A 72,089-nucleotide genomic window follows, 5' to 3' on the forward strand; every position below is an offset into this window, starting at 1 on the left:
AAAATTGGCATCTACAAAAAGATTTGCAAAAAAATTTCCTTACCGCAAAATTATTAAATTTTAAGAAATATCTAAATCTTTTATTCATATTTGTAAACAATTACATCAAAATACGATTTTGAAATTAAAGTATTTTTAAAAATATATATTTAACAATTGGATAATTTTATTATATTTTAAAATATTTTAAAGATATTTTTTTCGTTAATAAATTTAAAAAGTACTTTTGTAAATAATTTAATCATTTAAAGTTATTTTCTGTCAATTTATTCGCTGAGAAAAAAACAAATAACAATTAAATTTTCCAAAATTTTGTACGTGATATCCGGCGTTAGTCCAACACGTATGTGGTTGAAGGGACAGCATTGGCCGCTAGTATAAAAATACAACGTTTTCTAAGGATTTGATCATGGATATAAATGGTTTGAGTTCTGATCATTTTTTTACCTTTCTTTTTCTTTTTTCTATTTCTGTTATTGATGGTACTAATAAAGAGGGTTTGAGAAAGGAAAATTTTTTTTTAAAAAAAAGGAAGATTTTTGAGTTTAATTGGGATTTCCATGTCTTTTGGGGTACTTCCGAAATACCAGTGGAGTTCAATGAATTTAATTGTTGAATTACACGCTTGAAAGAAATGTTTAACAATTGAGAGCTATTGATCATTAAAGCATGTGGTTGCGTTTTATCCTTAATTATATCTGATTTGTTTCTTATTATGTATTACAAACAACTGTAGTGTTATAAATGAAAAAAAAATTGATGCCGATAAAGATAAGAATAATTGATATTTTCAAGGAATAAAATTCTAGAGTTGCTTATAACTCATTGGTACTTATGATGATGAATGGATATTTATTTTAACTAACAGATGTTTTTATGTTATTAACTTGTTTTTGGAAATAATAAAAATATTTCTCATATTATAAAAAAATGTTTAAAAATAAAAGATATTTTATAATTACATTAATCATAAATTTAAACTATAATAATCAATTTTATTTAGTAGTTAATTCACTCAAATAAATGTTAGAATTTAAATTTCGTATTGTACATACAATAATCTATATATTTGTCACATTAAAAAATACGATAAAATTTTTTTAATTACATCAAAATGTAAAATAACTTTTATTTATTGAATAGATATTTAAAATAAAATATTCAAAAAAAAAACATTTAGAGAATTCGAATTGAGCCCTCAATATATTTTTATTTATCAGGACCAGTATAATTCTTCAACAAATTAAATAAAGTATAATTTAAATAAAACATATTATTGTATGGCAACATATTCTAGATTTGTTTATTTTATACTTTAAAAAAAAAGTGATTTTACAGATTTTGTTTTTTCTAATACTTGTTTTGATTAGTTTATTTTAGTGGAAAAATATTTTTTTAAAATATTACACATTAACATATTTGAATACATACATCTCTTAAAAAGTATTTTATTAAAAATTATTTATTTTTTTAGAAGCCAACACATATTATTTTTAGAAAAATAGAAGCAAAAAAAATTATTTTCTTGATCAAAATATTATTATTATTATTATTATTATTATTATTATTATACTTTTATATATTCTTTTCAAAAGTTAATATTCAATCATCATTATTATTCAATTCTTTGATACGAATTTGTATTAAGTATAGAGAGAATTAAAGATAATCATAGAGAATATAAGATAAATTTCTAGAATTAGGACTTATTCTATATTATTATATCATACTCCTATTTATAGTATAATTTTTTAATTAGACTAGTCCAATACTAATAGTATCATCCTAATTAATTCTATATATATACACTTATACTTTGAGCCTCTCTAATACTTAATTTTAGTTTAGTTTTATTTTAAATCCCATAAAATATCATATAAATATTTATGAGATTATTTATCATAAAAATGAATTTATTACTTAATGTAAGATGTGTTATTTCAATATTTGATTTTATTTTAATTTTAATTTTAAATTATTTTAAATAATTTTAATTATTTTGTAAAAATTTAACTAAAATAAAAAAATTATAAAATTAAGAATTATATAATATATTTAAAAAATATTACATACTTAATGTGAGACTTTTTTTTTTATTTGAATGGAGAAAAAATTAAAATTTTGTAAATAATTAAAAAAAAACTTACGTCAAATTGATTTGAATCTATTTTCTACCAAATTAATAAAAAGATAATAAAAATAAAATAAAAAATACATAATACAACTGAGTACATCTTATTTATTTAAGTATATTTTAATTGAATCTTTCTCACAACATTATAATATCAACGTTATAATAAAATATTGTGATATTCATGACTTCGTTTAACGAATTTAATGAATTATACAAATGATAGTATTTTATTAGTCTTTATTTAAAAAGATACTTTCTTTGTTTATTAATATCAATATTATTTTAAAAATTACACCCAATAAAAATTTTAATTTTAAATCGATTAAATTATTATAAAAATCAAAATTATTTCTCAAAAAATATTCTATTAGAATTCCTCTGATGTATTTTCTTCAAATATAATTTTCTATCGCTATCATTTAATATTTAATATTAATGTACACTTTCAGCCCCCATGTAAAACATTTTCTTTTTTCTTTTCAAATTTGATTCTCATACTTTACTTTAAAATTGTTTATGATGAGTTTTGGTTTCAAAAGCCAATTCCTTTATTTTTGTCAACGTAACTTTTGTTTGTCAAAGTTTGTCAACGTAACTTGTTCACCTATCATATTTGTATATGACAATCTATATATAATATGTAGTATTTGATTTGTCAATATATATCATATGCTACTTTTTTTTTCTTTTATTAGTTATGGATTATGTGTTGTATGTACGTAACGTTTCTATGTATATTGATCTATTTTTCATATATTCATTTATTAAAGATAGGGAGACTCAAACCCACGACCTCTTAGGTGAGTATGGAGAAACTATGCCATTTGAGCTATAATTTATTGGCTAATAATATTATTAATTAAATCATATCTTCTTATTCCCTTATATTAAATAAACATAAGGATTAACCACCAAAAACTCCTTCAAAATGTTTTGATGCTGACATAAATAATTTTTATTTTTGTTAACACGAAAAATACGCTTAATAATATTAAAAACGTCCCAAAAATACCTATCTATAAAGAGAGACATGTTCTGTTAACAGAATTAGTTAACGTGGCAAACAAAACTCAATTATAAATCGTAATCCTAATTGAATCCTAGTAAAAAATCCTAATTCCTAAAAATTACTTTTTTCTCAACCTCTAATCCTCCACCACTGTAGTCACCATTGCTGCAAGAACTTCGTCTTCTTCTCTTTCCAACACCATTATCATCTTCTTCTCCTCCTCTCTAATCCGTGTTATCGTTCTCTCCTTCTCTTGGTGTCACTATCTTTCTCTTCTCCTCCCTGCATCAAAGTCACCGTCGCTGCCACGGCTACCAAAAATTAGAAACTACTACATAACAACCACAACATAGAAACCCTCACAATAACCATCAATAAAAAGATAAAAACACAATAAAAATAAAAAGAAAAAGACTACCGAAACTAGAATGCGAGCACGATAGATTTGGAATGTGACAGTCGGAAGAATAAAAAAACCACCATGGCTGGAATTGAAAGGCGAACACGATGACAACGACAAAGCTTTGGAAAACTGGGTGAAATCATGGCTTCAAGTTCATGGAGAAGAAGAATGACGGCACAGACAGTTGGAAAATGGGTTGAACCGGAGAAGACAAGGATGATGGCTTCGTTCATTATTATAATTTAGGATTTCAAATTAGAAAAATTAGAGAAATTGAGAATTAGTAGGGTTTCTTAACAGGAGTTTCATAAAATGGATGCCACATTGGCATTTTCGTTTGCCACCTTAGCCAATTCTGTTAATAGAATACGTCTCTCTTTACGGATGGATACTTTTGGCACGTTTAATACTATTAAGGGTATTTTTGTTGTTAACAAAAGTGGAGGTTATTTATGTCAGCGTCAAAATATTTTCGGGAGCTTTTTGGTGGTTAGTCCAATATAAACATAAATCATATCTGTAACACCCTAACTATCAGAAAGTCATGCTTCCGGCTGCGCCACTCTTATAATTCGAGTATTACGACGACTCTTATAATATTTAATACTAAAATATGAGCCTGTTTAAAACTTAAATCGTATTACTGCTCGAAAGACTTTTTAATAGATAACATACATTCATACAAAACTCAATACTTACAGAGGATACATATCTATATACATCTTATTAATTTTACAAGCATTACATAATCAGAATCCTATCCCTCTTATAAAAACTTGTAAAGATAAAGGCAAGGAAAAAAGTAACTAATACAACACAATATCATTAAAACAGAAAAGGAGAAAAAAGTAAATAAGCTCTTCCAAACTTCGTCACCCATAACCTGAAAGAGAAAGGACCTGTAGGGGAGTGAGAACATCGTCCTCGCAGGTTCTCACTATGAGGTTAGAGAATTACTATAATAGGATACGTGAAGATAAAACTCTTTTTAAAGCATAGTGATTAATAACCGTCTCATGCAACCTTTTAAAACCCAAAAATTTACCATTAAAGCTCTGAAATCTTTTCTGAAAGAGGTAACTATTTATTTCTTCAAAATTCAAAAGCCTTTCAAAAGGTTTTTCCTAATAGCATGAATGACCAACCTGTTCCAAGTATAGGTTCATTAAGTCTATGCTGAACCAGTTTAGTTTTTCATACTTTTCTAAACCAGAAACACAAACCAAACATAGCCTTCTACCCATCTCATAACCAACCACAGCCCTAGGCCCAAATAATTCAAACAACAGTCAATCCAACTAATTTTCAATCACAAACACAAGTAAGAATGTCCAAGCACACTTAAGTAGTTACATCAAGTAGAGCAATTAGCAATTAAACATAATTATTCACATAGGCAAACCAAGTACAATAGATGTAAATGATGAATCATGCCCTATAGCTGATGAGTCTCATCTGTCGGTTATTGGTGCGTGGCAGAAGTTAGACCAATTAAGAGATTGTAATGTAATAACAACATTGCGAGTATAGCTCTTAACCAGCTAAAGTCCGCCTCACCAATTTAGAAAGGTGTCAAAAAAATTTAGAATAAAAATACTGGGAGTATAAGTCCCAGGTCGTCTCCCAACGAGTTGCAAGAAAGGGTGCTATTTTATTAATCAGGAATTTTCAAGAGAGTTTGAGTTTGGATAACGAGTAATTAAATAATTGTAAATTAAAGCAATAAAAACTAAGAATGATTATTAATATTCTAGATAAAAAGTCTTGACCGGGGGAATAATTAATTGGAAGTTCTATCCTTGTTGGGGTCTCTTAAGTGTAGTATCAAAAAGGTTGTTGTTTTCACTTAGTTAACCCTTACTAAATAAAGGAAAGTCAAGTGATTGAGCTAACTCTTATTCGCAAATCCTAGTCCTCTCCCTTGAAAAGGTCTAGCGTTAGTAAATACAGAACTAGCCAACAACTTCCAGTTTAATCAGCACTTAAGCCTTCCAACTCAAGTGTCTCCTTTTAATCAACCCCCATGTCAAGTATGGAGTCTACTCCATTGACATGAATATAATGCTCATAAAAATATAAGAAGAAGACATGATAATTTAAATAAAATAGGGATTCAAAATTAATTAAAAATAAAAGTAATCCTTTGCATTAACAATTCATGAAAATAATCCACTTACTACTTTAAACAAGAATTAAGAATATGGAATAAATAAAAGAGTAAGTAAGGAAACAAACTAGAGTAGTATCTTCAATGGAGGTAATGACTCTTCAATATCCAAAAGCAAAAGCAATAAACTGGAAATGTAAAGAGAACCTAGAGGAAGAGTAATCCTCTCTAAATTCAGATCTAAAAACCTAAAAACTATCCTAATGAGAATGTATCAATGTGTCTAAAGTTGTGTAAAAAGGTGTGTTGAGTCTCTGCATGTTCCCTGGCCTTATTCTATATTTCTGGGCCGAAAATTGGGTCAAAACGCGGCCCGAAATCGCCCCTAGCGTTTTTTGTTAATTCTGCAGATCGCGCAGGTCACGCGTACGCGTCGTCCACGCGTTTGCGTCATTTGTGCAGACTCCAATCCACGCGTAGCCGTCAGGCATGCGCACGCATCAGGCACGCGCACGCGTCGCTGCAATTTTTTCTATTCCGCGCGCTTGCGTGAGCCATGCGCGCTCGTCGGTGTTCGCTGGTCATCTCCTTAGTTTCTTGTGTTCCTTCCATTTTTGCAAGCTTCCTCTCCATTCTCTAAGCCATTCCTGCCCTATAAATCCTGAAACACTTAACACACGGATCACGGCATCGAATGGTATAAAGGAGAATTAAAATATACTAACTAAAGATCTCTAGGAAGCAAGTTTTCAACCATAGAATAAAACTAGGAAGGAAAATATAAAATCATGCAATTAGTATGAATAAGTGGGTGATGACTTGATGAAACCACTCAATAAAACACAAGATAAACCATAAAATAGTGGTTTATCAACCTCCCTACACTTAAACATTAGCATGTCTTCATGCTCAGCTTAAGGAGATAAAACAAATAAGTAGGGAAAAGTAAGACTCATGCAATGCAACCTATGTATATGAATGCAACTATATGATAAAATGATTTTGTCTACTTAGTTAAAAATAAATAAGTTCTTTTAAGACAAAAATAAATCGAATTCCACTAATTTAAATTGTATAGTAAAAATGAGTAAACTTGTAGGAAGACAGCTCATGAAAGCAGGGGACATAGAATTAAGCATTTGAACCCTAACTGATGGTGTATGTGCACTCTAGTCTCTCTAGTGTATAGGGTAATCACTCTACTCTTCTCTAATCATGCTTTCTAAACTTTGTTCTTCATCTAACCAATCAACAAGTATTTACTGTACCAATGCAAATAACATGAGGTCTTTTCAAGGTTGTAATGGGGCCAAGGTAAAGGTGACGGTATATATATGGCTAAGTAAGCTATAAATTGAATCCTTGATTATCCTAAGCTATCACCTAACATACATACTCTATTTTCTTCTTAAATCATCCTTAGCTACCCAAAATTTTCCCACTTTTGTTTTACATACTCATGCATCAACTTTTCTCTTAACTTGTATCACATATGCATTGATTTTTATTGAACTTAACTTAGCATTGGAGAAATTTTGTCCCCTTATTCATTTATCTAATTACTTATTTATTTGAATTTTTTTTAATTAACGTAAAAGTAACAGTAAACATAGCTTATCAATGCACATGAATTTATAATTTTTCTAATTTCACATGAGTAGGTGCCCAAATTCCCAACATTTTATCATAACACATTCCCTTATTAACCAATGTTCCCACAGTTTCCCATACTTAATTGATACAGTATTACTTGTTTTTCTTCTTAAGGCTAGTAATGTGGTAAAATATAGAACAATTGGGATTAAAAGGCTCAAAGTGGCTAACAAAGGTAAATGGAAGGGTAGGCTATTTGGGGTAAGTGAGTTAATAAAATAATGGCCTCAATCATATGCATGCATATAATACATTAAATACTGGACATATAGGATGTAACAAAATATAGATTACAATCATAGAGAAGCAAACACACAAGAATAAAATTTTACGGTTAAATATTGTAACCATGTCATTAAGCTCAAGTCTCACAAGTTGTGTGTTCTAGCTTTTAACTATGTTCCAATTACAACTTCCAAACAAGTTTAGCATAAGAGTTTTGATTTAAATTAGTGAAATTTTAAAAAAAATAGGATCTTAAAAAGAAACTTATTATTTTTCAACCAATTAGAACATGCATGCAAATAACCTATTATTATGCAATTTATCCTATCCTAAACATAAGAAAAATTAACTAAATATCCTATTCTATTGGTGTTTAAGAAAGAGAAATTACTTCCGGAAGTCAGGTACTGACCGACCTCCCTACACTTAAAGCTTGGCACCGTCCTCAGTGCCATCAGTCAGGAACAAAGGGGGGGCTAGTAGCAGCATCTCCACAATCGGGACCGTCATGGCTCTCTGTGCTGGTAAATAAAGTGGAGTCCGGAGTGTCTGGGTCTTCTTTAGGTGGGTGGTGACCAACAAGCAGCTCCTTGAGGTATGTAAATCGGCGCTTGTTATGACGCTCCCTTTGCTTTCCTTTCCGGTCAAGCCGGTCCAATTTCTCAAGTATCTGATAGAGCAGTTGGTTTGTTGAAGGTGCTTGTGATGTGGTAAAAGAAGGGATATCTTTCGTTGGTTCTGTGCTCTGGTTGATAGTGGTTGCTGGAGGTCTGATATACTTCCCGTTAGGGACGTACTGATCATCTCGTGGAATTATGACTTTGGTGTTCCCAGCTCTGTAGGAGACTCCGGCTGCTGAGACTAGATCTGAAACCAAGGCGGGAAAAGGTAGGTTGCCCACAATCTGTACGTGTCCCATAGCATGCCGAATGTGTCTTGGTAAATTGGGGTGCTGGTCTGTAAGGATACACCAGAGTAGAACAGCCATGTCTGCAGTAAAGGAGGACTCGTGAGTGCTCGGAAAGACGTAATGAGACATGATCTGTGCCCATACTCGAGCCTCCAATGTGAGTGCTGAAGCCAATATGCTCTTAGGTCGAGATCGATGGTATCCATAGATCCATCTGCTGTCAGGTTGTGCTATAACTCTGAGAACTGCATCCCAGTTAAATTGGTATGTATGGCATTTGAATGAGACTTCTTGGAATGCGTCCAATCCTTCTGGAGCAAGGGGAAGATCTAAAGCTCGTTGAATGGCCTCTTCTGTTATGGGGACTTGCTTCTGACGGACATAGACAGTGTGCATGGCCTAGGAACGAACGGACTTTCCTCACGGAGGAGGGGTAAGGTAAACTAGAAATGACATCTACCTTTGCTGGATCTACTGAAATACCAGTTTTGGAGACAACATGTCCTAGAACAATCCCTTGTTTTACCATAAAATGACATTTTTCAAAATTTGATACAAGGTTTAAACTAACACACCTGTCTAGTACTCTAGCTAAACTATCCAAGTAAAGGTCAAATGAATCGCCATATATGCTAAAATCATCCATAAATACTTCCATACAGTTCTCAATAAGATCTGAAAAGATACTTATCATGCATCTTTGGAAAGTAGCCGGTGCATTACATAAGCCAAAAGGCATCCTTTTGTATGCATACGTTCCAAAGGGACATGTAAAAGTGGTATTCTCCTGATCTTCAGGAGCTATATGAATTTAAAAGTAACCTGTATAACCATCTAAAAAGCAATAATGGGATTTACCTGACAGGCGATCGAGCATCTGATCAATAAATGGCAAGGGGTAATGATCCTTGCGAGTAGCTTGGTTGAGACGCCTATAGTCAATGCAAACCCTCCATGAATTCTGCACTCTAGTTGTCAGGAGCTCTCCATGCTCATTCTTTATTGTTGTGACTCCAGACTTCTTGGGCACCACTTGTACTGGACTGACCCATTCACTATTTGAGATGGGGTAAATGATATCTTCTTCAAGTAGCCTAGTTACTTCTTTCTTGACAACTTCTAAGATGGTGGGATTCAATCTACTTTGGGGTTGATGGACAGGTTTTGATTCCTCTTCTAAATATATTCTGTGCTCACAAATTTGAGGACTGATGCCTGCTATATTCGCCAAGCTCCACCCAATTGCTTTCTTGTGCTTTTTCAGCACACTAAGCAGTTGCTCCTCCTGTTGAGAAGTGAGTTCCCTTGCAATGATGATTGGAAACTTCTGATAATCCTTAAGGTAAGCATACTTGAGGTGTGGAGGAAGGGGCTTCAATTCCAATTTCTGCTCATGGCTAGGTTTTGGATCATCCGGGGGCTAGTGGTAATGGTAAGGTGTCTTCATCATGTTTAGAGGGTATCCCCACACTTGGACCTTCCTCCATGTGTTTCTCTTCTATTTTTTCTTGGTGAACTTCAGCCACAGTTTCATCAATGATGTCGCACTGGAAGATAGAATGATCTTTCGGAGGGTGCTTCATAGCTTTATTTAAACTGAAACTCACTGTTCTGCCATCTATCTCAAAGTAGTAAGTTCCTGAGAATGCATCCAGCTTGAACTTTGAAGTCTTCAGGAATGGTCTTCCAAGCAGGATTGATGATGGTCTTCCTGAGTCATTAGGAGGCATTTCCAGGATATAGAAGTCAATGAGAAATGTGAGCCCCTTAATACTCACTAATACATCTTCAGCAATTCTAACTACTGTAATAATGCTTTTATCTGCTAACACAAAATGAGCTGCCGACCTTTTTAAGGGATGGAGCCTTAGAGTATCATATATAGACAATGGCATTATACTAACACATGCTCCTAAGTCACACATGCAATCAGAAAATATTACACCTATAATGGTACAGTTTACAATGCATGGACCTGGATCACTACATTTTTCAGGTATACCTCCCATTAAAGCAGATATAGAACTACCTAAAGGGATAGTTTTTAATTCATTAATTTTATCTTTGTGTATGCATAAATCCTTTAGAAACTTTGCATATTTAGGTACTTGCTGAATAACATCAAAAAGGGGAACAGTTACCTCAACCTTTTTGAAAATTTCTACCATTTTGGGATCAAGTTTCATCTGCTTTCTGGACTTCCTTGCAAGATGTGGAAATGGGATAGGAATGGCGCTACTTGCAGCTTCTGCATCTTTTGGTGCTTCATTCCTTTGCTGTGCTACTTCTTCCTCAACAATGTCTTGCACTTCCTCTTCCTCTTCAGCATCTTCCACTTCTATTACATCTTCAGCTGGGGCGTGTACCTGTGGGCTTGGCTCTTCTTGGTTCCTCTCCTGCAATGTGGTTCCAGACCTCAAAGTGATAGCATTGATGTCACCGGGAGCTTGGGTAAGGGTTGAGAAGGAATTCCACTGGAGTTTAAAGGTTGGTTAGTGGAAGTAGGTAATGAATCTATCCGGGCGGCGAGAGCTTGTAAAGTGGCATTCAGACCATTTATAGTAGAGTTCAGTGTAGTCTGCATGTCTTGTTGTCCTTGTGCAAGAGAACGAAGCATCTCGTCATTTGATGAGGAAGTGGGATAAGTGATCTGAGGGACCTGTTGTTGGTTGTGCTGGGGTCCTTGTGATTGCCTTAGGTGAGGAGCTCTGTAAGGTTGGTTTTGATTCTGCTGTCTGTTGTTGTTATTCTACCTCTGATTTCCATTGTTGTCTCTGTCTCCTCTGTTATAGTTGTCCCTCCAGCCATGGTTGGAATTATCCCTCCAACCTTGGTTGGAGTTGTCCTGCCATCCTTGGTTATAGTTCCCACCTTGGTTGTAGTTGCCGCCATGTTGATTGTATCCTTGATTCGGGCGGTCATAAAAGTTATGAGTAGCTGCCACAATATTGTCTTCTTGTTGGAGCTGCGGGCATTCATCAGTATAATGACTATAATCAGCACATATTCCGCATACTCGTTAGGGAACAACTGTTGGCTTTGTTGTGGTGGGGAAGGCTGAGCTTGTTGTTGTTGGTTCAACTTTAATTGCTTCAGTAGGTTGGTCATTTCACATATACTCTGTGTAAGAGCAGTTGTCTTAGTACTAGAGGAAATTTCTGCAACAACTTTCGAGTGGTTATTCCTGTGCCTGTGATTCCTGGTGGACTCAGCTAAGTCGCTGATTTGTTGCCATGCTTCATCTGTGGTCTTGTACTTTTTCAGAGAACCATTACTAGCACCATCTAGTGTAGTTTTATCCTGAGGCTTCATGCATTGAGTGAAATAGCTGATCAACACTAGCCTGTCAATCATGTGATGGGGGCATGCGTCTAGAAGGTTCTTAAAATGCTTCCAGTACTCATAGAGAGTTTCTGATTCACCTTGAACAATGCATGAGATCTCTTTCCTTAGTCTGTCGTAACTTCAGCTGGAAAGTATTTTTCCAAAAATTCTCTTCTAAGCGTATCCCAGTTAGTAACAGTCGCTTCAGGTTGGGGGTAGTACCACTCCCTCGCCTTTTCCTCAAGAGAAAACGGGAAGGCAGTTAACAGAATAGAAGTTTCATTCGCACCCTGACGCCTAACAGTAGAACAGGCTATCTGAAAATTCCTGAGGTGCTTGATGGGCTCCTGAGCAGGTAAGCCATGAAACTTGGGCATTAAGTTGATTAGTGCAGTCTTTAGTTCAAAATTTGCAGCCAGAGTTGGATGATGCACTTGATACGGCTGCATTGTAAAATCTGGGGCTCCATCTTCCTGGAGAGTAATCCTCCTAGGTTCTGCCATTCTATCTGCACGTAAATTAACTGAATCAGTAGTAAAGGAGCTTGTTTTGCTCTCAGATGGTGGTTCAGATTTGCCCTCAGATGAGACTGGTGAATCGATAACAATCACTTCACCGCCCTCAGAGGCTAACCGACATCGAGCTCACCTAATACGTGAAATAGTTATTTCAATTTCAGGCTCAAATGTGGCTAAGCTCGGATCAGAAAGTGAACGCGTCATTCAATGAAAGAAACATATAGTTCATGGTAAAAATAAAAATAAAATATACAAATAAAAAAATAAAAAAATAAAAATATGTACACTAATTAATAACTTAGCACACAATTGCAACTCCCCGGTAACGGCGCCAAAAGCTGGTGCGTGGCAGAAGTTAGACTAATTACGAGATTGTAATGTAATAACAACGTTGCGAGTATAGCTCTTAACCAGCTAAAGTCTGCCTCACCAATTTAGAAAGGTGTCACAAAAATTTAGAATAAAAATACTGGGAGTATGAGTCCCAGGTCGTCTCCCAACGAGTTGCAAGAAAGGGTGCTATTTTATTAATAAGGAATTTCCAAGAGAGTTTGAGTTTGGATAACGAGTAATTAAATAATTGTAAATTAAAGCAATAAAAACTAAAAATTATTATTAATATTCTAGATAAAAAGCCTTGACTGGGGGAATAATTAATTGGAAGTTCTATCCTTGTTGGGGTCTCTTAAGTGTAGTATCAAAAAGGTTGTTGTTTTCACTTAGTTAACCCTTACTAAATAAAAGAAAGTCAAGTGATTGAGCTAACTCTTATTCGCAAATCCTAGTCCTCTCCCTTGGGAAGGTCTAGTGTTAGTAAATACAGAACTAGCCAACAACTTCCAGTTTAATCAGCACTTAAGCCTTCCAACTCAAGTGTCTCCTTTTAATCAACCCCCATGTCAAGTATGGAGTCTACTCCATTGACATGAATATAACGCTCATAAAAATATAAGAAGAAGACATGATAATTTAAATAAAATAGGGATTCAAAATTAATTAAAAATAAAAGTAATCCTTTGCATTAACAATTCATGAAAATAATCCACTTACTACTTTAAACAAGAATTAAGAATTTGGAATAAATAAAAGAGTAAGTAAGGAAACAAACTAGAGTAGTATCTTCAATGGAGGTAATGACTCTTCAATATCCAAAAGCAAAAGCAATAAACTGGGAATGTAAAGAGAACAGAGAGGAAGAGTAATCCTCTCTAAATTCAGATCTAAAAACCTAAAAACAATCCTAATGAGAATGTATCAATGTGTGTAAAGTTGTGTAAAAAGGTGTGTTGAGTCTCTGCATGTTCCCTGGCTTTATTCTGTGTTTCTGGGCCAAAAAACTGGGTCAAAATGCGGCCCGAAATCGCCCCCAGCATTTTCTGTTAATTCTGCAGATCGCGCAGGTCACGCGTACGCGTCATCTACTCGTGCGCGTCATTCAGCAATTTTCTTTGTCACGCGTACGCGTCAGGCACGCGCACGCGTCGCTGCAATTTTCTCCATTCTGCGCGCTCGCGTGAGCCATGCGCGTGTCAGTGTTCGCTGGTCATCTCCTTAGTTCCTTGTGTTCCTTTGGTATGCGAAATTGTTACTTAGGTTGTAAAATTTGTTGTTCATTTTCTCCCTGGCAATGGCGCCAACAAACTGGTGCACAATACCATGGTCCAAACATAACTTCACAACTTCGCACAACTAACCAGCAAGTGCACTGAGTCGTCCAAGTAATAAAACCTTATGTGAGTAAGGGTCGATCCCACGGAGATTGTTGGTATGAAGCAAGCTATGGTCACCTTGTAAATCTCAGTCAGGCGGATATCAAATGGTTATAGTATTTTCGAATAATAATAATAAATAAACAGAAAATAAAGATAGAAATACTTATTTAAATCATTGGTGAGAATTTCAGATAAGCATATAGAGATGCTTTCGTTCCTCTGAACCTCTGCTTTCCTGCTGTCTTCATCCAATCAGTCCTACTCCTTTCCATGGCTGGCTTTATGTAAGGGCATCACCGTTGTCAATGGCTACATCCCATCCTCTCTGTGAAAATGGTCCGATGCACTGTCACTGCATGGCTAATCGTCTGGAGGTTCTCGATCATACTGGAATATGATTTACTATCCTTTTGCGTTTGTCACTACGCCCAGCACTCGTGAGTTTGAAGTTCGTCATAGTCATTCAATCCCTGAATCCTACTCGGAATACCACATACAAGGTTTAGACTTTCCGGATTCTCATGAATGCTGCCATCAATCTAGCTTATACCACGAAGATTCTGATTAAGAGATCCAAGAGATATTCATTCAATCTAAGGTGGAACGGAAGTGATTGTCAGGCACGCATTCGTAGGGGAATGATGATGATTGTCACGTTCATCACATTCATATTGAAGTGCGAATGAATATCTTAGAAGAGAAATAAGTTGAATTGAATAGAAAAACAGTAGTACTTTGCATTAATTCGTGAGGAACATCAGAGCTCCACACCTTAATCTATGGAGTGCAGAAACTCTACTGTTGAAAATACATAAGTGATGATGGTCCAGGCATGGCCGAATGGCCAGCCCCCAAACGTGATCAATATGATCCAAAGATGAACTAAAAATCATAAGATGATCCAAAGATGTCTAATACAATAGTAAAAAGTCCTATTTATACTAAACTAGTTACTAGGGTTTACAGAAGTAAGTAATTGATGCATAAATCCACTTCCGGGACCCACTTGGTGTGTGCTTGGGCTGAGCTTGAAGTTTACACGTGGAGAGGTCATTCTTGGAGTTGAACGCCAATTTGTAACGTGTTTCTGGCGTTCAACTCTGGTTTGTGACGTGTTTCTGGCGTTTAACTACAGACTGCAGCATAGAACTGGCGTTCAACGCCCTTTTGCGTCATCTAAACTCTGCCAAAGTATGGACTATTATATATTGCTGAAAAGCCCTGGATGTCTACTTTCCAACGCAATTAGAAGCACGCCAATTTGAGTTCTGTAGCTCCAGAAAATTCACTTTGAGTGCAGGGAGGTCAGAATCCAACAGCATCAGCAGTCCTTCTTCTACATCTGAATATGATTTTTGCTCAAGTCCCTCAATTTCAGCTAGAAAATCTTGAAATCACAGAAAAACACACAAACTCATAGTAAAGTCCAGAAATGTGAATTTAACATAAAAACTAATGAAAACATCCCTAAAAGTAACTAGATTCTACTAAAAACATACTAAAAATAATGCCAAAAAGCGTATAAATTATCCGCTCATCACAACACCAAACTTAAATTGTTGCTTGTCCCCAAGCAATTGAAAATTAAATAGGATAAAAAGAAGAGAATATACTATAAATTCCAAACTATCAATGAAACATAGCTCCAATCAGATGAGCGGTACTTGTAGCTTTTTGCCTCTTGAATAGTTTTGGCATCTCACTTTATCTATTGAGGTTCAGAATGATTGGCATCTATAGGAACTCAGAGTTCAGATGGTGTTATTGATTCTCCTAATTCAGTATGTTGATTCTTGAACACAGTTACTTTTTGAGTCTTGGCCGTGGCCCTAAGCACTTTGTTTTCCAGTATTACCACCGGATACATAAATGCCACAGACACATAATTGGGTGAACCTTTTCAGATTGTGACTCAGCTTTGCTAAAGTCCCTAATTAGAGGTGTCCAGGGTTCTTAAGCACACTCTTCTTTTACTTTGGACCTTGACTTTAACCGCTCAGTCTCAAGTTTTCACTTGACACCTTCACGCCACAAGCACATGGTTAGGGACAGCTTGGTTTAGCCGCTTAGGCCAGGATTTTATTCCTTTAGGCCCTCCTATCCACTGATGCTCAAAGCCTTGGGGTCCTTTTTATTTACCCTTGCCTTTTGGTTTTAAGGGTTATTGGCTTTTTGCTCTTGCCTTTTGGTTTTAAGAGCTTTTGGCTTTTTCTGCTTGCTTTTTCTTTTTCTTTTTTTTTTTCACCATTTTTTTTCTGCAAGCTTTGTATTCACTGCTTTTTCTTGCTTCAAGAATCATTTTTATGATTTTTTAGATTATCAAATAACATATCTCCTTGTCATCATTCTTTCAAGAGCCAACATATTTAACATTCATAAACAACAACTTCAAAAGACATATGCACTGTTCAAGCATTCATTCAGAAAATAAAAAGTATTGTCTCTACATCAAAATAATTAAACTAAGTTCAAGGATAAATTCGAAACTCATGTACTTCTTGTTCTTTTGAATTAAAAACATTTTTCATTTAAGAGAGGTGATGGATTCATATTCACTACTTTAAGGCATAGACACTTAGACACTAATGATCATGTAATAAAGACACAAACATAGATAAATATTTAACATAAGAAAATGAAAAACAGAAAATTTAAGAACAAGGAATGAGTCCACCTTAGTGATGGGGGCGTTTCCTTCTTGAGGAACCAATGATGTCCTTGAGCTCTTCTATGTCTCTTCCTTGTCTTTGTTGCTCCTCCCTCATTGCTCTTTGATCTTTTCTAATTTCATGGAGGGTGATGGAGTGCTCTTGATGTTCCACCCTTTGTTGCTCCCAATAATTGTGTGGAGGAAAATGTATCCCCTGAGGTATCTCAGGGATTTCTTGATTTGCAGTCAAATGTTCTACCACTGAGCTATAGATCCTTGAGATAAATCTTTCCATCTCCCATGACTCGGAGGTGAAAGCTTTTGTCTTCCCTTTCCCTTTTCTAGAGTTTTCTCTGGTCTTAGGTGCCATCAATGGTAATGGAAAAACAAAAAACTTATGCTTTTACCACACACCAAACTTAGAATGTTGCTCGCCCTCGAGCAAAAGAAGAAAGAATAGAAGAAGAAGAAGAAGAGATGGAGGTGAGTTGATAGTTTGAATTTGAGTGGGTGGGTGTAGGTGGGTTGTATGATAGTTTTAGGGGAGTAATAGATGTGAATGGTGAATGGAAAACAGAAGGGATGACTGTGAATGGAGAGAGAGAGGGTGATATAGGATTATGAGGAGGTAAGGTAAGTAGAGGTATGTGGGGATCCTGTGGGATCCACAGATCCTGAGGTGTCAAGGATTTACATCCCTACACCAATTAGACATGTAAAATGCCTTTGCATGAAATTATGGCGTTTAAACGCCAAATTGATGCTTGTTCTGGGCGTTCAGCGCCCAGATGCAGCATGTTTCTGGCGTTGAACGCCAGTTCTATGCTTGTTTCTGGCGTTCAGCGCCAGCTTTCCTCAGTGTGCATTCCTGGCGTCTGAACGCCAGGATGCTGCTTGTTTTGGGCGTTCAACGCCAGATCCATGCTCTGTTCTGGCGTTGAACGCCAGCCAGATGCTCCTTACTGGCGTTTAAACGCAAGTAAGCCCTTCCTCCAGGGTGTGATTTTTCTTCTGCTATTTTTGATTCTGTTTTTGATTTTTCTATTTATTTTGTGACTCCACATGATCATGAACCTAATAAAACATGAACGAACAATAAAAATTAGATAAATAAGAATTGGGTTGCCTCCCAACAAGCACTTCTTTAATGTCAATAGCTTGACAGTGGGCTCTCATGGAGCCACACAGGTGATCAGGTCAATTCTATAGACTCCCAACACCAAACTTAGAGTTTGAATATGGGAGTTCAACACCAAACTTAGAGTTTGGCTGAGGCCTCCCAACACCAAACTTAGAGTTTGACTGTGGGGGCTTTAGTTGACTCTGTACTGAGAGAAGCTTACTGTGCCTCTTTTCCATGTTTACAGAAGGATGTCCTTGAGTTTTAAACACAAGGGAGTCCTCATTCAATGGAAGGACTAGTTCACCTCTGTCAACATCAATAACAGCTCTTGCTGTGGCTAGGAAGGGTCTTCCAAGGATGATGGATTCATCCTCATCCTTCCCAGTATCTAGGATTATGAAATCAGCAGGGATGTAAAGGTCTTCAACCTTTACTAATATATCCTCTACTTGTCCATAAGCCTGTTTTCTTGAGTTGTCTGCCATCTCTAATGAGATTTTAGCAGCTTGTACCTCAAAGATTCCCAATTTCTCCATTACAGAGAGTGGCATGAGGTTTATTCCTGACCCAAGGTCACATAGAGCCTTCGCAAAGGTCATGGTGCCTATGGTGCAAGGTATTAGGAACTTTCCAGGATCCTGCTTCTTCTGAGGCAATCTCAGTTGATCCAATGCATTTAGTTCATTGGTGAACAGGGGAGGTTCATCTCCCCAAGTCTCATTACCAAATAAATTGGCATTCAGCTTCATGATTGCACCAAGGAACTTGGCAACTTGCTCTTCAGTAACATCCTCATTCTCTTCAGAAGAAGAATACTCATCAGAGCTCATGAAGGGCGTAAGGAGGTTTAATGGAATCTCAATAGTCTCTAAATGAGCCTCAGATTCCTTTGGTTCCTCAGAGGGAAACTCCTTATTGATCACTGGACGTCCCAGGAGGTCTTCCTCCTTGGGATTCACGTCCTTCCCTTCCTCCTTGGATTCGGCCATGATGGTGATATCAATGGCCTTGCACTCTCCTTTTGGATTTTTTTCTGTATTGCTTGGGAGAGTACTAGGAGGGATTTCAGTGATTCTTTTACTCAGCTGGCCCACTTGTGCTTCCAAATTTCTAATGGAGGACCTTGTTTCATTCATGAAACTCACAGTGGCCTTAGATAGATCAGAGACTAAGTTTGCTAAATTAGAGGTATTTTGTTCAGAGTTCTCTGTCTGTTGCTAAGTGGATGATGGAAAAGGCTTGCTATTGCTAAACCTGTTTCTTCCACCATTATTAAAGCCTTGTTGAGGCTTTTGTTGATCCTTCCATGAGAGATTTGGGTGATTTCTCCATGAGGGATTATAGGTGTTTCCATATGGTTCACCCATGTAATTCACCTCTGCTATTGTAGGATTCTCAGGATCATAAGCTTCTTCTTCAGAAGATGCCTCTTGAGTACTGTTGGATGCAGCTTGCATTCCATTCAGACTCTGAGAAATCATATTGACTTGCTAAGTTAATATTTTGTTTTGAAACAAAAAGGCATTCAGAGTATCAATTTCAAGAATTCCCTTCTTCTGAGGCGTCCCATTACTCACAGGATTCCTCTCAGAAGTGTACATGAACTGATTATTAGCAACCATGTCAATGAGTTCTTGAGCTTCTGCAGGCGTTTTCTTTAGGTGAATGGATCCACCTGCAGAAGTATCCAATGACATTTTAGCTAATTCAGACAGACCATCATAGAATATATCCAGGATGGTCCATTCTGAAAGCATGTCAGAAGGACACTTTTTGGTCAGTTCCTTGTATCTCTCCCAAGCTTCATAGAGGGATTCACCTTCTTTCTTTCTGAAGGTTTGAACATCCACTCTAAGCTTACTCAGCTTTTGAGGAGGAAAGAACTTGGCTAAGAAAGCCTTGACCAGCTTATCCCAAGAGTTCAGGCTATCTTTGGGTTGAGAGTCCAACCACACTCTAGCTCTGTCTCTTACAGCAAAAGGGAAAAGCATGAGCCTGTAGACTTCAGGATCTACTCCATTAGTCTTAACAGTATCACATATCTGCAAGAATTCAGTTAAGAACTGAAAAGGATCTTCAGATGGAAGTCCATGAAACTTGCAGTTTTGTTGCATTAGAGAAACTAATTGAGGTTTAAGCTCAAAATTGTTTGCTCCAATTGTAGGAATTCAGATGCTTCTTCCATGTAAATTGGAATTAGGTGTAGTGAAGTCACCAAGCATCCTCCTTGCATTATTATTATTTTCGACTGCCATCTCTTCTTCTTGTTCGAAAATTTCTGTAAGGTTATCTCTAGATTGTTGTATTTTAGCTTCTCTTACTTTCCTCTTCAGAGTCCTTTCAGGTTCAGGGTCTGCTTCAACAAGAATGTTATTGTCCTTGCTCCTGCTCATATGAAAAAGAAGGGAACAGAAAAATAATAATAGGGATCCTTTTTACCACAGTATAGAGGTTCCCTTGTTATTAGTAGAAGAAGAAAGGGAATAAGAGTGAAGAAGAATGGATAATCCAAACACAAGGGTGAGGATAGGAGCGGTAATTTGAGATGAGGAGATGTGTTAGTAAGTAATTAAATAAATAGAAGAAGATGAGGGAGAGAAAATTCGAAAATTAATTTTGAAAAAGAGTTAATGATTTTCGAAAATTAAGATAAAATTAAAATTAAAATTAAAAAGAATTTTTTTTGAAAAAGAGGGAGGTATTTTCGAAAATTAGAGAGAGATAGTTAGTTAGGAAGTTTTGAAAAAGATAAGAAACAAACAAAAAGTCAATTAGTTAGTTGAAAAAGATTTGAAATTCAATTTTGAAAAGATAAGAAGATAAGAAGTTAGAAAAGATATTTGAAAAAGATAGGATAAAAAGATATTTTTGAAAAGATATGATTGAAATTAGTTTTGAAAAAGATTTGATTTTTAAAATCACAATTAATGACTTGATTTACAAAAAATCACAAGATATGATTCTAGAACTTAAAGTTTGAATCTTTCTTAACAAGTAAGTAACAAACTTGAAATTTTTGAATCAAAACATTAATTGTTGATGATATTTTTGAAAATATGATATAAAATTAAGAAAAAGATTTTTGGAAAATATTTTTAAAATTTTCGAAAATAAAATTAGAAAAATGAAAAAGATTTGATTTTTGAAAAAGATTTTGAAAAGGATAAGATTTTCAAATTAAAAATTTGATTTGACTCATAAGAAACAACTAGATTTTAAAAATTTTTGAAAAAGTCAATCCAAATTTTCGAAAGTTTATGAGAGAAAAAAAAGGAAAGATATTTTTTTTTATTTTTGAATTTTTAATGATGAGAGAGAAAAACATGAAAAAGACTCATAACATAAAAATTATGAATCAAAACACACAATGCATGCAAGAACACTATGAATATCAAGATGAACACCAAGAACACTTTGAATGTCAAGATGAACATCAAGAACTTATTTTTGAAAAGTTTTCAAGAAAAAAAAAACATGCAAGACACCAAACTTAGAAATTTTTCATGTATAGACACTATGAATGCAAGAATGCATATGAAAAATAAGAAAAGACACAAAACAAGAAAATATGAAGATCAAACAAGAAGACTGGCCAAGAACAACTTGAAGATCATGCAAGAACACTATGAATGCATGAATTTTCGAAAAATGCATAAAAATTTTTAGAAAAAATGCAATTGACACCAAACTTAAAAATTGACTCAAGACTCAAACAAACAACACAAAATATTTTTTATTTTTATGATTTTATGATTTTTTTTTTTGGATTTTTCGAAAATTAATGTGAAAAAGAAAAATAAGGATTCCAAAATTTTTAATATGAATTCCAGGAATCTTGTACTCTTAGTCTAAAGCTCTAATCTGAGGGTTAGACAGGGCTTAATAGCCAGCCAAGCTTTAGAAGATACAAATCAGTCATGCAATAGCTGATATTCCAATTAACTTGCCTTTATGCTGATGGTTGGAAGCCTCTATCCAAAAGAATTAGACCTGGTTTTATAGCCAGCCAGGCTTCAACATGCTTCATGAAACACTAGAATTCATTCTTAAAAATTTAGAATAATTTTCGAAAACAGAGGAAAAAATTTTGAAAGATTTTTGAAAATTTTTTTTTGAAAACTTTTTGAAAATAAAATAAGAAGAAAATTACCCAATCTGAGCAACACGATGAACCGTCAGTTGTCCAAACTCGAACAATCCCCGGCAACGGCGCCAAAAACTTGGTATGCGAAATTGTTACTCAGGTTGTAAAATTTGTTGTTCGTTTTCTCCCTGGCAATGGCGCCAACAAACTGGTGCACAATACCATGGTCCAAACATAACTTCACAACTTCGCACAACTAACCAGCAAGTGCACTAGGTCGTCCAAGTAATAAAACCTTACGTGAGTAAGGGTCGATCCCACGGAGATTGTTGGTATGAAGCAAGCTATGGTCACCTTGTAAATATCAGTCAGGCGGATATCAAATGGTTATAGTATTTTCGAATAATAGTAATAAATAAACAGAAAATAAAGATAGAAATACTTATGTAAATCATTGGTGAGAATTTCAGATAAGCGTATAGAGATGCTTTCGTTCCTCTAAACCTCTGCTTTCCTGCTGTCTTCATCCAATCAGTCCTACTCCTTTCCATGCCTGGCTTTATGTAAGGGCATCACCATTGTCAATGGCTACATCCCATCCTCTTTGTGAAAATGGTCCGATGCGCTGTCACTGCATGGCTAATCGTCTGGAGATTCTTGATCATATTGGAATAGGATTTACTATCCTTTTGCGTTTGTCACTACGCCTAGCACTCGCGAGTTTGAAGTTCGTCACAGTTATTCAATCCTTGAATCCTACTCGAAATACCACAGACAAGGTTTAGACTTTCCGGATTCTCATGAATGTTGCCATCAATCTAGCTTATACCACGAAGATTCTGATTAAGAGATCCAAGAGATATTCATTCAATCTAAGGTGGAACGGAAGTGGTTGTCAGGCACGCGTTCGTAGGGGAATGATGATGATTGTCACGTTCATCACATTCATATTGAAGTGCGAATGAATATCTTAGAAGAGAAATAAGTTGAATTGAATAGAAAAACAGTAGTACTTTGCATTAATTCGTGAGGAACAGCAGAGCTCCACACCTTAATCTATGGAGTGCAGAAACTCTGCTGTTGAAAATACATAAGTGATGATGGTCCAGGCATGGCCGAATGGCCAGCCCCCAAACGTGATCAATATGATCCAAATATGAACTAAAAATCATAAGATGATCCGAAGATGTCTAATACAATAGTAAAAAGTACTATTTATACTAAACTAGTTACTAGGGTTTACAGAAGTAAGTAATTGATGCATAAATCCACTTCCGGGGCCCACTTGGTGTGTGCTTGGGCTGAGCTTGAAGTTTACACGTGGAGAGGTCATTCTTGGAGTTGAACGCCAGTTTGTAACATGTTTCTGGCGTTCAACTCTGGTTTGTGACGTGTTTCTGGCGTTTAACTTCAGACTGCAGCGTAGAACTGGCGTTCAATGCCATTTTGCGTCATCTAAACTCGGCCAAAGTATGGACTATTATATATTGCTGGAAAGCCCTGGATGTCTACGTTCCAACGCAGTTGGAAGTGCGCCATTTTGAGTTCTGTAGCTCCAGAAAATCTACTTTAAGTGCAGGGAGGTCAGAATCCAACAGCATCAGCAGTCCTTCTTCTACCTCTGAATCTAATTTTTGCTCAAGTCCCTCAATTTCAGCCAGAAAATCCTGAAACCAAAGAAAAACACACAAACTCATAGTAAAGTCCAGAAATGTGAATTTAACATAAAAACTAATGAAAACATCCCTAAAAGTAACTAGATTCTACTAAAAACATACTAAAAACAATGCCAAAAAGCGTATAAATTATCCGCTCATCATCCTTCCATTTTTGCAAGCTTGCTCTCCATTCTCTAAGCCATTCCTGCCCTATAAAGCCTAAAACACTTAACACACGGATCACGGCATCGAATGGTATAAAGAAGAATTAAAATATACTAACTAAAGATCTCTAGGAAGCAAGTTTTCAACCATAGAATAAATCTAGGAAGGAAAATATAAAATCATGCAATTAGTATGAATAAGTGGGTGATGACTTGATGAAACCACTCAATAAAACCCAAGATAAACCATAAAATAGTGGTTTATCAGTTATCAAGCCAACCCAACAAGTCTGGCTGCTAAACCCAGGACTGTCCCCCGACGCGCATCCCCAAGAGTCTATGCTTAGCTTATATATATATAATTGCTCAATGGGGGTCAACATTCCCGAAAATTTATTAGTGCCCGGTCACATTTACGTTGTAGGGTCAACAGAGTATCAAGTCTCAACCTGGAACACGTGGTGGCAAGCCACGGTACTTTACTTTGGAAAACTCGTATCTCAGATAAAAGAAGTGCAAAGGTCACATATTCATTTATTCATCATCATTTCCGCACTTCATTAACAATTCATATCAAATCAATCATTCAAGCCATAAGTCACTTTTTCTCAAATCTCTTTACTTTAAAACCAAAATAATTCATCTCAGTTTTAACTCTAAAATCCTCATGTCTCAAATTATTCTAAGTTCATAGTCCACTTTTTCTTAAAAATCATATCAAATGGAAATTCTCTTTGAAAAGACTCATATCCTCTACTTTTAAAATCATCTGTTTAACTATTTTAAATTAGAGTTATTAATTAACAATCTTGACAAAGACTCAAGACTCTAGAAAAGAATAACCTACCTCATTTTTTAAATTCTTTAGAAATCCTCGAAATCATAGTTACTTAATTTGAAGTCAATTGAAATAGAGACTTAAAACAAAAACGAAAGCATGTAAAATAATAGTGAAAATGAAACCAATTTTAAAACCAAAATTATTGAAAACAATTAAAATAGAGATTTAAAACCAAAACTAAAGCATGTTTAAAACACTAAGTTCCGAACCAATTCCATTTCATTCTTAAATCGGTAACCTTCCCAAAGGCCTAAAATTGTTTAATCTTGCTAAATCAAAATTTAAAGAATACTTTAAAAGCAAAACGAACTTAATTAATCAAAGTTTAATTTCTTTTAAAATCCACATAACTCCTTCAAGAGTACTCCTTTAATCAAAGTTCAAAAATGTAGGTCCTTTCATATTTAAATCAATCCTAAAACATAAACTTTCCTTAAACAAAATAATCTCGAAACACCTATTTCTTAATAAATCAAGGACCAAAAATAGAACCTCTCAAATTGATTCCTTTTCTAAATCACATTTTAAAACAGAATCTTAAATTTCATAAAAATTCGGCAGCATCTCCCCTAAAACTTGGACTTTGCCACCCCTTTCGGGGGTCCCAATCAGATCATTCTTCAATCCTTTCCACAGGTTCAAAACCAAAACAGTTTAAAATCAAACAAATTCCGAAAATTCATATCATTCTCATATTTCAAGAAAATAGATTCAAACTCGTTTTCAAAACTTTAAAGAAACAACTTCAAAACCGTCCGTTTAGCAAAACCAACAATAATCCAGTCAAACAAACATTCATATCCAACCAAGACAACCAACAATACATAAGACTTGTACAATCACTAAAGATACATTTCTAACAACAGTATCCATATATAACAATTCTAATTTATAAAGTATAGTTTTCTGAAAAAGGCCCCTACCTCGATAAGTCGAAACCATAACCCAAACGCGTCAATTGAACTCTTTTCTCCCAACCCGAAAATCAGCAGCAACCGAAACCTCAGCCCCTGATCACTTTCGCAGCAATCTCAACAACTTAAAAGTGACATGCAACACTTAGGACAGACCCTACGGTACCAAAATTTCAAAACCTTTAACAACCCATAATAGAATACTTATACGCTAGCGAAGAGAGTTTTGGATCAGAGATACCTACTGCAACAGGGAAGAATAGCTGAACCGAATGGTAGAATGACTTAGAGTAGAGGAGGCAGCAGCGGGATAGTGGCTCTGCTGGCGGCGCAAGACAGAAAAACTTGCGGTGACCGTATATCCTGGCACAGAAACCTCAGCAACAACTCTGACGGTAATAACCAACTCAACGGACAAAGAAGCTAAAGGAAGATTAGAGCTTACCAAAAAGACACATGCTTTAGTGGCGGTTTCCGGAGGCAGCAGTAGTGGTGTGGAGCTCCGGCGACGCAGCAGCAAGCATAAACAATGACGGGCAGATCGGCGAGGGCGACCATCCTTACAGTAGCGGCGGCAGAATGCGAACGACCTTCCTCTCCCCACGGGCTCTGTCCTCTGCTTCATCCATAGACGACGGCGATGTTGGCTCCCTTTGGTGACGACGACGGCGTAGACAGCAGCAGTAGAGGGGCGAACTTCATCCGCGGCGAGGAACGGCAGAACAACGTCGTTCTTTTTCTCCTCTGGCTCCTTCCTCCGCGTCGGCGCCAGCAACGATGGCGGCGAGCAGCTCGGCCCACCAGCGCTAGCCGTCCCCCTCTCATCTGTTCTCTTCTCTAACTCCATTTCTCTCTCTCTCCCTCAACGTTTTCTTTCTTTCTTTTTCTGAAGTTGCTGTTGTGTGGTGTTTGTGTGTTTGCTGAAGGGAAGGAGAAGGGTAGGGGCTAGGGTTTTCATTTGGGTGAAGGGAGTGTTTTTGAGTGTATTGGGTTAGGGTTAGGCTTTTTTAGGAATCTTAAGATTAATTTAGGTTTATTTTAATTAAATTAGGACATAGAGTAGTAATTTAAAATTCAATTAAATCTTTAAAATTATTTTAAAATATTATTTGTTGTATAAAAATACTAGTTAATTTTCAATCAATTACTGTAATTGAAAATATATGGTAATATAATTAATTCTTTTTATCCCTAAAATATAAAGTATTAAATTATAAAGATATAAATTATTTAAATCTAATCATATAAAATTCTTATTATTTGATAACTACTAACTTTATAATATAAATATAGAAAATTCAATAATTATAGAGTTTAGACAAAAGTCTTAATTTATTTCAAATCCAATTAATCAAAATTGCTTTTTAATCATCTTCAATAAAAATAATTTCTGAAATTAAAACTGTAATTAAATATATGATTTGAAATTAGTTCATAATAAGACTTTTCAAAATTTTCGGGTCTTACAATATCTTCTCCTAGTAACCAATTATCAACACTCCAGAATTAAATGGAAATTCACTACAAGATACGCGGAAGATAGCGGCAGCAAATTGCATGCAGTTTCTCCATCTGCCACAATTTTTCAAAATAGTTGCGATTGGCATCCGATTTTTTCATTGTGATGCAGAATCAACTGGATTAGTGTCGATTCAATGAAATTTCGCCGCAAACCCCAACCCAATAATTTGATTTCACCCTAAATCACTTCAGTACCCAAAATCAGAAAGAAGAGGAACCTGCGACAGGAGAGTGGAAGCGTAAGAACCCCCTGTGCTCAAACACATCATGCATCGTTGTGTCACCGTGGAGTCGCGTGGCTACCAACCCAACCTCCTCTCACCGCCGTCAACTGTTCCCCTCTACTCTATAGTGCGTGAAACCCCTAATCCCTCATCTTCGGTGTGCGTAACCTACCCCTGTTCTCGCATCCACCGTGCACGTCTGTGCCATCTCTGAGTCGCGTGGCTGCCCAGACGTCCTCCTCTCACCGTTGTCGACTGTTCCCCTCTCCTCCAATGAATATGAGTTATCATGGTCTCTTCCCTGTCACTGGTTCGTACTTCCACATTGCTTTTTCTTTCTTGTTTTCATTCTTGATCAATTACAAAATTAGAATCTTATTTTCCTCAAGATTTGTATATCTTCTTGGTTCACATTATGCTTTCAGGATTTTCATTCAGATTTTATTTGTATATTTGATTAATTCAGTTAAATTATAGTTGTTTAGAGTTAAGAATTTTGATTCAGATTTTCTCTAAATATTTGATTAATTTTGATTCAGATTATGCCTCATGTTTAATTGGGTTAAGAGAAGACCTCAAAAGAATGTTAAGTAGAAGTAAATAAATTGATCTGAAATCGTTGTTCCCCTGTTTCAATTTCGGAGAGGTAAGGGTTTAAATTTAAACTTTTCACTTCCTTTCTTTAGCCTCCAAAAATTTATCTCGCAAACATGCCCTTTTTTCACATGATGTTATCACTGTCGATAATCAAACTGAGGCTGCAGCAAAAGAAGGTAGCAATTCAGGTTCTTCATCTTCGATGTTCCATGGTGCAAATGAGAATAAAGCAGATTGGAGAACCAAGAGTGGTTCTTGTCTATCTCCTCGGTCAGATTACCAACAAAAGAAGGCAAGGCTCCTTTTCATGCAATAGGAGGTTGGTTTTCACTCCCTTTAACATGATTCACATGCTTTTATATGATTTACTTTATTATCTTTTTCATTTGGGCACATTATCTATCAAAAATGAAAAAAAGCCTCTTGCTTTTACTACACTATCTGTTATATAGCATTTAACAAATATTGAATTTTGGGGTGCATAATTGCATCTTTTTTCTTAATATCTGATTTAATTTATCCTACTTTTTCTCAGTTTTTTTTCATGATTTTCTATTTTGGTTTAGAGTTGCATCATTTTGTTCCTCCTTTGTGGAATATAAAGGGGTGTTCCTTTCTATGGTTGTATTAATATGTTGTTTCTTGTTGAATTGTGACTCTTGTCTTGTCTTTTTTAAAAAAATAAATAGATAAATAATGTGCCAAAGACGTTGATTTTTCCATGTTTGGCAAATTTGATGTAGAAGAATGAAAGAGGAAACCGGTAAGGTCCAATAATCCTAACAATGAATTGGTTTTATATATTATCATCGTGCTCTAGTGTTTGTATTTGATATTATAAATTACAAGATACCAAGAAGCCAGAGAGAGAGAGAGAGAGAGAGAGAGAGAGAGAGAGAGAGAGAGAGAGAGAGAGAGAGAGAGAGAGAGAGAGAGAGAGAGAGAGAGAGAGAGAGAGAGAGAGAGAGAGAGAGAGAGAGTGCTCTAGTGTTTGTATTTGATATTATAAATTACAAGATACCAAGAAGCCAGAGAGAGAGAGAGAGAGAGAGAGAGAGAGAGAGAGAGAGAGAGAGAGAGAGAGAGAGAGAGAGAGAGAGAGAGAGATGACCGTTTCTTGTGAAACATGACAAATCCAGTTGAACATAAACTAAACTAATTATCCTTGGTCATAGATTCTTAGTGCATAGACTAATTGTGTTCTATAAAATGTTCATTGTTCAACCATTCATAGGTCTTCCAATGTTTGCTTCCTTATTCCGTTAGATGCTTCTCCCTTTCTTTTAGTTAGATGTCAAAATCATATATTATAAATTTTCGCTGTGATAATTTGCTTGATTTAGTACTTATTTGTTTTAAAGTTTGGCAGCTCAATTTAATATCTCTCTGCATGTTGACAAAAAATAATATAGTATGCCCAAGTTGAAAAATGTGTAATATAGTATGCCCAAGCTTGGCAGCTCAATTTTGGATGGATGTCTTTAGTACTTCTATTCTTTAATACTTGAAAAATGTGTTTGTAGTAAAGTTACTTATTTCTTGAATCTTTCATTCTCCCCAATAAATTACATTTCCTATAAGAATATAAATAAAATGTGTCATTAACTAATAAACTAAGTGATGTGCATTTAATTTGTGGATTATTTTCATGTATCAACATTCAGCTATGAGTCTTCTTGTATGCCCCAGTTGATGTATCCCCACAAAGCATGGTTATTCAAGCATTTTCTTCATTCGTATGTTCCTCTTTGTTTTTTTGTTTCTCTCTTTTGACTTTTCTTCCATGTATTAGAAAAAGAAATAAAAGGAGATTGAATTTTTGTTATAGTATTTTATTATTTATTTTTTTTGTTTGAATTTCATTTCAGTTACCCCACAGACACGGATAAACACATGTTGGGTCGGATGGAACCGTTTCACTGGCATTGACTCCAACACCAGCTACTCATCCAGGAACCATGACACAACAAGGCCAGAAACGGGGTAGAGGTCGCCCCACAGGGTCTGGGAAGAAACAGCAACTGGCTTCTCTTGGTAAATATCTGTTTTAACTTTTATTATGTCTTGTGATGAATTGAAGTTATTATAATTTAATGTTGAATTGTTACTGTTCTTGTTTGAAAATACTTATTGGGATTTATGTAAAAATCCAAATTGTTCATAGCTTTTGCAGCTTAACTATCAATTATAGATGCTTGTCTTATCCAAATATATATGTATTTAATTTTTTTCTTCTGATTAATCTACTTTTCATAATTAAATATAAAAGATAAGGTGTTTGCACTTGAGTGTTGAGTAATCCTCAATTTCTCATTCAGTCATTGTCCATTATTTTGTGCATTAGATAAATTTCAATTTATACCTATAAACATATCTCATGAATATAAACTTTTGACTCAACCCAAGATACAGTTTTGTCTTAATACACAAATCTTAATAAAGCAAAATCTTATTAAAACAGACATATTGGTAAAAAAAAGAAAATTATTTGCCAAGTTCACAGCAGGGGTGTGAATTGTCATTTATCCTGTAACCTGTAATTAATAGTGAGGGTTACTAGAAAACAATCTAGTGTTCATATAAGTTAATGGTATTTTTACTGTGAAAACGCTAGATTTTATATCATGTTTAAAGTTTTGCTTTCTGAGTGTTAAAAGCTACAACTATTGAGAGTGACAATATTTATTGCAAACTTTTATTGTGAAAATTGTTTACAGGTTGAAATGATCTCTTCTTGATCTGAGATTTTGGTTGAGTAGTTCTATCATACATTAATTTCACTATTAAAAAATGAAAAGAAAAGCGAAGTGGGAGCGAAGAGAAAATAGGCCAGCCCTTTGTCCTAGTTGAAGAATGTATACCATTAAGCTTGAAGCTTTTGTCATTGCTGGTATGTTCATGCAGAATTTATATAGGGGCATCTTTGATCATAAAATTTTTGCTTAGTAGGCATTAGGCATCACATATTATAAAGGCAACCTGCTACAAGTGTTCTATTAGTAAATTAAAACACTTATTTTCTTACAATCCTGTTTTGTACACATGTCAAGATAGAAGATGCTGAACTTAAAAAAGGCTCGTGAAGATCTCCAAAATAGGCTTGATCTTTTGAGAAAGTAATTTGAGGTGGGTGCCAAACATGTTACTTTGTTTTCTTGTTTAATTGCCCACTATTTTCATAGCATAAAGGTAAGCCTTCCCCCTTAGGTAACTGCATTGAATTTGTACCCTCAATTCTCTGTATTAACAAATATTTTATCTTTGTAATATTTATTTTTTATTTATTTTTATACAAAATTACTTCAATTATTCTAATGAGTTTTTAAGTACTCGGTTTTGGCTTAGTTCTTTGCTTTGCCTTTAAGTAAATCTTTTGAACATGTTAACCTTCAACACATCTAAATCGTACCAATAAGTAGGTAGAGTTAATGGGATAAAACTAGTTTTGCAACTTGTGTTTTGTATTCAAGTTGTTAGCATGTACTTTAATTTTACCACAATTTTTATTTATGTTCTTCACTAGTCTCCTCTTGGCCTGACAGTGACATCATCTCCTAAAAAATCGTTTATCTTTGATTCTTGCATCTCCTCTTTATTTCTATGCTCAATATATTATTATTATTATTATTATTATTATTATTATTATTATTATTATTATGAATAGAGCTAGCTAGCTGCATTCCTCCCAAGATCAATGGCTTGGTTTCTAAACAGTATAGATTCCTTCATATATATATATATATATTGAAACTTGGGAGTTGATTGTGACCCCTGCTTATACTCACCAATGAATTATCATGTGCAAGTTTATTGACATGTATAGTTTTGCAGATGCGTTTGGTGAGAATGGAAGGCCAGCATCAGGTGATGGAGGTGTTGTACCTCCGAATGCTTCGCTCCAAATTGATCTTGAGTTGATATCTTGGAAGGCTGTATCTGAGATAACCAAGGATAAGAAGGTTATCAAGAAGACCTTGAAGGAAGGAGAGGGGTATGAACGTCCCAATGATGGAGCTGTGGTTCAAGGTAAAGCTTTTGATCTACATTATGCTTCTCTTTGTTCCATTTACTATTTCATTGGCTGCTGTTGTTGAATTCGTTATTTTTATTATTGTAGTGAAACTTATTGGTAAGCTGCAAGATGGGACTGTTTTTGTGAAGAAGGGTCATGATGATGAGCAGCCATTTGAGTTTAAAATTGACGAGGAGCAAGTAATTGATAGACTTGATAAAGCTGTGATGAACATGAAGAAAGGAGAAGTTGCATTGGTGACCATACATCCTGAGTATGCTTTTGGCTCATCTGGGTCAACTCAGGAATTGGCCACCGTTCCTCCCAACTCCAATGTGTACTATGAAGTTGAGCTGGTTTCTTTTGTAAAGGTGAGAGAGAATTGTCTTATGTTCCTAATGTTTTATGGTTCTGACAATATTAAAAACAACACTAATTTAATAAAAATAGAATGCAGGAAAAGGAATTGTGGGATCTGAATACACCAGAGAAGATATAGGCAGCTGAAAAGAAAAAGGAAGAAGGGAATACATTGTTCAAGGCTGGCAAATATGAAAGAGCATCAAAGAGATATGAAAAGGTATTGTACTCCCTGCAAAAATCTTAGCGAAATTTGTTGTGATGTGAGGAAATTCAGAATCACATGAATATTTTTTTGGGGGTTTTAATATATAGTTCTCTGTATCCTTCACTGTAGAGTGCAGTACAGTTGCAAGATAAGGCTCAACATGTTCTTTTTTTAACTTTTTGTCTAGTTAATTACTTGCTTGCAAAAACATCTCATGCAATCGGCTGATGCTCATCTGTTAACAATGATTTTCTACCTAAAATTTTTTTGTGCTATTTCACTTCTCAAATTGATTAACCTTATGCTTTGTTAATCATGATATTGTTTATTTAGTATTTTTCTATGTTAATATTTAAAGTTTATTAAATATGATGTAAAGAAAATAGGTTATAGTAAAGAAAAATGGTATAAATTATTGTAGTTGGTCAGTTTTTTTTAAGCTCATGCATGAAATTGCGGCGGTTCAAAACCGTTGCAATTTTTTTAAAAAGATCCACATAAAATTGCGGCGGTGCAGATTTTTTTTTAAATCAACTAACCAAAATAGTGGCGGTTTTGCAACCGCAGCAAAATCATCAACTTGATTTGCTGCGGTTGTGCCAGCGGTTTCTCGAAACTGCCGCGAAATCAAATCTCCACCCCCTAACAGGCGACGCTTGTGGAACCGCTGAAATTTCGTTTTGCGGCCGTTAAAAACTGCCGCAAATCTCTAAAAAAACCGCCGCTATTCGGCGTGTCTCTTGTAGTGATATTGACTATCGTTAGTGGGTCGATTTTACTTACATACTAAAATAAAAAAATATTGACTCTTTAATATACTAATTATTCATATCAAATTTAACAGTTAGATAATATTGAATCCATTTAAAATTTTGTGAGACTAAAATAGGACGTTTGAAATATTGGAAATTAAATTAGGACTTGATCCAAATTCTAAGACTAAAATAATACTTTGATTTATCCTCTTTTTAATTATATTACTGTTTGAATAGTTTTATTTTTTTCAATTGTTTTTCTCTTGTTTAAGATACATAATACTGTTTTTTTACCATGTTCATCACATTTCTTATCACAAAGAATGTGTGTAGTGTTTATAAGCTTATAAAAAAAACATAAAACTTTAATTATGGACATTTTTTCGGTATGTTTTTTCATTTAGTTTAATATTTTAAAAGTAAAAACTACTGTTCAATTGTGAAATAAATTTTTCTACTAGAAAGTATCTCTTTATAAAAAAAAAGTATTTATTTCAAAAGTCAATCTAAATCTAAACTAATTCATCATAGCAAAATAAATTATGAAGATCGATTTTAATCAGAAGTTACTTTGTTTATTTTTTCAAAAAAAAAACTTTTTAGCATTTTATTTTTTAATTTAAAATTAACTACCAAATTAATTACTTTCATAAAAATATATTTTGAATACAAACAATATATATTAAAAATAAATTAAATTATATACATATATTAATATATAAATATATAAAAATTAATTTTTAGTATATACTAGGGGTGTACATGACCCGGCCCCAAACACTTTAGGGACTAATTTAGTGTGATTTCATCGGGTCTAGGGCCGGATAAGGGTCTTAAAAATAGACCCGGTCATTATTTCGGGTTGGGTCCGGACCATAATTCGGGTCACCCGCACTCGGTCCGGTTGCCCGATCATCATATACAATTAATATTTTGTGTTATTAGTGATAGATAATGGCTATTCTTATGTGGAATTTAAATATTGTAAACCTTAATATTTTGTGTTATTAGTCATTATAAGATTATAAGTTAATGTTTTATGTTTAAAATGTATAAGACTTTAGACTAATGCATAATATTGTGTTATTTGTATTGATTTAAATATTTGGTGTTATTAGATAATATTAGTTTTGATTATGGTTATGTTTTAATTTTAGAGAAGGATTGGTTCTTGTTATATTTTTTTAAATGAATTTTACTATGTGAATTGTGAAATAATGGTTGGAGATTAGGTGATTTTTACATGCTAAAGACCCGGTTTTTACCCCGTTTTCACCCGGCCCAAAAGTGCGTAGGTTTCATCGAGTTCAAGATCGGGTTAGGGTCTAAAAATTAGGCGCGATCTATATTTCGGGTCGGATCTGAGTTAAGCCAAATCCGATGTGATCCGACCCATGTACACCCCTAGTATACACATAATATTTTTGTAAAACTTAAATAGTTAAAACGCAGAAGTTTTCACATATAAGTGGATCGACCATAAAATAATCAGACACCAACAAAATAACATATTTACTATCATTCTTCATTTGTACGCAACATTATTCAAACTTCATGGTAAGCATCATTTGTGCACTACAAAACTCTAAATAATAAAATTACAAATAATGATTAGTACATGAGAAATATACGTGCAAGCATGGTATGATTATTGTATGGGACGTGGAATAATGAGGTAACTGGGTTATTACCATAAGTGTCGAATAAAGAAGAATCAAATTGAAAAGAAAAAGAAAAACGACCAGATTGCTTAAATAATTAAATTCAATGAACTAGCTAGATTATCAAAACATGTATCTCCTTAATAAGCTTTCGTATATTTGAAGCAAGGAAATTGATTCCATCTTGGCATCAATTTCCGATTACTGAATATTGATCAATGATTGTATGATTTTCTTTGAACATGTTAAGTTAGAAGGGGACAACTATCTTATCATTTCGGGGAAGACGGGGTTTAATCCTATTTGCATCACATCCGTTAGGTAAAGATAGAGAACTTAGAATAATGGGGTGGTGTTCGGTAAAATTTTTTTTATAAGATAAAATACTGTATTAGTCTCTAGTGTTGAATGAAGTCTTAATTAATTTTGTTTTTAATATTTAAAATATTTTATTTTATTTTAAACAATTTATTTTGTTATATTTTAATTTTTTAATAAAAATTAAATATTTTTTATTTTAAAAATATTTTTTTTATTATGATTTTTTTATATAACAGAAAAAATCGTAATTGTAGTGGTCAAAATAGTAGTTCTAGTGTTTTGAGAGTAAAAATAACTGAAGAATAAAAAAAAATAGTATTTTTAGAAGTAAAATTTTTATTTTTGAGCATAGAAAAAAAATGGAATAAAAAAAATATTTAAGACATAAATAAGACATTTTAAATTTTAGGAACAAAATTAAAACTTAATCTAACGTTAAGAATGACTAAAATAATATTTTATTTTTGCAACCCTAATATAAGTTCCAAAACATTATAGGGAATTTTGATTGAGAAATAATGACTCTTGTACTCGCGAAAATATGTTGATTCTTTCTTTCACCAATTCCAATTCGACAGGAGTCTTAACTCGTGAGGTTTGGTGCACATATAATGTAAGATGTCATTCTTATTAATTCAAGCCTATTGCATGATCTTACACATCTAATAATTTTCTAAAACTAATTATTTTGAATTAATTCAACAAACCATTCAAGTAATTGAGATGCTTTAATTTGAACTTCATCAATTTCATGAAACAGGTTCATCTATCTGGATCTCGCTGCTACTTTTATCATTCATAATTGTTGAGAAATACTTATGGCGTAAGGTTGATATGGTGGATATATAAAGGTCCTGAAATACTAACATGCCAAAAACGTTGGGACTTAAAAGGGAATGAGATTTTATCTTAAATTTCAAAAAATATTTATACTAGTTAATTTGTTTTAATTTTTTTAGTAATAAAATATAAATAATAAGGATACAAATAACGTTTATTGTTCACTAAATTTTTTATAAATAAAAATTATATCGATAATTTTCTAGAAACGTATCACTATTATTAAGACCGGTCCCTTTAATACAATAATATACTTTTATTAAAAATAAAAATTATGATAAGTATCACATATTTTTGTTAGTGAATTATATAAATATATTTTTTGAAACATATTATTTTTATTATATAAAAATAATTTATATATTTTTAAATTTTTTTATATAATTTACAAAAAATGTGATACTTTATTACTTGCTATAATCCCGTATTTGTTTTTTAATATTCTTTTTAACTATGTTAAATGAGTATTTTTTTTTAAAAAAATTGCAATATGATTTCAATTAAAATTGTTCTATATTGGTACCTATGAATAGCCTTCATACTATTAGCTACCGATGACCATAAATACATAGGTTGGTAACTATGTTTTTAGGTTGACCATAAACACGTAACTATTTGGATAAGTATTGCTTTATTAACTATGTTTTCAGGTTGAACAATGGGTTATTTTCAAAGTGCTTTAATTTTCACAACTTTTTTTTAAAATCTTATGTAACAGATTGTGATTTAAACTGTCATAATTTTTTTAAGACTAGAACACCGCCACGATTTGAAAAAAACCTATTAGCAAATAACGACAGTTACAAATCCTAAACTATTGCAAAAATGTTTTTCAATGCCTTAAAGAACAACAGTTTTTGAAGTGCTGACAATCCGTTTTGCGGGGTTTTAAATTGCCGCAACAAAGCTAAAAAAATACCATTATTTTCCACCTCCCTTGTAGTGTAAATTGGTCCCAAAAAGAGCTTGTTAAGTAAATGATCTTATTAAGTGCTATGTAGTATGATGATATGACAGGTTAATACCACGTGTCACAAACTAATCATTAAGTAAAAGAGAAAGACTGGAGCAGCAGGAGCAGAAAGAAGAGTTAAAGTAGTGTCCGAACGACATGGTGGCGATGGCAAATTCCAAAAGAAAAGAGGAGGCACGACGACAACAGCTTAAAGAACAAAGGAGGCACGATAGGGTGTGGGAAGAGAGGGAAAGTGAGTGAGGTAACAAGGTTAGAGTTGGCACTGCAAAAGAGATGATGGTGGATTACGACGACAAAAAAGCAGCGAGCGTTGTGCTAGCAAGTGACACTACTAATAAACGGGTTTAAAATGGCATTTATATTACAGTAGTTTTAAAAAACTGCCATAATATTTGGGCATTATGGCATTATATGGTGTTGCCATAATTAATTTGCATAAAATGGCGATTTTTGGTGATTCTGGCGGTTTTAAACCGTCATTATCGGGACCCATTATGAAACAAAAAATGCTCAAAACTCTTCTCCTACAACGAAAACCCTAAGACACAACAATGCTACCACTACTAAAACCTGAAAACCCAGATCTGGTGAAACTAACGTTGCCAGCCTGCCACCATTGAAACCCAAAACGACGATCTGTGCTATGCTTTGGTGACGATCTGCTCCAGCGACTGCTCCGGTGACGAACCCTAATCTCTTGCCGTCGTTCATCTCCTGCCGCTGTCATTTATCTCCTCACTACCGCTCATCCCCTCGTTGTAGATCATATCCTTATCACTGCAAGAAATGTCGGTGTTATTGCCTTCAGCGAGTTTTTGATCTGGTTCTCAATCTGGCTTTAATATGAAGGTTTGTCGCTACCGCCGTTGTTCATCTCCTCCCCGTTACTCATCCCTTCGCCACATCAAGCAACATTGTGTTGCTGCCTTCAATGGGCTTCTACGATTTGGTTCTGGCTTCGATCTAAAGGTTAGTCACTGCCACTCATTTTTTTGCCGCCTTTGTTTATCACCTTGCTGCCGCAAGCTATGTCACTATTGCTGCCTTTAGCGAGCTTCTGCGATTTGGTTCCGCCTTCTCTGTCACTTCTAGTAGGTAATCTACTTCATCTTTTTCTTTTGATTTTTCTTTCTCGTTATACTTTTAAATTTAATTCATGATCTAGTAGGAAGAAATAGAGAATGCTTGTTCCATGGAAAGAAGCTTCACAAAAATGTCGATCAAGCACTCGAGCACGAGTTCACCGAGAACGACCAGAATGAAGGTTCTAGATTTTACAGTTTTTTCTTCTCCTAAATTCTTAGTCCTTAGGTTGTGAACTAGCAGAACGAATTGTGGACTTGCATAAAGCATATAATTGTGAAATAATGTGGTTGTCTTCATGAATATTCTTAGTTTTATCTGGAATGGATCAAGAAAAATATTGCAGGAATAACTAAAATATCATAATAACTTGTAACACCAACTTACTAAACCAGCTAATCCAAAATTCTAATTTTTTTAATTATTTAAAATGTTATATTCAATCTCAATCTTCAAAACCTAACAAGAGAGTAACCGAAACATAATGGTGAACTTTTATAAGGTTTGGTATTCTTATTTAATGATTCAAAGATGTAGCATGTGCTTATGCTAGGCGAACTGTTTATTTTTACATTTTTATGGGACCTCTATATTACTGAGAGAGATGAAGAAATAGCTCATTTTATTTCAAATGCAAACCGGAGTTACATATTTGGAGGAATTTGTTTTGTTATAGCACATAAATTTTTTTAGGTATACATGTATAGTTTCTTACATTTTTCACCTTTACTGTAGAAGAACATTGTACTCTTTTTCTTAATTTTTGAGGATGTATCTTCAATTTAAATATTTGTGTTATTTCTTTTCATTTTGCTAATGATAGGGTAAACTTATTATTTATAGGCTTTGGGTGATATAGATTCTATTAATCTTTTTGGAGTTTAGCAGATATGTCGAAATTCCATTGCATTGGGATATGTAATTAATGTTTTTTCTTACTATTCATTTGTCTTAAAGTTTCTGAGAGACATTGGAAAAAAAAAAATTTAAAGTTGTTTGTTGAAACTGTACCGACGCATAATATTATCAAAATTAGTGGTGCAAAGATGAAATTGGAAATACGTGGGATTTAAAAAGAACAAAACTCCCACATTGAAATTTGACTGACATAGTAACAATAATGGTCATTTTGCAGGTGCTAGCAGCAATTCCATCCATTAGGGGTGGAAACAGGCTAGGCCAGGCCAGGCCAGGCTTTGCTCTTAACAGGTCTGGCCTGTTATGTAGTTAATTGGCCTGAGTTTGGGCTGTAGCCTACTATATGATTTTTTTAAAGTACTAAGTCTGGCCTGCTATTTAGTTTGGCCTAGCCTGAAGCCTGTTAAAAGGCCTGATAATTTTTTTTTACAAAAATAAAAATATTATTTTAAAAAATCATTTTTTAATAAAAATATTTATATGTAATATACTAATATGTCATATTTAATATTTATAAGAATTTTTAAAATTTTAAAGTATCTAAAATATACAAAAGTATTTATAATAAAATATAATATAGTTAAATTATCTCATAACTTTATTAATAATTAAAAAATTATTTATATATTTAATTATGTGTTAACAGTCCAAGGCAGGCCTGACAGGCCAATAAGGCTAATTAGTGAGCCTGGGCCTAGCCTATTAACATGTTAAGACTTTTACAAAAGCTTGAGCCTGTGACTATTTTATAACAAGCCAGGCCAGGCCAGGCTAAACACAGGCCAGGCTGCAGGCCCCTGGCAGGCCGTCTGGTCTTTTTCCACTCCTACCATCCATAGATAGTGAAGAGTTCGACGGAGATTGGATCGAGTCCATACCTACCATTAACTATTAAACATGCCATTTGAGGCAAGCAAACTCAGATTATTATCCCCATTTTCTTGGAATAATTGAATTTCTATTAACATTATATTTCTACAGGTATGCCATACTTCTTAAGGTTCAAGTCCCTGGAAGGGATATTCCTCCTGATGGTCGAGATCAGATATTTGAATTATTAACATTATATTTCTATTAACATTATATTTCTATTAACATTATTTATATCTTTAGTGTGTAGGGTGTTCATTCATTTGTTGATATTCTATAGTTTGTTTCGATATGGTGGGCAGCTAGCAGCACATAAATTTCTGAATATTATTTTTGAAAACGATGGAGATGAAACAACCCTGTTGTAAATGTCTAGTTTTTAGTGAAGTTAGAACTGGGTGGGCCCCTAGTTTAAATATAGTTACGCTTCTGCCCTTAATGATAGCGGTTCCATTGTTCCTGTGATTTGTATGTGAAGGTTCCAGAAGGCTTAGAGAAGGAAGGGTTGAATCAATGACCTTCTTTAACTGTAAGTATTTAAGCCTTAAACCCAGAAATTAAACTTGGCTTTTGTTTGGTCTGGGCAATAAATTATGCAGGAGACAATTTAGTTTTGTCTCATAAAAACCAGAAAAAAGAACTAAAGCAGAGAAGAAGAAGCTGATACATAGGGCTGACAATCTATTCCCTATCTGCGGGTAGGGTCGGGTAGGGTCGGGTAGGGTAGGGTTTAGAACTTTAGGGTGCGGGTAGGGTTAGGGTTGAGAAATTCTCAACCCGCGGGTAGGGTAGGGTAGAATTTTAAAAAAGTTTTCAATCCACGGGTAGGGTTAGGGTAGAGTCCAAACCCTACCCTACCTTACCCATTGCCAGCCCCCTAACACAGCCATATATTCTAGTTAGTTGCCTTGTGCAATGCAACTTATATCCAGTCTCCACCACAACGTGATGGAATTTTCACTATCAATCCAAGTATTACATACACCAATTCTCTAGGACTCAACGTAATCCTATCTGGGCACACAAACTTCAACATAAACTTGACTTAGCTATGCAAATACCTAGACTCACCACAGTAAGTGCTTACCCAACTCAGCAAGGGATACCCCTCAGGTACATGACACAAAACAGAGAATACAACCAAAGAAAATATGAAATCATTCTTGGTTTTCTCTAAAGTATTTCCCTCAGCCTTTTTCACTCTATGGCTTTTTGTCAATGCCTCTCTTTCTTGATTTTTACCACTCAAAGAAAACTAAGAAATATATACATTGAAATTGAAATACAAAATAGTAAACAATGAAGGTGATGATGATTTACAGCCTTGACCCTATACACTGAACCTAGCATCTGAACTCATAACCTTGTTCTTCATCTTGGTGGAGTACTCCTTTTAGTGTAGGTGCAATGCTTCCAAGACTTCAAACTCAGTAGTGAGGATTTACTCTTGGCTCTCTTTCTCGGGTTCTCTCTCCTTGTGATGAGATTCAATTTTCCTTTTTGTACCTTAGTCAGAGTTATGGTTAGGGTTCCCCGTGGTCAACTTCTTGGACCTTAGGCTTTTAGAAATCATACATTTTCTTTCTTCAATCAACCCCTAAAATTAGGGATTTGAAATATGGTTTTTGGCTTACCGAAGAGGGAAGAGTAGTAGAACTTTTGTATGCTCAGTGACAATTCCAAATCTAAATTCTTGAAAATGTGCTTTGGCTCAAAGTAACAATTTGAGCCATTAATTAGCAGCAGAGATGATTGACGATCGAATTTTCTATCGGTAAAGAAATTCACAAATATAATCGCGTTGTAAGTATAGTTTCTAAACCAACAGAGAATCCTTTCGTACAAAAGTTTGGTTGTCACAAGTAACAAAACCCAATAAAATTTATAACCAAAGTATTGAAACCACAGGTCGTCTTCTCAAGGAATTGCAGGGAAGTATGATTTATTATTGGTTATAGAAAAATGATATGTTTTTGGGTTTTTGAAATAGAGAACAAATAATTTAAATGGCAAAAAAAATAATAAATTAATAATTAGAAAATCTGTTGGCAAGGTGTAAGAACTGGACGTCCTATCCTAGTTATCCTTATCAATTGTGATGAGAATTGAATTTTGCTCCCACCATGTTAACCTCTAACTATGAAGGTAAGTCAAGTGGATGAATCAATTTGATTCCTTTGGTCCTAGTCAATTCCTATGGAAATACTAGAGTTATTGGAATACAAATCAACTATCAAAGATAACAATCATCAATCACAAGGAGTTTGATAACTCAAGTGTCTCCAATTACTTAACCAAAGCAAAAGGGAGAAAATCTACTTGAATAAAAATGCCTTCAGATGGGAAGCAACAGTAACATAAATAAAAGAAAGAAATCTTAAATCTGAAATACCTCAAATTATATTAAATAAAAGAAATCAAATCTAACATGGAAATTCATAAATTAAATTAGGAAAATAAATAAAAGGGACATTGAACCTGTAATTGAAGAGAAGTAGCCTAAACATAATAGAAATCTTAAATCCTAATCCTAAGAGAGAGGAGAGAACCTCTCTCTCTAAAACTACATCTAATCCTAAAATTCTGTATATTAAAACTTGATTTTTGAATGAATGGATTCCCCCACTTTATTGCCTCTAATCTGTGTTTTCTAGGTCGAAAACTGGGCCAGAAACAGCCCAGAAATCGCCCCCAACGATTTCTGGTACGTACAGATCGCTGCAAAGTCACGCGGAAGCGTCGTCCACGCGTTAGCGTGGATTGGTTTTTTGCCAGGTCACACGTCCGCGTGATCCACGCGTTCGCATCACCTGGATTCGAGACATCTATGACAAATTATATATCATTGCAAATCTCCGGACATTAGCTTTCCAACGCAACTGGAACCGCGTTATTTGGATTTTTGTAGCTCAAGTTATGGTTGATTTAGTACCAGAAGGTCAGGCTGGACAGCTTTAGCAGTTCCTTCAGTTTCTTGTATTCCTTCCACTTTTGCATGCTTCCTTTCCATCTTCTAAGCCATTCCTGCCTTGTAATCTCTGAAATCACTTAAAAGACATATCACGGCATCGAATGGTATAAAGAGGAATTAATTTTTGGTAATTTAAAGGCTTGGGAAGCAAGTTTCCAATTATAGAACAAAATTAGGAAGGAAAATGTAAAACATGCGATTAGTATGAATAAGTGAGTAAAGAGTTGATAAAAACCACTCAATTGAGCACAAGATAAACCATAAAATAGTGGTTTATCAACCTCCCCACACTTAAACATTAGCATGTCCTCATGCTAAGTTCAAGAGAAACTATAAGAGTGAAGGGGAATGGTAGAGAGTATGAAATGCAACCTATCTATGTGAATGCAACTATATGCAGAATGCTTTTTCCTACTTGGTTTAAAAGTAAATAAATTCTCCAAGAATAAAATATGCACTGGATCTCTCTAATTCAAATCACAAAATAAAGTATAAGTAAATTTGCAGAAGAAAATAGCTTATAAAAGCCGGGAACAAAGAATCGAGCATCAAACCCTCACCGGAAGTGTATACACTCTAATCACTCAAGTGTTTAAGGTTCGATCTCTCAATTCTCTACTAACCTTACTTTCTAAGGCTTGCTCTTCATCTAACAATCAACATAAATTTAATGCACAGATACACATATCAAGAGATCTTTTAAGGGTTGTAATGGGGTTACGGTCAAGGTAGGATTGTATTTGGTCAAGTGGACTAAAATCTGAATCCTTAATTAACTTAAACTTTTCCCACCTAACTTTAAGACAATCCATGTAATCACAATACAAAATCTAACTACCAATTTACTATATTTTCCACATATTCATGCATCCGATTTTGAGTACAGTACATATGCATTGCTTTCACCATTTACTTTGGAGCATTTTGTCCCCTTTTCTTTTTCTTCTTTTTTTTTCTTTTTTTTTTCATTTTTTTCATAATTTTTCATAATTTTTTTTCATAATTTTTTTTCTTTTGCTTTTCTCAAGGCATATGATTAAGGTATTGAATGAATGAACATGTCCTAAACATTTCTTTCACATTTTCATAAAGATATATAATACCCAATTCTTAAACCAAATGTTTCCAAACCCACTTTTCCCCACACTTAATTCATGAGCACTCTCACTAATCTAAGCTAACCAAGGATTCAAATTAAGGACATTATTGTTTTCCGCTTAGAGTTAATGATGTGCAAAAGTAAAGAACAAAGGGGGTATAATAGGCTCAACATTGGTTTACAAAGGATAATGAAAGGTTAAGGCCATATGGGTATGTAAGCTTAGTGAAACAAAGGCCTCAATCATATAAGTGCATGCATACATCAAACAATGAAAATATAGAATTAAACAAGAAAAATATCACAATTTTAGAGAGAAAAACACACACCAAAAATAAAATATTGGTTGATAAGATGCAACCAATCAAATAAGCTCAAAATCTCACAGGTTTTGTGTGTTCGAGCTCTAAACCATGTTCCAGTATAATATTTCTTCAAACAAGTTCAATAAAAATTTTAATTCAAATTAGTGAAATGTTATAAAAAGTTTCTTGAAAAAGAAAATATCACTTTAACCAAGTGGTGGTAAAATATGCACAAAATCAAACAAATATGCAATCAAACATGCAAATGCAACAATGAACAAACAAAAAAAAAATAAAACATTGGTGTTGAGAAGAAAATAACTAACCCATGGAGATCGGTATTGACCTCCCCACACTTAAAGATTGCACCGTCCTCGGTACATGCTAAGATGTGCAGGTGGATGGGTGGCTCCAACTGATGCTTTTCTCCCAGAGAATATGCAGATGGACTTGTCTGTCTTCCCATGTAAACGTCTTCTATTTCCCTTTCTCGGTGGCCATCCTGAAAGAAGAGGAAAAGAAAAGTAACCCAGAAACAAAGATAGGAAACAAATAAAATATGAGTGGGTTAATGCCAAATAATAAGGGTCTCAATTACATGGTAGCTACAACATGCAAGTGAGAAAAAAATAGAAGCACATGGCATATCAATAGTACAAAAATTGCAACAAAGGAGAAGAGAGTGTGGGTAATGCAAGATAGTATAAGCTCATGTCAATGCAAAAGGAATACAGATAACATAAAAGATTGGCAGTGACAGATAAATAATATCATCCAACAGTGTAAAACAAGCCACTAAGCACCAAAATAATACCAGAAAAGATACAATAGTTGAAAAGAAAATTTAACACCAACGAAAAAATAATAAATTTAGAAAAGAAAATAAAAATATGCACAAAATTAAAATGCAATGGATGAAAATATGCAAATAAATTAAATAAAATAGAATGAAAGTGGAGAAGGATGAGAAGTTAAAAAGATGAAGAAGAAGAAAGTAAGAAAGGAGGAAAAAAGAAATAAGAAAGGAAAAGAAAAAATTAGGATTAGAAAAGAAAAGATAAGATAAGTGGCAGCTGATCTGGATAAACTGTGCGTCGCATATGACGCGGACGCGTGGTGTGTGATTTTTGTCAAGTGACGCGGACGCGTGGGTCATGCGGTCGTGTGACTTGATTTGTGCGATTGGCGCGAGGGCAGCCATGCGTTCGCGCAACTCTGTTTCAAACCCATTTTGCCAAAAAGTTGGGGTGACGCGATCGCGTGGTCGACGCGATCGCGTGGATGGCTATATTTTGAAAATGACGTGGCTGTGTGGGGCCCGTGGTCGCGTGGTAAGGCTTGTGCTTCCAGTATCATTCCAGCCCTACTCCACCATAACTTGCTGCCATACACCCATTTACGTCGATTTTGCAGGGCCACGCGTTCGCGTGGGTGACATGGACGCGTGGGGAGGCTATTTCGCAAATGACGCGAGCGTGTCAGCGACGCGATCGTGTGGGCATATTTGTGCCTAAGGCACGCCTCCAGCCACGCTCTCGCGTGACTTTCTGTTCAAGTTGCTTTTCTTCCCAACGCACCTGCGACGCGGACGCGTCGCGTGCGTGTTTTTTTTATGCAGTATGCAAATACAAATACAGGCTATATACAGCTATATGCAGAGATTATGAGAAGAGTCATTAACAAAAATAAAAATAGAATAAAGTAAAATAAAACTAAGACTGAAACTGAATGATCATACCATGGTGGGTTGTCTCCCACCTAGCACTTTTAGTTAAAGTCCTTAAGTTGGACATTTCGTGAGCTCCTTGTCATGGTGGCTTATGCTTGAACTCGTCTTAAAACTTCCACCAATGCTTGGACTTCCAATAAGCTCTATCAATACCAAGTAAATTTCTCAAGCTTTGATGGAGTTCTTTACAAGCTTTGAGCTCCCAAATTTGATCCGCATATATTCCTGGATCCCAAATCTTGTTCCTACACCCGTCTTCAAGTGGATCATGATGATTCCATCCGGGTGGTTCAGCCTTAGAATTCTCATTTAGGCACCCAAACATCTTCCTAGACCCATTCAGTTGTGCTTTACACCAATCTTTGCATTTAAACTTTGATCCTTTCACCATATTGAATCTTGCATGACAATTCCTACCACTAGCCATCTCCCTCTTACTCGTAAAGCCACAAAGAGCTCGAAGTTGACCATCTGTCTCAAGTAACCCATATTCAAGCGGGAAGGTAAAGGTCAAGGATAAGTATTTTACCCACTTGAATGTTGTATTGGATGGTAATGGCTTTGGGGGAGAGGTCTCCAACAACTTTGGCAGGGTGATTTCCAGCTCCATTCCCTTGGGCTCTTCTTTGACAACTTCCACCTCCTTGCAAGCTTCTTCAGTATCAACCTCTTCCTCTTGGTAGCTTTCTTCTAATTCGATCTCTTCTTCGTTGTTCACCAAGGGCAGGGGAGGTTGTGCTTCTTCTTCTTTAATCTCTATGTCAAGTCCAATGGGAGAGGATTCAATTGTAGATAAGAATTCATCAATGCTTGAATCCATCTCTTGATCATCCCCTTCAAAGTCTTCAACCATGATATGCCTTGGAGGTTGTACACCCTCCTCAACATCAATTTCAAATGTCTTTGAAGGAGGCTCTATAACTTGACTTTCCCATGGAGGTTCAGCATCTCCTAAGTCTTCAACCAATTCTTCTTCTTCGATAATTACAGCTTCCTCCACTTGTTCCAGTACAAAGTCATGCTCTGTACTGTCCACTGGAGTTTCTAGTATCTCCTTCATGCTACGTTCTTCATTAGATTGTCCACATGAAGCCATGGGGGTTTCTTGAGTGTCCGAACATCGGGAAGGTAATCGATTTATCGCTTGATTCAATTGGTGAAGGGTTGCATGAAATTTTTCCACTGTTTCCTTGAGTTGCTCCCTTGATTCTTGGGGCGATGGATATGGATAGGACGCATAGGTACGTGGTGGTTCTTGGGAGTAATTGGATTGGAATTGGGGTAGATACAGGTTAGGGTCATAGGGAGGTGAATGGTGGTAGTTGGCTTGTGAGTGTGGTAGTTCAAGGCTGTGTTGAGGAGGTGGTTCATAGGCATATGGCGAGGCTTGTCGGTAATTACAAGGGGGTCCACCATATCTATCATCTTGGTATGCACCTCGGAATGGTTTTTGACCATAGTAATTTGGTGGGTGTTGGTTGTCACGAAAGGGTCCACCATAACTGTTGTCTTGACATGCATTATGGAATGGTCGTGGTCCATGGTATCTTGGAGGGTGTTGTTGCCTAAAGGGTTGATCAGATCCTTGTGGCTCCTTCCATCTTTGATTGTTTTAACCTTGATGCATGTTCCTGTTATAGCTTCCATTCCTTTCAACAATATTAGAACCAAACTCAAAGTGACGGGGGTGAGAACTCATAATAGCTAATAAAAATTAAAAACGAAAATAAAAATAAATAGACAGGTAAAAGAAAATATTTACAATAACCAATAATAAGGCACACAATTGCAATTCCCTAGCAACGGCAACATTTTGACGATCGGATTTTCTATTGGTAAAGAAATTCACAAATATAATCGCGTTGTAAGTATAGTTTCTAAACCAACAGAGAATCCTTTCGTACAAAAGTTTGGTTGTCACAAGTAACAAAACCCAATAAAATTTATAACCAAAGTATTGAAACCTCGGGTCGTCTTCTCAAGGAATTGCAGGAAAGTATGATTTATTATTGGTTATGAAAAAATGATATATTTTTGGGTTTTTGAAATAGAGAACAAGTAATTTAAATGGCAAGAAAAATAATAAATTAATAATTAGAAAATCTGTTGGCAAGGTGTAAGAACTGGACGTCCTATCCTAGTTATCCTTATCAATTGTGATGAGAATTGGATTTCGCTCCCACCTTGTTAACCTCTAACTATGAAGGTAAGTCAAGTGGATGAATCAATTTGATTCCTCTGGTCCTGGTCAATTCCTATGGAAAGACTAGAGTTATTGGAATACAAATCAACTGGCAAAGATAACAATCATCAATCACAAGGAGTTTGATAACTCAAGTTTCTCCAATTACTTAACCAAAGCAAAAAGGGAGAAAATCTACTTGAATAAAAATGCCTTCAGATGGGAAGCAACAGTAACATAAATAAAAGAAAGAAATCTTAAATCTGAAATACCTCAAATTATATTAAATAAAAGAAATCAAATCTAACATAGGAATTCATAAATTAAATTGGGAAAATAAATAAAAGGGACATTGAACCTGTAATTGAAGAGAAGTAGCCTAAACATAATAGAAATCCTAAATCCTAATCCTAAGAGAGAGGAGAGAACCTCTCTCTCTAAAACTACATCTAATCCTAAAATTGTGTATATTAAAACTTGATTTTTGAATGAATGGATTTCCCCACTTTATAGCCTCTAATCTGTATTTTCTGGGCCGAAAACTGGGCCAGAAACAGCCCAGAAATTGCCCCCAGCGATTTCTAGTACGTACAGGTCGCTGCAAAGTCACGCGGAAGCATCGTGCACGCGTTAGCGTGGATTGGGTTTTTGCCAGGTCACGCATCCGTGTGATCCACGCATTCGCGTCGTCTGGCTTCGGGGAAGCTATGGAAAATTATATATTGTTGTGAAACCCCGGACGTTAGCTTTCCAACGCAATTAGAACCGCGTCATTTGGACCTCTGTAGCTCAAGTTATGGTCGATTTAGTACCAGAAGGTCTGGCTGGACAGCTTTAGCAGTTCCTTCAGTTTCTTGTATTCCTTCCACTTTTGCATGCTTCCTTTCCATCTTCTAAGCTATTCCTGTCCTGTAATCTCTGAAATCACTTAACACACATATCACGGCATCAAATGGTATAAAGAGGAATTAATTTTTGGTAATTTAAAGGCTTGGGAAGCAAGTTTCCAATTATAAAACAAAATTAGGAAGGAAAATGTAAAACATGTGATTAGTATGAATAAGTGAGTAAAGAGTTGATAAAAACCACTCAATTGAGCACAAGATAAACCATAAAATAGTGGTTTATCAATTATCAACCACCATTTTCTTCAACTTTCTCAAAATGGCATTGCAGAGAGTAGGAAAAAAGTGAAGGAATCAATTTGTATGCAAATGAAAATTATTTACCTTTAACCTCTGACTTAGTTTAACATGCTTTTGATTAGTTTTATTGGACTTTTGCTTTCTTGATTAACTTTCTCTTTCTTTTTTCTTTAGTGTATGTGAGCTTGAAGATGAAGCTCTCTCTCTTTGGTGATTACCTGAATAGAACTTGTGTAGATTAGCTTGGGGTTAATTCATTAAAGCTTAATTACAATTGGGATTGGTTAGTGGATCAATTTTCATTCAGCCACTTTAATTTGCTTTGTTTCATTTGTTTGGGCTGTGACAAAAATAATTTAGGCCTGCATCACTAAATGAAACAATCAAACCCAATTGGGTATTTAACTCAATAACTCAATATTTGTCATCATTATTAAATTAATTGTATACTTAACTCAACAATCTCCCTCTTGGTGACAAATATAATTTCAAAGGATAGAATTAAAGAAATTGAATTAGATAATATTAAGGTACTTCCCTTTGATGACATCAAGTAGTTTTGAAGTGCTCCTCCTTTCTTTCTCAAAGGTTGCTTCCCCTGACTTTGTGCTCTTCTTTTGTTTCTTGTTCATATATATCCATATAGAGAACATACACATGCTTGCACAAAAATTAGTAATGCAACATTTTCAACATCTCAAGCAAAAAGGAGTCATCAAGCATTTTTGTTTTCACAATCCTAATTAAAAGGCATTCAGTTATGAGTACCAAATCATGACTCAAATGCATGATAAAAAAGTATTCGGATTTCATTTAAACACTTTCTATTGTCAAACAGATATCTTATTTAGCCATAAGAGATCTCCAGGTACCTGAGTAGTTATCAACAACATACCAAAGCATGCATTTGTCAAAAATTTGTGTCACAAGCACATCTTTAAAGCAGATTCATCAGATTTGCCAAGCTCACTCAGAATACAACATCAAGCACAATCACAAAACTAGCACAAAATTCACAAATACTCTCATAATTAAAGTTCACAACTACTCATAATTACTCAAAACACAAAACTACTCATCTCTACTCCCTCTTTTGTCATCAAGGGAGGAAAGTATAAGTAGTGCAAAACTTGAAAAAAAGATTTGGTCATAGTTCAAAGTTCATATAAACTTGATTAAACCAAATGCAAGATAAAGCAGTCGTTAATATTTACAGTCATCCAAAATAAAACTGTGTCTAAAACAAACTAAATTGTTCTAAGAGACAAAGTCAAATAACAGAAATTAGCAACTAGAGACATCCTCAAGAATCCGAGCCATCCTCCTAAGAATCAAGTGGTTCTTTGTGGTTAGTGGCCATGGTTTTGTCCTCGTTAATGTTGTTAACATACTTCAGAAGGACAGCCACTCTATCCCTTGACTTTCTGAGGACATTCTCATTTCTGACCGCAAGCTTCCTTTCTTGTTGGCTTGTAGAGAATAGATGGTTCGATAGGTTCACAAACTCATGCAGAACATTTTTAATAACTCCATAAAGGAGTGATTTGTGATCAGTTGAGGCTGAAGTTCCCGAAGTTGAGTGAGGAGGAATATCGTCTAGTTCATCATCATCATCATCTAGGACTACCTTTTCAGTTCTCGTATGCCCTTTCTTGTGCTGTTTCACTAAATCACCTCCTTTTAGATATGAGTGTCTATTTTTATATGATTCATTTGACAGATCAACACCAAATTGTTCAAAAATATAAGTTAAAAAGATGCCATAAGGGAGAGCCACATTTTTGTCACTCCTTATGCAATCAAACATATGCCTCACCATCAAATATGAAAAAGAAATTTTAGTTTTAGTGATGATACATATAAAACAATAGTATCACAGAAAGACACCTTCTGATATGAGCCACTTTGAGGTAAAATTATATGGTTCACTATACAATGCAATTGAGCACGAGAATGGCCAAGGGCTCGATGATTAGGAGTTAGACCATCAGTCAGAGAGATATTCTCACACACATGAGCTAGAACATCTTTATATGACACAGCTAACCCCTCATCCCATTTACCAAAGGTATAAGCATAGACACCAATATCAGTATATTCTAAGGAGTCACTTATAGATTCACTGTTCAGGACAAGATCACGACCTTTGACATAAGAATGAATGGATCCCTTATGGTAGGTCAGATTATCATAAAACTCCCGAACTAAATCTGGATAAATAGGCTTTTGATTTTGAAAAATTGATTCCAGTCCAGAAATTCAAGATTTTCAACAAATGCAAAACCTTTCTTTTTCAGATTTGGTAAGTCAGCAAAAAATGTAGGACAAATGGGACGATAAACAACAATATCATGATAAAAATCATGGTTCATGACAGAGCGAAAATGGTGAGGGTTATAGTTGGAGTGAGAGGTCATAAAGGAAGATTTGTGAGCAAAAAGATCAATATTGTGAGGTTCCTTAACTGATTGAAGAGGGATATGAGGATTACCTCTTTGAGGACGCTGAGGAACTAACCTAGGCTCTGGACTTGTAGGTTCAGAAGTGGGTTTCTCTGCGGCAGGACGCTTCCTTTTCGAAGAGCTTGGACGAGAGGGACCAATTTGTGGAGCTGCTGGCTTAGAAGATGAGGGATATCTTGGAGTTGTTTTTGTTCTTGCCATTGGATCGGTGCGAGGAGGAGAGAATGACAGAGTGGGGGACAGAGTAAAGGTAGGATCTTTGGAATGTGAAGAGGCTCTAGGTTTTTCAGGGATTCTGGAAAGTTGAGTGAGAGAACCTTTTCGGGTAGCGATTTTATTTCTCATCTTTATGTGAAGCAAGGATTTTGCAAGTATTAAAACAATGATGGTATTGGGAAGAAACCGAAGAGGTTATGTAGGGAGTTATGAAGAGAGAAGTTTGGTAACTGCTACAAGTAAAAGGTTTCTTGAAAACATGCATGCGCAGAACCTATGACTATTCCTTGAAAAGACTTAACATCATATTGAAAGGTTTTATTTAAAATAAAAGAAATAAAGATAATAAAACAAATTTAAAAGAACACTATTTTAACAAAAGATAAAATACAAAAGCACACAAAATAAATGTAACACCCATTTGCCCCAAAGGTGGTTGTGTTTAAGAAAACACAATAGACCACAAGAAATCCGAACTGAAGGTTGGCCTATTTGATTCAGAACTCGAGACTGACCCCAGAAACCAAGATCCAGAAAGATGGCTCATTATTTACCCAGAATTGTCTCCTCCCGATCTGAGAGACAAAAATACCAATCAACACATCAGCAAAGCTAAAATAAGGAATCATGACTCAGAATGCCTAGATTTATTCTTAATTTACAAAATCTGTCCTCAACCAGAAGTTTGGTGAAAATATCAGCTAGTTGGTCCTCTGATTTAACAAATTGAATGCTAATATTTTTCTTTTGAACATGATCCTTTATTGAGTGAAATCTCACTTCAATATGTTTAGTTCTTGAGTGCAAAACGGAATTTTTGAAAATATTTATGACATTCATGTTGTCACACAAAAAGGGAATGTTTTTGGCATTCAATTTATAATCAACAAGTTGAGTTTTTAACCAAAGCAACTGAGAACAGCAAGAAGAAGCACCAATGTATTCAGCTTCAGCAGTGAAAAGAGCTACTGTTGAGTGCTTTTTGCTAGACTATACATTCAAAGATCTGCCCAGAAAACAACAAACGTCAGATGTACTTCTTCTATCAATTCTATCTCCAACAAAATCTACATCACAATAACCAACTACAGAAAACTCAATGTCTTGGGATACCATAAACCAAAGTTAGATGTGCCATGAACATATCTAACGATCCTTTTAACTGCAGAAAGATGTGATTCTTTCGGTTGTGATTGGAATGTAGAACAAATTCTAACACTTTGTATAATATCAGGTCTAGAGGATGTTAGGTACATAAGAGAACTAATCATTCCTCTATACCTAGTCTCATCAACATCTTTCTCAGTTTTACCCTTTTCTAACTTTGAGTTAGAGTGCGTGGGTCTTCCCATTGGTTTGGAATTCTCCATACTAAATTTCTTAACTAATTTCTTAGCATACTTATCTTAATGAATAAAAATTCTATTTTCAGTTTGTTTAATTTGAAGCCCAAGGAAGAAATTAAGTTCACCCATCATATTCATGTCAAATTCACTTGTCATGAGTTTTCTAAATTCAGTACAAAGGGTTTCATTTGCTGATCCAAAGATAATGTCATCAACATAAATTTGGACTAGAATGAAAGAATCATTAGAATTTTTGATGAATAGAGTAGTGTCAGTGGTGCCTCTTTGAAAACCATTTTTCAAAAGAAAAGAACCGAGTCTTTCATACCAAGCTCTAGGAGTTGTCTTAATCCATAAAAAAGCTTTTGAAAGTTTGAAAACATGATTTGGAAGCTCTTTATTTTCAAAACTAGGAGACTGTGCCACATACACTTCTCTATCAATGACTTTATTTAAAAATGCACACTTCACATCCATTTGAAATAATTTAAAGCCACAATGGATAACATATGTTAGAAGAAGCCTAAAAGCTTCCATTCGGGCCACAGAGGCAAAGAATTTATCAAAATCTACCCCTTCTTCTTGATAATATCCTTGTGCCACCAATCTAGCTTTGTTTCTAGCAATACCTCCATCTTCACCCAATTCGTTCCTAAAGATCCACTTGGTTCCGGTCATTTTCTTTCTATTTTGTTTGGGAACAAGTGTCCAAACTTGATTCTCTTCAAATTGTTGAAACTCTTCCTCCATAGCCTTTACCCAAGAGGGGTCATCAAGTGCTTCTTTGATGTTTTGAGGCTTAATTTGAGACAAAAGGCCATTTTTGCTTCTTCAATTTCCTTTCTAGTGGAGGATCGAGTTTTGACACTTTGAGAGACATACCCAATGACAAATTCCTATGGATAGTTCTTTAAAAATCTCTATTCTCGGGGTCTTGAGGACTCAAGAACAGATTCGGTTAAGCTGGGATCAATGAAACTAGTATTTTCAGGGATTTCACCAGTTTTAGAAGATAAAACAGAATTATCTCTTACAGCAGCATGTTCAAAGTCAAGTTGCCCAGAATTTCCTTTTTCTTGATTTTGGGCTTTATTGGCGTTACTCTCCACTTGGTTTCTTGGATCACAGTCTTTCAAAATACTTTGAACCATGTTAGTATCACAAAAAGTAACATATATAGACTCCTCAATAACTATAGCATCTTGACGGTAAACTCTATAAACTTTGCTAGTTGTGGAATAACTTACAAACAAACAATTATATGCATTTCGATCAAATTTTTCTAAATTTTTTTGTTATTTAAAATAAAATATTTGCATTCAAAGATATGAAGATAATTCAAATTTGATGGGTGTCATTTCTAAAACTCATAAGGAATTTTCTTTAACAACTTTCTAATGATTGTTCTGTTTAAAATGTAGCAAGCCGTATTAACAGTTTCACCCCAAAGGAATTTTGGAACATCACTTTCACATACCATGGCTCTGGCCATTTATTGAATGCTTCTATTTCTTCTTTTAACAACACCATTTTATTGTGGTGTTCTTGGACAAGAAAAATTTTGTGATATTCTAAATTTATCACAAAAGGATTCAAAATATTGATTTTTAAATTCTTTTCTATGATCACTTCTAATGGAAGCAACCTTTAAATCCTTTTCATTTTGAATTCTTTTGACAAAAACCTCAAACGCTGAAAAAGCATCATTTTTATGAGCAAGAAACAAAATCCAATCGAATCTAGTATAATCATCCACAATCACCAAGCCATAATGTTTTTCAGCCAAACTTTGAGTTCTTGTTGGACCAAAGAGATTAATATGTAGCAACTCAAGTGGTCTTTTAGTGGAAATGTCTTTCTTTGATTTAAAAGAACTCTTTATTTATTTTTCCATTTGACATGCATCACAAATGATGTCTTTGTCAAATTTGATCAAAGGAAGATCTCTCACCAAATCCTTTTTAACAAGCTTGTTAATCTGAAACATGCTAATATGGCCCAATCTTTTGTGCCATAGCCACTTTTTAGAATCTTTTGAGTAGCCCTAACCAGAATTATTTAGAACCGATTGGATTCTAGAGGATGATGCAATTTCATCAAAATGTGGCTGTTCAAAAGAGGCATCATTGTTGAAAAAATATCCAAGACCAGATTTATCAAAAGAGGTTTTTGTTTTTGAAGAAGAGGCCATGAATTTTGCAATTGGTTTTTCAAAAACTATATCCTCTTTTGTCACATAGCTCAAACCTGATTTCTCAAACAATGGTTTTTGATTTGCAAGTAATTTGTCCAAGTTACTAGAACTATGAGCAAATTTTGCTAAATCACTATTCAACCTTTTAATGATTTCATTTAACCTTTCAATTTCAGCAACAAGTTCTTGAGAAGGATCAATAATGTGCTTTCCTTTAAGCTTTTTTATTTCATATTTCAAAAATAGATTTTCTTCAATTAGATCGATAGCACATTCGGTTTCCTTTACTTTTTCTTTGAAGAAATCATTTTCAGCTTTCAATCATTCATTTTCAGTTTTGTATTTATTCAACAATTTCTCAGAGTGGTGGGTGAGATCATCAACAATAACATGTAAATCATCCATAGATAGGTCATAGTAATTTACCTCTTCCAGTTGATCTTCATCAGCCATGAAGCAGACTTGAGCTTCATATTCGGAGTCCTCTTCCTCATCCGAATCGTTCTCTAGATTCTCCCAAGAAACCATGAGTACTTTCTTCTTTTCCTTATTTGCCTTGTCCTCCTTTTTTTTTTTATCTTAGGACAGTTGAACTTGGAATGTCCAGCTTTCTTGCAGTTGTGACATATTACGTTGCTCAAATCCTTGTAAGTTTTTCTATCGTTTTATTCAATTACTTGTTTTTTTTTTGTTATGGGAGGTTATTATTCACTTTCACTTTTCATTTAGATATAACTTGATTGAGGGCTTAGTTTTCATTTTGCTCTAACATTTTTAATTTTTTGTTATTTGAATTTCAGAATGCTGTTCTAGCATTGGATTCTTTATGTAATACATATGATATAGTATTTCTATGAATTGCATCTTGGTTGCAATATCTTCATTTGCTTAATATACTCAATTTCAGGCTAAAAATCTTGAACCATATCAATGTTACTTGTATAGATGGACTTTTGCGTATTTGCTTTATTGAGGCCTTTTGCATATTTGTGCATCCTCTTAACTTTAGTTCATTTTTCTTAGGATTTTGAAATTCACACTTTATATTTGCTTATGGTTAGGTCTCTTTGATTAAAAAAAAAAAAATATATGCATGAATAATTTCAACTTAAACCTTTTAAGTAAACTGAAAATCTTTTCAATAGAACATAAAAGAACAACAAATTGCTCCAAAATTAAATGTAAAAGATTTCTAAAATTTGGATAACATGCTTTTCTATTTAATATGCAAAAGAAACTTTTTCTTTGTTCTTTCCCCAGCTAAAATGTCTCTCTTTTATATAATTCTAAATTTATGGACCAAAACCATAATTTTTCAATTACATTGTTACATGATAACATTTATATGAAAACTAATGTTGTGTTCTTCACCAAAAAATTAATACATAGTGAACAACAATTACTTATCATGCATTTTGGTAATATTTTTTATTCCTAATTAGATGGCTCATGGGAAACTTTGAAAGAGAATCGATTTTAAGTAATTTTAATTGGTCTAAGTATGATTATTCTCTTGCTCAGGTGTTGTAGAATTCTTTTTTATATTGAAATTACAGTTGCTGATGCTATAAATACTGCAAGAAGTGTCTTTAATATTGTCCTCACTGATGCTACAGATGCTGTAAGAATTTTAGGTAAGTGAAAAAATAGTTTGAAACTAAAGAAAGCTAAGCTTTATCCAAGAACAAGAATAAAACACTATCTTAGGAGATGCTCTATCAACTAGTCTTAAATTTCTCATGTGTTGACTTTTGTAATTTCTATAATTGATACGTAGCAACTTTCATAGCAGCATATACTAACTGGGGCTTTGCAAGAATCATGGAAATGAGATAGGGTTGGATTGATGTAATTTGGCTCTACAGTTTAGTGACATACATTCCTCCTTATTTGTTCAAATTTTTACGGGTTATGACTTTTGATTTTTGAAGAATATATATAAATTTTAAAAATTATATGATATATTTGATATTTTATTTATGATTTATAATTTTTGATTATTACAAAATTTTAAATAAAAAAAATTGTTGGTTTAATTCGATAATAATGTATAAAATTGTCATTTTAATTAAGTAAAAAAGACAATTAAACTGTCCTTTTAAATGACATAAAACTGCCGTTTTAATTTACTAAAAACAGTGGTTAAAATTACTAATTTAAATGAGTAAAAATGCTATTTTAACTAATAAAATAGTCGTTTTAACCATCACTTTAAACAAAAAAAATTGTCATTTTATCTAGTAAAAATGACAATTTTAGATCATTGTTTTAAACAATTAAAAAACCGTCATTTTATTTGGTTAAAATGGTGGTTTCAACTGCCATTTTAAATGTAGAAAAAATTGCTGTTTTAACAATGAAAATTGTGACGATTTCAAAAATTGTCGTAACATCTAAAATAACGTTTAGAGTTATGGCGTTTTTAAAAAACGTTATTCTTAAAGATAATGACGATTAAAACTACCATAGTTATTCTAAAAAACAGTTTTTTTAACCAAAATTTTTTGTAAGGATGAAAAGGGCAAGACCGTGAGGTCGGAGAGTAGTGAGTGGCATTAACAAAAAGAGAGGGAATGAAACTGTTGTTTTGTATGTGACAAAACAGGGAAGAACACTCTTTAAATTCGATTTTTGCATTGCTGTTGAAAAATTTAACGATAATTCCAACACGATGTCAAAATCTTAAATAAATAATTTGTAATTATCAACGGTATATTATGCGCCACAACCTTACTCAATTGGCACCTAAGTTAGCTCCGGTTTAGTGTTGAATTTGCGTGATCCTACGGTAATAGTTTCCGAAATTTTATTTTACGATGTTATAGTCTTTTTTTTTTTTACAGTAATTCCCACAGCAATAATGTTGGATAATATATGACGGTAATGAGCGAAATTTTTAGTGAACAGGACAAAAATAATCTAATAGATAAATGCATAATAATAAATATATTTTTTTAGTTATTTTACATGGGTTATATGGAGCCACACGATCCAAAAAATGTGATCCCTACACAACCCGTGCAAAATTAAATTGCATGAAAGATCGTATAGTGGGATTGGCTCAAAGTTGACCAATTTCATTGTACAAATCACTTCCAAAAATAAATGAAAGGAAAAAGAACAGCATTTCTCTATATTTTATTATTATGCAACATAACACTATAAATAATAGTGTACTATTCAACTTTGTAAAGATGCCAATCGTGTGGTGTTGTATTAATTTGCAGTTGCAAATAGGCAGACACGACAAAAGAAATGTGGTAATTAATAATAATTTTAGTAATAATATTTAAAATTATTTTATATAACATAATATAATATCTGTAATTATATATTTATTATATTTAAATTATATAATTATGTTAATAATAATTAATAAATATTAAATAAGATAATTTTAAGTTATTTAAATTGATTTTTTATTATTTTTAAAATATTATTAAAATAATATATATACAAGGCATTGTTTTGCAGCAGTGCCGTAATGGCTTTAAATCCTTCAGGAAATAAAAAATAGGGGTAGGGTGGGGTCTACTTGGGCTTTCACTTTACCTTCGCGGTGGGGTGTTGGTATTGGACCATTTTTCATTTCTTTTCTATCTTCCTCTTTCACATCCATTAATGGGGCGACACATAGGAAAAGCTATAGGATATTGCAACTTTGAGAGGGAATTTCCATTGGTATCGTTTATAGGGAACATGCATGCTTGTTGTCATTTCATTTGTTTTTATGGTAATAGGGAATTCGAGACTGTCACCTTAGCTTTTGGTGCTTGGCCCCATGGACGGATTCTAATTTCTAATCCTACCCCCTTGTCAAAAGAAACAAAGATGCTTGCAATTATATGAAACAGAAATGCTAGCACTATTAAAATTTATTATTTTTGTTTATTATTTAATTAATTTAATTTTTTTTAGTTTAATAATTTAATACATATTTTATTTTATATAATTAATTAATTGTCACAAAAAATACATTCTGATAATTTTTTAATATTTTTATGTATGAAATTATACCATAAGATTAATTTAGCAATTTGATTTTGGGAAGGATAGTATATGTTATTTTATTATTAGGTTCTTCGATTAAGTAGGATAGAGATTTGATCTCTCACTTTTATAAATGAAAAATATTATGTAATCAGGCATATAACATCTAATTGGAGGTTTAATCAACACAAAAGAAATTAGTTATTGCTGTCGGTTAATAGATGTTTTGCAAAAAAAAATAAAAAATAAAAAAAAATTATTTGATTTTTTTCAAAAAAAAAAAAAGACATATAAGTGTGTTTGAATTGAAATTTGTAAACGAAAATTTATATAAAATTAATTTTGTAAATTTAATTTTAGTAAGGTGAATTATTATTGACATGATTTATATTTAATATTTTTTATATCAAAATAGATTATATTAAACTGTTCGATTGTTCGGAAGAATAGCGGATCGGGTGAGGTGGAGGTAGGTGTAATCGGGTGAGGTAGGATGTGGACCTGAGTGCGAGCTGGGGGTGAGATGATTGTCCGAGTTGTCGGTGTGTCAGCGGGTGGGGCCATCTGCAAGGACACTTCGATGTTAAAGTCAGTATTCGTACGAAGAGACGGCCAATTATGGTAAGAAAGGTGACGTACCTTTGGGGAAGGGTAGGTCCATCCCCTTTTATACTCTGAACTTGGGTGGACTCCCTTGCTTGGGCCCATCTACCTGGAAGCTTCTACTAGCTGTCCAGGACTTTTCAGCGGGGCGTGAAGTGACGTGCAGGTCACCTCCGAATTCAGGTTGAGTGACCCGGCAGGTCGGTGGGCCGTAGTTGGACCTGGGACTCTCGATGGATTGGGCCGGAACATAAACTAAATGTTATTTGAATTATATTACTCAAAATTATTTTTAGATAAAAAACTTATTAAAAATGACATAAATTTAAATAATTATTTTATATTATCGTATTTTAGATATTTAAATAAATTCTAATATTATTTTTCTAATTTTTTCAATACTTTTTAATATTCTTTTAACTATAATTTTTTATTACTTATGATTTTAGTATTATTTTTATGTTAGTTTTTCTAATTTGCTCTTTCTAACGGGATTAATAAAACTATAATACAAAGTAAAAAAAATAAAATAAAAAAAGCTTCATATATACAAAAAAAAAATAACAAGAGTGATAAAAAAAATAACTCAAATGAACAAAAAACAAATTTTATATAAAACAATAATATGTATGAGAGAGTATTAAAAAATACAATAAAATTTATCATATAAACAATGAAGGACAAAGCTGATAAATAAAAAATAAAATTTCTCAATACATACATAGTCTAACAGGAAAAAAAAAAACTAAAATTTTTAACTACACGTGAATATGAGTTAAATTATAAAATCACATTTGCTTTTAGACACATTTGTGTTTAGACAAAAAAATAACAAAAAAACTTAAAAAAATAAATAAATATGCATTTGATACTCCAAACATTAAATCACTTGTTGCAAATTCTAAAATTTTTTTAATCCCAAGACCTCCATGTTAAATTATTAAAAAAAGAAATACTTGAATACAGAAGCATACCTAAATTCATAAGCATACTTAAAAGAGTTTAGTTTTTTTATCTTCCTCAACCAAAGTCTTCTGTATCTCTAATGTAACACCCTAATACTTTTAAACTGAGTTAAGCTTTATTTGGATTATATTTAGTAGTTGATATTCAAAACCTTGCGAAAATTTTCTTTTAAAACAAATGTGAAATAAAATAATTTATAAATAAAAATATTGAATAATTAGTTTTTATTAGAATAGTTACTAGTTGAAAAATATAAGTGGATTTAAAAATACTAACATGAAAAAACCGGTGTGCTAAACTATGAAGGCACAACAATAACAAACTTTACTTATACTAAATAAAAAAGGAAACATAATAGTTACAATTGCAATCAGTCAATAAGGATAAAACAAGACACATAAAAAATTCTAATTCTCTATAAATTTGTCTAACTATGACTAAAACAATCGCATATCCTTCCTTCTTAAGGTAAACGTTTAATGTTTTGTATCTACGTCCTCGATAGCTTGCTCCCACTAGTGCACCTGTCTTTTCACCTCAACTGTATTGCTTCGTATTGCATCGTTCTTGAAGATGGTACAGAGAGAGGGGTGAGAAACAAGAGTTTCTCAGTAGTTTTTATCTATATGGTGTCATCGTATCCATCCCCAGCCACTCCGAGTTTTAAAATAAAAACAGTGATGATGCAATGTTGTTCAATTATTATTTTCAAAAGTCTTGATTAGTCGAAGTGGTGTGACTTTTAGATGCTTCTCATTTACTTATGTTATGACATGTGTAATGCATACAAAATGCCTATAGCATTAAAACATATAAAGGTAACTCATAAACCTTGGTATGATGTTCTCATAGCCCATAAAGCAAGACGAAATAAATAATAAATAAGAGAAGAATAGTAACATTGCCATAGATAAGTCAAACAGAATAGATCTGAATAAAATAAAGATTTTAACCAACCAATATCATACATCATACAAAAAGAACTTTGGAAAAAAAGAAGGATCTTTGAATGCAATAATAAACATAATCATAAATAAAAAAAGATAAAAGATGATCACTCTTTTCATTGTACTTTTCATTACTTTTTTTCGTAGCTTTTATGGAAGATATTGAGCTCAAACTGGTATAAAAGGTGGGAGTCCCCTTCCCTTACCGAAGGTTCTTATCCCAAATATTTTGGCGATCACCTTCCCTTACCGAAGGATCATCTCGATCGATCACCTTCCCTTATCGAAGGATCATATCGATATCTTGTCTTTGGGGGTCACCTTCCCTTACCGAAGGATCATTCCCTCAGTTCAATTTACAATCAAGGTTATTTAGACATACACAAGAAAAGAGTTATATCAACAAAGATATCTTATTATATAAAATTGATGGGAGTCTCCTTCCCTTACCGAAGGTTCCCAAAAGTTTGCCGATCACCTTTCCTTACCGAAGGATCATTTCGATTATCTTGTGTTTGGGGGTCACCTTCCCTTACCGAAAGATCATTCCCTTAGTTCTTTATGCACATAAGATTTTTATTATAATGCATAATGCGTATGAAGGGAAGAGACATTATATCATGACATGTAATGCTAACATTTATATATGACATAAAAATTAGCATAAAACCCCTACCTCGAGTGAAGTTCCGCTAGGTATTCCGATGCAAGTAGATGCACTTTGTTAGTGAAGAGAGACTTGTTTCATGGCTAGACTTTGTGTATACTAGAATGTTTTGTATAGAAAAAGGGAATAGAATGAGAAAGGAAGGATCAAATAGCTCTCAGGCATGTGCAGATTATGTTAGGAGGCATTTAGGTGAAATCTTCAATCTGGATCGTCACTTTGTGAGCCCTATAAATTTTTCTACGTTTGGAATTTGGAATTAGCTATTAGAGAAAAATTTATATAGAATTGAATTAGATTTAAAACTAATTTTAAATGAAGTAAATCGGATAACCACAACTTGAGATATTTCTGAAATACTGTTAGTATATCAGGCTAGCTGATAAGAGCGCGATTTTCTACTCTGAACTCGTAACCGATTTATCTATCTAATTTAATTTGAATTTGATTTTATACTGAACTTAAGGAATAGAGCTATTATTCTTATCTTTTCATATAACAAAATATCATTCAAATCTAATAAATGTAGAATTAGTTATGACTATGTTTTAAAAGGTTGTTTACTGTCGGTTAGAGATTTACTACCACTAGTACTTTCATATGTTTAAATTTTAAATTCAAATCTTAAATTATTATCATTTTAATTAATTAATTAGTTATTAAAAAAATACTTGATTCAAAAAGTTGGGATGTTACATCTAACAGGACTGAATCACAACTCCTTTGATGGGAAAAGAGGTACGGAGGAGGCTTTGATATGTTAGGCTGCGTTTGTTTACAGAGACAGGACACAGAAATACAAAATTGTTTGATAGAGGAGGCATGGATAGAGACAATGTGTCCAGAGACACTGAAATAGTGTATTTTGTGTCTATCCTGACAGGAAGGACACAGAGACACTAATAAGGGACACAACTTATTTTTCATTTTTTCTTTTATTATTCTTGTTAATTTTTCATAATTATATTTTTTATTATTATATTTTTCATCTCAAATTTTTTGAATGAAAAAAATGAGAATAAATTGAATTTTTATAATTTATTCTAATTTATTACCAAACAGAATACAAAAACACAAAATTTTGTATCTCTATCCATCAATGTCTTGTCCTGTCCTGTTTTTAGTGTCTTGTCCTGTCCTGTTCTCAGAAACAAACACATCCTTAGGGACCAAAACTCTGAAATTACTATTTATATTCGAGTGTGACATCCATTAAACTCTAAAATACAAATAAAATAGTATCTCAATTTTATTCTCATTTAATTTCAAATCAAAAGTAATAATAAATTATTTAATTAAGCATTTATGACAATAAATAAGATCACCGTTATATAAGTCATTTAATGTGAAATAACTTAATTTGTAATTGAGGCCTGCTACACATACAAGTCTTTTTGGCTTACAAGTCTTACAAGTCCAATAAAACACACGCATTACACTTAATTAACGTATTACACACTTCCACATTCAAGAGTAAATAAAACGCACGTTATTCAACAATTTCCTGTTTCCAAAGCGCGCTACTCACCATGCATTATGAACGATTCTTCTTCTTCTTCCTCCATGAAAACAATTTTCTTGCCAAATTTGAAGATAATAGAACTTCAGAAATACACCCAAACGATTACAGAAATACACCCCAACGATTACAGAAATACACCCAAAGGATTACAAAATACACCCAAACGGTTATAGGAATTCACCCAGATGATTATAGAAATACACCCAAAGGATTACAAAAATACACCCAAAGGATTTAAGAAATACACCCAAAATTCGTTGAAGTACACCTTATGCATATTTTAGAACTCTTTCTCTTTCTCTTCCTCATCTTCTGCTGCTTCTTCTTTTTCTTCAAAAACAATTTCAGAGCTTGATGTCAAAAAATAATGGAAATCGAGAATAACGAAGAAAGAAAACAGAGAGAAAAGCACGTAAATGAAGAAGAAGAATAGAAAGAGGAAGAAGAACGTGCAGCAAGAAGAAGAAGAAGGAGAAAGAGAAGGCAAGAAACGAAAGAAAAGAAGAAGAAGAGGAATAGGAAGAAGAACGTGCAAGAAGAAGAAGAACGAGAAAGATAAAGCAAGAAACGAAAGAAAAGAAGAAGAAGAAGAAGAAGAAGAAGAAGAAGAAGAAGAAGAAGAAGAAGAAGAAGAAGAGGAAGAGAAAGAAGAATGTGTAGTAAGAAGAAGAAGAAGGAGAAAGAGAAGGCAAGAAACGAAAGAAAAGAAGAAGAAGAAACGAAAGAAAAGAAGAAGAAGAAGAAGAAGAAGAAGAAGAGGAAGAGGAAGAAGAATGTGTAGTAAGAAGAAGAAGAAGAAGGAAAAAGAGAAGGCAATAAACGAAAGAAAAGAAGAAGAAGAAGAGGAAGAGGAAGAAGAAGAAGAACGTACCTTGCATCGCATTTTGGGGGTTTATTCGTTAATTAACTTGTAAAGCATACAAGCCCTAATGACTTGTATGCAGAGCTTTTCTGTTTGTAATTATAATGAATATATGTATTGCCCATAAATAGATTAGGAAATAATAATTTTCTAACAATCTCCTACTTGGACTATACATATATATTTTCCTGAGATAATCATATCTTATAAACTTTGTGCGCGCATATGAATACTATTTTCCTAATTACTTTAACAATTTGGTTCGTCTTATATATCAATTATAGAATTACCGTAACTTTTATCACATTAGTGTCGCGACGAAATCACGATGATCACCATACTAATATACTCAACGACATAGATCAAATTTGGATGAAAAAATTCAAAAATTACATGCGAAAATGATCTTATACATGCCTATTTTCAACCGATCCAACTTTAATAAACTATATAAGATCATGAGTCAGAGTGAAAATAAAACTAAATACTTTATTTCTGTAAAAATATCTATATTCATAAATTTGTCTAAATCATATGAACAACCAAATGCACACTCCCATTGAAACAATATATCATAAAATGATATGACACCCATGTGAACAATATCGACATGAAAAATCTTGGGTGTTTGTTTCTTATAAACTAAATATGCATTCATTTATAGAGTTTGTGCTAATTTATTCATGAGACACTTAAATACTCTGAACTCTCTTGTTTAATTATAATTTAAAATATTAGACTACTAACACATTATCACAAAATAACTCAAGTGGTCTTTCAAATATATATCCATAATTTGTGACACGTTTTTGTAGTCACATAATTGGATGTCTTCAAAAGATGTTTTATATTCAAGTGCTTTAGTGGAAAGAGTAATGATTATCTTTTCAACACTTTTTCAAAGAACTCTTTCAAAGAGTATATGAATATACCTGCAATGGATCATAACTTCCTTGACATCTAACATAGTCAGAATCTGAATACCAAATAATCTCTAAATTTAGTTTTTGACTTCATATGTGTGAATATGTAACGTTTTGCTATAACAAAATTTGTTTGTCTATTATTTAGTGATTCATTCTTAACTGACTCAAATATCTGTCAAAGATACCAATAAAGTTCACAATAATTGTATGTATACAAATTTGTTATCCATAAGACTACTATTAAAGCATATTAAATCTTATACATTTTTGGACTTTATAATTTTTTTAGACACCTAATAAGACTATATTTGTCTCCCTTAAAATTGAGTATATAACCTTATTTATAATTCTACATGCTGCTGACATATAAGAATAGTAAAACTATACTCACTACCACTGAATTAATATAAGTCATTAACCACATTTATCTCAAACGTACATATGAGATAATAATTTGATTAAATAAAAGTTACTAATAACAGAAAGTTTTTCTTTTTCTTTTTGTTTATTTCCAAAAAAAAAAATCTATTTAAAAATAGACTAACATTAACAGATATAATGTTAAAGCAAAATATATTCGCACAAGTTATATATCATATGAATAAAATTTATATAATGATGGCTCATCACAAATACCCAACACAACATTAATATTATCTTTGGATTGAAATATTAATCTGTAAGCAGTATTTTTAATTTGGTAATCCAATATTGATAATAAATTTTGTCAAACTTATTGTTCACATGAAACTTGATAAATATCATATGTTTATTATTACAAATGCGCATGTAATTTGCTCAAATAGAAAACTTTCTTTGGGCCGATCTGTACCTGCATAAACTACATATAGATAAATTCATTTAGTGTGCCTTACCAAATATTCTCAACAAAATTCTCTCAAACAATAAGCCTATCTTTGAATTGACTTATTGTTCACATGAAAACTTGAGAATTATACCTATTTATTACTGCATATATTTTTCTAACAATTGGCGAAACACTAGGTTGGGTTGATTAGTGGTTGCATAATTAAATAGAAAATAAACACAAAATTCAATGTTTTTTATTTGGCCAAACAATAAATTTTCTTTGGACGGATTATTGTTTGCATAAATAATAAGCATTGATTTATTCTTAACCATTTATCCAAATATATAAAATATCATTTATATGTATATCTAACTCTTCTAAATATAAATCTTCCTTTGGGGTGACCAATATTCTCATGAATTATATTTTATCATATTCCTAATATTCCAAAATAAATCAATCTTCATAAAAAAAGCTACTTTGGTAGCATAATGTTCAATTAATTTATTCCAAAATCAAACCTTTATAAAATAAACGGGTATAAAAATTTAAATTATTACTAATTTTCTTATGTAACAAATCCAAAATACTTACATAGCACAAAAATAATAAAACAATAAGATACAATATATAACAATCCTATAATATTGTGAATTCTTATTAATTAATTGTTAATTCTTTTATTTAACACAAATTTAAATCCACAAAAAAAAAATTTACATAATAAAGAAGTCACAATAATATGTACAGAAATTCAATTCTCTTAATAAATTAAAATTTAATTATATCAACACTCAAAAGGGTCAAAAGAAAAAAAAGATGAGCTATATACAATATAATTTTTGTATAACCGTCGATACAATTCCATATCCATATACCCAAAAAATAGAGATATTCATCTTTAGTTTAAATTCATATAATAACCAAATCAGAAGATTTCACTTTAATAAAACTGCATCATAGTTAAATATGAGCAATTCTAATTCATTCACAACTAAACTATAATGAGTGGAGGAGAGAACGGGAGTGAGAGTGTGAGGGTGAAACATGGTGAGGGTGTTGGTTATGTCGATGGAAGAGATAAAGAGAAGAGTGTTAAGGGGCTATATCCAGAAACTCGAAGGTGAGGCTGAGGAAGAACTGAGAACAGGAGAGAAGAAAACAACCAAGATCTCATTTCGTGACAAAGTTTTGGGTCTCTACTCTTTAACCGCTTACGAAGGATCATGCTCTAGTAGGTGAAAGGCTGGCTAAGGTTATTGATAAGCAAGGTGATGGGATTCCGCCGAAGGTGATATTCTCCGAAGAGGTAAAGTTAGCGCTTATTCGGCCATACAAGGACGTCATTGTCATCAAGGTTCTGGGATACACATGAGTTACACGGCTATCTCTAAAAGGTATTTGGTGATTAAATGGAGGCTATGACGAGTTAGACGTTGGGTATGAATACTTCTTGGTTAAGTTTGGTCTTGCTGAGGATAGGGAGAAGGTTCTTTTAGATGGACCATGGATGATTGCGGGATCGTATGTTGCCGTAAAACCTTGAACAACCAATTTCTTCCCTAATGAAAAGACTTTTAGGTCTACAATGGTGTGGATTAAGATTCTAGGATTAAATATATGGTACTATAATGAAGTAGCAATGAAGTGGGTGGCCTCTGCCATTGATGTCCCTATTTGTGTTGACCTCGCCACCAAGTCGGCAGAGAGAGGAAAGTATGCGAGGGTATGTGTTCAAATTAACTTGGGAATGGTGATTGTACACATGATTGTAGTTGATGGTAGAAGCTTTGACGTGGAGTATGGGAGCTGTTCCGAGGGTTACCTGAAACTGTAGGTCGATCTCGGATGAGATCTTCTGTACTGGTCGGAGATGACGTGTCCGGCTGGCTGGTGGCGGCCGGAGCTGTTGTGTCCGACTTGTTGGCTGACTTCTGATCCTTGGTCACCGGAGGGTGGGGGGTACCTACAAGAGACTCCGATGCTTAAGATAGCACGGGTATTAAGCAGGTTTATTGTAGAATCAGAGTATGAGTTATACCTGGGTGCTCCAGTGTATTTATAGTAGATGGGGCTGACCTTTCTGATAAGATAAGTTAGTTATCTTATCTTTATCTTATTTTGTGAAGTCAGCTTATCTTCAAGGGAACCGCCTTTATCTCTATAGGCTTGGATTGCCTTTGGATTCGGGTCGTGTTCCTCTATTTGGGCCCTCTATTGGGCTCTCCTGTCGGTTTGGCCGATCTCTTTGAGAAGAGGTCGGCTAGTCGGACCTGAAGAGATCGGTCGCCATGTCGCTAAACATCCCGGGTCGGACAGCTTGACCTAGGGTATGAACAGTGCCCCTGCTTGAGCTCGGTCTTCTTTTTTGAGGTCGAGTCCTTGACTTCGGTCCTTCTATAGTGGAGCTGAACTCAAGCATTTCATCGATCTTTCCCTTTTTGTAGAATCTTTTGAATGTGGAACGTTTTTCTCTAAAAGCGCGCGCTTTCACATCAGTGCTTTGGAAACGTGTGAGGGTTTAATGCTTTCATTAATTAGCATTAATTGCCCCGTTTTTCCTTTGAAGCTTTTGATTTTTGAAAACCCAAAAACAGTTTCTCTTCTTCGCTCCTTTGTAACTTCTTCACATTTTCTTCCTTTGTCTCGCTCTCTGTTTTTTGCCCTCATTTCTGCTTTTTCTCGCGTTGCGGCATCGCTCGGCGAATTTTCTGGGCAGCTTCCATTTTTACGCCTCCTTCTTTCCTCCGAAGCTTCTTCCTTCTCCAGATGAGTTCCATTCGTATTTTCTTTCTCTTTCGTTGCTTTGGCTTTGTGATCAAGTTTTGATTTTTCTTTAGAGAAAGTTTGGATCTTTCTGTTTTTGTCGCACCTAATTGTTGTGTGTTCTAGGGGTTTCTTCATCTTCTGTAAGATCTTTTTTGCTTTTCTTGTTGCTTAGACCTTTTCTAGGGCTTTTGCATGTTGTTTTCGTTTCTGCTTGCGCCTTTGATGGTGGTTTTTGCTTGATTCTGAAAAAGGTTGGGCCTTTGATGATTTTTGCTTGGCATTTTTTATGTTTGACCATGCTTTTTGCTGATAGACTATAGAAAGGTAGTGATTTTTGTGTTTTTACTTCCATTGTTTCCTTTGAAACCTTTTTCTTATTTGATGAGTGCCGGGACATATTCTGTAGGAATTTCTTTTTAACCTTGGTTTGTTACTGCCTCCAAAGGATGCCCCGGGACTTTGGTTTGAGTCTTGGGGTTTTCCTTTTCTGTTTGTTCGTCTGTATCATATTAGTCGAGTTGTTTTTGCCCCTCGTCCGAGATGTTTTTTCTTTTAGTAATCCTATCTTCTTTTCTTATTGTAGGACTAGTTGGCCTCATGTCTTCTCGCCATAACGTTGTAGAGATATCTTCCCAAGTTCCTGAAGGCATGGCCAATTGGGTGAACTCAATGGTTCTTATGTGTGTCTCTTTGGCTGATTCTGAGTTTTGTGCGCAGCTTAGGCAGTTTCATAGGGTCTGTAGTAATGCCGGCGATGAGAAGAATTATGAACTTGTCCCTCCCTCTTCTGAAGAGAGAGTTTGTTTCTCTACTCGGGTTATTAGAGATCGCCCTTTTTTCTATGCTTATGACTTCTTTTTTGGTGAGCTAGGTATCACCCTTCCCTTTACTGAATTTGAGACCAACCTGTTATGGTCTTATAATGTTGCTCCCTCTCAACTTCACCCTAATTCCTGGGGCTTCATAAAAATTTTTCAATTGTTGTGCAATGATTTTGGTGTTCCTACCTCGCAATCTCTCTTCTTCTATTTATTTGTTTTGACGAAGCCTGGAGTAGTAAAAAAGAAGGCGGCTTGGGTCTCCTTTCGATCTTCCCAGGGGAAGAAGGTCTTTTCCATGTTTGACGAATCGTTCCGTGATTTTAAAAATTACTTTTTTCAAGGTCCGAGCTGTTGAAGGAGCTCGGCCCTTTTTTCTGGATGAGAATGATGAGCCCGCCTTTCCCTTGGAATGGCAAAAAGATGTGCGAGTGTCCCGATACACGTGGGAGATGTTGGATGAAACTGAGCGAGCTTTTGTGACCGTCTTGGAAGAACACTGGGGTCAACCTCCCCATCTCGATACAAAGAAATTTTTAACCAATCCCTCTCTTCTTCAAACCGAGCTGGGTATTTTGCGTTCTTGATTTTCCCTTTATTATCTGTTTATTTTGCTTGTAAATGCCTTTCCGACTTGCAGCTTTATTTCTTACTGTTGTGTTTTGCAGAGGCAATGAAGAATAATGAATCCATGAAGGCTTTTAAAAGAGCACAGAAGGCGACTGCTGCTAAAAACATCTCGGCCAAGGCGGCCAGGGAGGGATCTTCCCAAGTGCGCGTGAAGCCGTCCATGCCGAGTTCTCCGAGGAAGGTGATCCCCACTCCCCGAGTTCGTCTGGCTGACCCTCCCCTAACTTCTGTCGCTCCTTCTGGCGTTTCTCCCAATAAGAAACAAAGAATAGCTGAGTCTTTTAACCTTGATGCTCCCGACTTTAATGCAATTGAATTCGTGGATCAGCAAATTGGTCCCTATGGTGCCCTTCCCATGGACGATGTGTCCATCCTTCGCCATCTAGAATTTATGACCCAAAACAGCATTAAGATGGCGTATATGGGAGCTGCTCTGTACCGAACTTCCCAGAATCTTCCTCTCCATGCCACCAAAGAATTTATGGAGGAGGCAAAACAAGAGTTCGATCGGATGAAGGGCCTTAAGGAGGAGCTTGAGGTAAAGATTGCCAAGTTGGAGAAGGATTTGGAGACTGAGAAGGCGAGTTCCCTTTCCCTGGCGGCTTCTGTGAGGCTGGCCGAGGATACGGCTATGATGCATAAGGATAGTTACGTTACGTCTTATCGGGAGGTGATGCGCCTGAGGGGGGAGCTGGAGAGTGCCCGGAAAGATTATTCTGAGCTTCAAGGTCATCTCGTTGGCAGCGTGACTGCTGCTTATGAGAACCTGAAGGAGCAAGTTCGGGTCATTGCTCCCGAGGCTGACCTTGCCCTCTTCAGCCTAGATAATGTTGTCAGGGATGGCAAGATTGTCCTTGATGATAAGGGTGATGATGATGTTGATCCCCTTGTGTCCTCTGCTAAGGTGTTGACCTCTTCTGCTCCTCCAGTTGTGTCTGATCCGGATTGCCAGATTCTGAACCAGGAGGATGAAACTGTAGATGCTGTGCCTATTCAAACTCGCCCTCCTTCTCCTTGTCCTGATGCTGCCAAGAAGGCTCCTGATGTTTGCTGATCTCTCTCTGGATATTTATGCAGCTGGCCCGACTTGTGGGCTCTTAAACTTTGTTTTGTTAATTGCTGGCATTTTCTAGTTGCTTGCCTAGCAACTTTTA

General features: G+C 34.4%; 1 protein-coding gene and 1 non-coding gene across 2 annotated transcripts; both read left to right on the forward strand.

Moving 5' to 3' along the window:
• The first annotated feature begins 19,519 nt into the window (after positions 1-19,519).
• LOC112768816 (small nucleolar RNA R71) lies at positions 19,520-19,627 on the forward strand. Its single transcript, XR_003186202.1, has one exon. It is a non-coding gene; the product is annotated as a small nucleolar RNA R71 (small nucleolar RNA).
• A 10,102-nt stretch (positions 19,628-29,729) lies between these two features.
• Positions 29,730-39,983, forward strand: LOC112763143 (peptidyl-prolyl cis-trans isomerase FKBP65-like). Its single transcript, XM_072221814.1, has 6 exons — positions 29,730-29,805; positions 31,603-31,797; positions 31,889-32,154; positions 37,754-37,873; positions 39,123-39,160; positions 39,887-39,983. The coding sequence occupies exons 1-6, from the start codon at positions 29,730-29,732 to the stop codon at positions 39,981-39,983; spliced, it is 792 nt and encodes a 263-aa protein (XP_072077915.1).
• Positions 39,984-72,089: the final 32,106 nt, after the last annotated feature.

Source organism: Arachis hypogaea, chromosome 17, assembly GCF_003086295.3.
Source record: "Arachis hypogaea cultivar Tifrunner chromosome 17, arahy.Tifrunner.gnm2.J5K5, whole genome shotgun sequence".
In the NCBI taxonomy this organism is placed as follows: Eukaryota; Viridiplantae; Streptophyta; class Magnoliopsida; order Fabales; family Fabaceae; genus Arachis; species Arachis hypogaea.

What these genes read in the sequence shown, in the direction of transcription:
- LOC112763143 (XM_072221814.1), top strand. Translation starts at nt 29,730, where the DNA reads ATGACACAACAAGGCCAGAAACGGGGTAGAGGTCGCCCCACAGGGTCT. An exon ending in AGCTGGTTTCTTTTGTAAAG is followed by an intron (nt 32,155 to 37,753) that starts GTGAGAGAGAAT and finishes TTTAATATGAAG; the next exon opens with GTTTGTCGCTACCGCCGTTG. An exon ending in TCCATTAGGGGTGGAAACAG is followed by an intron (nt 39,161 to 39,886) that starts GCTAGGCCAGGC and finishes ATATTTCTACAG; the next exon opens with GTATGCCATACTTCTTAAGG.